Source organism: Bufo bufo, chromosome 2 (genome assembly GCF_905171765.1).
Source record: "Bufo bufo chromosome 2, aBufBuf1.1, whole genome shotgun sequence".
Taxonomy (NCBI): Eukaryota; Metazoa; Chordata; class Amphibia; order Anura; family Bufonidae; genus Bufo; species Bufo bufo.
Window position 1 is genome coordinate 837,013,236 of NC_053390.1, and position 72,089 is coordinate 837,085,324.

Sequence of the window (72,089 nt, forward strand, 5' to 3'; positions counted from 1 at the left end):
ACAGAGGGAAGATCTAGAGACTGCAAGAATTTATCAGTGGCCTCGGATAAATCTCCTGGTGTAGTCCCATTAGGGGGCGGCAAATTATATAAGGCCTCGTAGAAGGCACAAAATGCTTTAGCAACATCTGGAGTGGACTTATGTGTTTTGCCCTTGGAGTCTTTAATAGAGGAAACAAAGGAGTCAGAAAACTGCTTCTTGGCAATTGCCGACATCAGTCTGTTTCCTCTATCCCCATGTGCATAGGCCTTAAATCGGGAACGAAGTATCAACTTTGCTGAGGTGACATTCAATAGATTTTTTAGTTTTGTTCTGGCTTCAGTTAGTTCTGCTAGGGTGCTTATAGCCCGAGATTCCTTATGGGAGGATTCTAAACGGGTTATGTTCGCCAATAAGGCGTCCAGGGCTAGTGTCCTTTGTTTTTTCAAAAAAGCTCCCAAAGCTATAAGCTCCCCCCTGAGGACCACCTTATGGGATTCCCATAATATAGAAGGAGAAGGAGGCGACTCTGGGGTATCATTAAGCGTGAAAAATTCAGATATTGAGGCCTTAATTTTGTCTGCATGTCTGGGGTCTAGAATCAGGGTATCATTGAGACGCCACAAGCGCTCCCTTCTCTGTGGTCCAAACAGGGAAAAATTAACAATGACAGGGGCATGGTCGGATAACGTTATATTACCTATCCGGGCTCCAGAGACATTACGCACGTGAGAACTCGACAGGAAAATGTAATCTAATCTGTGGAAAGACAGTTTAGCATGTGAATAAAAAGTATAATCTCGGCCATTGGGGTTTAGGACCCGCCAGACATCTAGTACTTTAAGTTTCCTCAGGGAAATTTTTAATCTTCTCAGGAGCCTGTAAGATACTGAGGGTCTGCCCGCCGAGGTGTCCACCGCTGGCTCCAGGGCAACATTGAAGTCGCCCCCCAAAACTAGTAAGCCCTCAGAGAAGGAGGACAGCGCATTAAGGGTCTGAACGAGCCATGGTACTTGGCCTTTATTGGGAGCGTATAAGTTAGCAAAGGTCACTGGAGATTCGCCCAGTAAACCTTTTACAAAGATGTACCTGCCCTCAGGGTCCGCTGAGATAGCTGAGTGCTTAAAGGGGAGGCATTTATGCTCAGCTATACTAACCCCTCTACTGGTGGAATCATGAGTACTGTGAAACCGCTGGACAAATTTCTTGGGGGGAAGTTTAGGAACTTTGCCTGTTCTAAAATGGGTCTCTTGCAAAAAGGCTACAGAGACCTTATCTTTCAGAAGGAGAGATAGAGTTTGAGACCTTTTACATGGCTCGTTCAGCCCGTGTGCGTTTAGTGAGGCGACTATTATAGAAGACATTTCTGCATACATTCAGGTGAGTAAATGCATAATACATCCATGGAAGTATGGAAGAGCACACAGATGATATGAGCAGGAGAAGGGAAAAAAGGTAGGGGAAGTACAAAAGAACAAAAAATGAGTAAGAGAACATTAAACATGTCAAGTTGACAAATGAGTGACTCAGACAAGTTACCCGTCTGAGGAGGGTTAGGCACTCTACCTATCACCAGCCCAGACAGGATTGGACTGGCGAGGGGGCAAGTAAAGCACCTGTGGTCTGAACAAAAGAGACCAAAAACGAAAGATGTGTCCAGCATCTTAATCTATCCGGACATCGCCCTGCAGTGAGGAACAGAATGCAATGTCCTAGAGGTAGCGTCCTGTAGCAGCCATGACACGGCACAAGGCCCTTTAAACATAACATTGAGCCCAGTAGGCCACAAAAATAAAACACTAGAAATGTAGAAAACATTGAAAATGTAGGAAGATCATGTCCGCCTTCAATAACCTGTATAACACATAGGTGAGCATCAGTCATCTCCTATTCTGTGGAGGTAGAAATATCAGCAAGGTATGCTTACAAACACCTCTAATCAGGTGGGATCCCTTTCCATCCTGCTGCGTCCCGAACGGTCCGACTTGCCCGCAGATGCTGTTTGCCAAGCGTTGACACGAGGTGGTATGGGGAGGGCGCCATCTTGGTCAGCCGGTAACCATGAGGGGATTTCCATCGGAGGAACGTCCAGGGACCGCCAGACAGATTCCAGGTCAGCAGGTGAACGCACGGTCAGTAGCTTACCATTCCTGGAAATCGCCAACCCAAAGGGGTATAACCAGCGGAATGGGGTCGAGGTTTTTCTCAGGATATCCAGGAGAGGCCTGAGAAGGCGCCGCTTAGCCAGGGTGGATGGCGCGATGTCCTGGAACATCTGGATCGGGGTATTTTCGTATTCCAGTACCTCTAATTCTCTTTGGCTTTTGAGGATGGCTGCGGTATCAACGTAACTTAACAAGCCACAGATTACATCACGTGGCGGTTCTTGCGGTTTAGGCCTGGGGCGCAGCGCCCTGTGTATGCGCTCCACCACGATTCCCGCCGCTCTGTCAGGGTCCAGCAGCTTAGAGAACAGTTCACGTGCCACTGTCGGTAAGGCCTCCGCTGCAAACGACTCAGGTAGGCCGCGGATGCGGATATTGCGCCGGCGGCTACGGTTTTCTTGGTCTTCCAATTTTAGGAAGGCATCATTTAGCAAGGCCTTGTGAGACGCCAGCACCTCCGACGCTTTACTTTCATATGTCATGATGGCCTCCTGAGTGGCTTCTAACGCCACCACTCTCTGCCCCAGATGCTTCATGTCGTCCTTGATATCAGACAGGTCTTGTTTCAGGGGCGAGAGGGCAGATTCAAGGACCCGGCGCAGGGTTCGCTCTGAGAGAGGTGGGTCTCTGGGTCTCTTGTCCGAGACATCGGAGCCGCTGCCTGCGTCTGATAATTCCCCGGCGTCAGAGTCCTGTGCAGCAGACGTCGCCATATTGGGGCCTTTCTGCGCCGTGAACCTCGACGTTTTCCGGAGAAACTTCTCCATCTCTGGCTGTTTGGAGCGCAGTGGGGTGGACTCTGAGCTTCCTCTGTTCTTTTCTCTGCCAGGTTTCCCCATAATCAGGCAAATTATGAGCTTTTATAGGGCAAATGAGCCGGAATGCTGGAGGAGCTCAAGCTCGTGCGGCCATTCAGCAGCGTGGCTCGGCTCCGCCCCCTATAGTAGTTATATTCTTATACATAGGAGCAGTATTATAGTAGTTATATTCTTGTACATAGGAGCAGTATTATAGTAGTTATATTCTTGTACATAGGAGCAGTATTATAGTAGTTATATTCTTGTACATAGGAGCAGTAATATAGTAGTTATATTCTTGTATATAGGAGCAGTATTATAGTAGTTATATTCTTGTACATAGGAGCAGTATTATAGTAGTTATATTCTTGTACATACGAGCAGTATTATAGTAGTTATATTCTTGTACATACGAGCAGTATTATAGTAGTTATATTCTTGTACATAGGAGCAGTATTATAGTAGTTATATTCTTATACATAGGAGCAGTATTATAGTAGTTATATTCTTGTACATAGGAGCAGTATTATAGTAGTTATATTCTTGTATATAGGAGCAGTATTATAGTAGTTTATTTTTGTGCATAAGTGACGGTATAATAGTTTTCTTGTCGCAATTTTTTTTGCTGTATGTAAAGGTCTTGTGTTTAGTTAATGCTTTGTACAAATTGTTAAATTATTTTTGTGGTTTTATTTACAGTTTTGTGTACCTCCTACTTCATGATCCGCCTTCCTCTTTCACTGATATTTCTGCTGTGAGCAAGTTGCATTTTCACTTTCCAATGATAACAAAATTTGGAAGGTTCTTGTGCAACAATAATAGCGACAATCATTTACTGTACTTCCTGATTGTTGTACTATTGAGCACTGTCCCAGTCAATGACCTTTATTGGGTTTGTGCCACCATGTAGGGAATAAATAGTTCTTCTGAAAGGGCACAAATCACCAGCACTGTTTACAGGATACAACTGTACAGTGCATAAATAATATTACCTTACAGAGCATAAATAATATTACCTTACAGAGCATAAATACTACCATACAGTGTGAAAATAATAAAGCCATATAGTGTGTAAATAATACTATTACCGTACACTGTATAAATAATGCCATCATACAGTCCTGATCAAAAGTTTAAGACCACTTGAAAAATGGCAAAAAATCCTATGTAGCATGGCTGGATCTTAACAAGGTTCCAAGTAGAGCTTCAACATGCAACAAGAAGAAATGAGAGTGAGACAGAACATTTTTTGAGCATTCAAATTAATTGAAAATAGCGATTAAACTGAAACAGGTTGTTTTTCAGCTGATCCAAACTTTAGGACCACATGCCTTTAAAAGGCCAAATCCGTGCAAAGATGTGGATTCATTGTCATTTTCTGTCAGGTAGTCACACCTTGTGATGGCAAAGGCAAAAAACTCTCCCTTTTTGAACGTGGTCGGGTTGTTGAACTGCATAAGCAGGGTCTCTCACAGCGCGCCATCGCTGCTGAGGTGGGACGCAGGAAGACAGTCAATTAGATTCTCTTCAATGATCCTGAGGGTTATGGGACAAAAAAGTCAAGTGGAAGACCCAAAAAAATCTCATCAGCACTGAGCCGGAGGATCCAATTGGCTGTCCGTCAAGACACTGGACGATCCTCGACCCAAATTAAGGCCCTTACTGGTGCTGACTGCAGCCCCATAACCATCAGACGGCATCTGAGACTGAAGGGCTTCAAAAACAAAAAACGTCTTCAAAGACCTCGTCTCCTTGAACGCCACAGAACTGCTCGTTTGGACTTTGCAAGAGAGCACCAAACATGGGACATTCAAAGGTGGAAGAAAGTTTTATTCTCTGATGAGAAAAAAAGTAACCTTGATGGTCCTGATGGTTTCCAACGTTACTGGCATGACAAGCAGATCCCACCTGAGATGTTTTCTATGCGCCACAGTGGAGGGGGCACCATAATGGTCTGGGGGGCTTCTTCCTTCAGTGGAACAATGGAGCTTCAGGAAGAGCAGGGGCGTCAAACGGCCGCTGGCTATGTCCAGATGTTACAGAGAGCATTCCTCATGACTGAGGGCCCTCGTCTGTGTGGTAACAGGACAACGCTACAGTACACAATGCCCGCAGGACAAGGGACTTCTTCCAGGAGAATAACATCACTCTTTTGGCCCATCCTGCGTGTTCCCCTGATCTAAATCCAATTGAGAACCTTTGGGGATGGATGGCAAGGGAAGTTTACAAAAATGGACAACAGTTCCAGACAGTAGATGGCCTTCGTGCGGCCGTCTTCACCACTTGGAGAAATGTTCCCACTCACCTCATGGAAACGCTTGCATCAAGCATGCCGAAACAATAACGGCGGAGCTACTCATTACTGAGCTCATGTTTGGAAGTTGGATTTCTGTTTTGGGGGGGTTTAGTTTTTTTTGGAGGTGTGGTCCTAAACTTTGGATCAGCTGAAAAACATCCTGTTTCAGTTTATTTGTTGTTTTCATTAAATTGAATGCTCAAAAAATGTTCTGTCTCCCTCCCATTTCTTCTTGTTGCATGTTGAAGCTCTACTTGGAACCTTGTTAAGATCCAGCCATGCTACATAGGATTGTTTGACATTTTTCAAGTGGTCTTAAACTTTTGATCAGGACTGTACTTTATATATATAATGCACGCATACATTGTATAAATACCACCAGTGTATAAATAATACTACTATGCACTGTATAATTAATACCACTATATCATGTATACATAATGCAACCAGAGTCATACAGTGTATATATAATACCACCATACAGTTTATAAATACTGCGACACGGTGTATAAATATTACCACTATACAGTATACGGTATAAATAATGCAGTCATACATTGTATAAATAAATACCACCATATTGTGTACAAATAATACCACTTTACGGTTTATAAATACTACTACTATGCACTGTATAAATAATACAACAGTAATTTGTTTAAATACCACCATACAGCGTATAAATAATACTACTATACAGTGCATAAATATTACTACTATATAATGCAGCCAGAGCCATACATTGTTAAAATAATACCACCATACAGTTAATATATCATACTACAGTATATAAATAACATCACTACAGTTGTGTTCAAAATTATTCAACCCCCAATGCTGTAAAGGGTTTTAGGGAATTTAGTGTACATTTGTAATTGTGTTCAGAATGAAATCTTACAAGGACTTTTTAAAGAACCAAATGCAACTAAAATGACATCAATTGTTTTTGTAATAAAGTATTAAATGTTTTTTTTGTGATTTCTTCATTGACACAATTATTCAACCCCTTAAAGACTACCACTCTTAAGAACAGAGGTTCATTCAAGTGCTTTCGATCAGGTATTGAAAACACCTGTAGATGTCAAGGAGCAGCAATCAAGCCTAATAAGCACCAATTAGGCCGATGTAAAAGGACTGTGATACTCAGCTCCTTCTAGACATTTACTGGTGTGTTTACAAACATGGTGAAGTCAAGAGAATGGTCCAGGAAGACAAGAGAAGAGGTGATTTCTCTTCACAGGAAGGGCAATGGCTATAAGAAGATTGCAAAGATGTTAAACATACCAAGAGACACCATAGGAAGCATCATTCGCAAATTCAAGGCAAAGGGCACTGTTGAAACGCTACCTGGTCGTGGCAGAAAGAAGATGCTGACTTTGACTGCTGTGCGCTACCTGAAGCGCAATGTGGAGAAAAGTCCCCATGTGACTGCTGAGGAACTGAAAGAAGATCTGTCAGATGTGGGCACTGAAGGTTCAGCTCAGACAATAAGGCGCACACTGCGTAATGAAGGCCTCCATGCCAGAACTCCCAGGCGCACCACCTTGGTGTCTCCAAAGAATAAGATGTCACGGCTGTATGTGAGCAACAATAGTATACACAGTAAAAGAGCTACTGACCGGACCCAAACTAGGGAGGATAAAGGGTGACCCCTGTCAGACCCTCAAAGCTCTCCCTATTCTGCTAAAGCACATGCCCGGATCCAAATGGCGGAACCAGGCATGCCCACGTGCCTAAGACTGATGACCACTGTAACCCCTACAATAGTGGAAGGGGCACGGCCACCGGTGCCCTACTCAGTATATGGAGGAAACCGTGGCCACCTCAGATCCAGTCAGAAAATAATCAGGTACACAACAATGTCTGTACACTTAGCTGAAGGTGTTGCAGCCGCAGAGAAGACGGATCCAAGGACAGCTGGCAATATCCGGAGTGCTTGCTGCAGCAGAACACAGGTCCAGTGAACTGATAGCTACAAGTGAAGATACTAAAGCAAGAGCTACAACTGAAATGAGAACTATAATCCACGCCCTACAATAGGAGGAGGGGTGATATAAAGAGAGGGAAATCAAACGCATGAGGAACAGCTGGGAGGAAGGAAACCAAAAGTAAACAGAGCAGTGAGAACTCCTCCCAGCTCTAGTAGTGACATCATCACAGGGGTGGAGAAACAGAGCTGTGAGAACGTCCCAAAGCTCTGGTAGTGACAGTACCCCCCCCCCCTCTACGGGTGGACTCCGGACACCCAGGACCCACCTTCTCAGGATGAGCCCTATGAAATGCCCTGATGAGGCGAGTGGCTTTAATGTCCGACACCGGAACCCACATCCTCTCCTCAGGACCATAACCCTTCCAATGAACGAGGTAATGAAGAGAACCGCGGACAATGCGAGAGTCCACAATTCTGGAAACCTCAAACTCCAGATTGCCATCAACCAAAATCGGAGGAGGAGGCAAAGAGGAGGGTACCGTGGGCTGGACATATGGTTTTAAGAGAGATCTGTGAAATACATTATGTATCTTCCAAACCCGTGGAAGATCAAGACGGAAGGCAACAGGATTGATGACTGACAAGATTTTATAAGGCCCAATAAACTTGGGACCCAATTTCCAGGAGGGAACCTTCAGTTTAATATTTCTTGTAGACAACCACACCAGATCACCCACATTCAGGTCCGGACCAGGCACACGTCTCTTATCAGCCACACGCCTATACCTCTCACTCATCTTTTTAAGATTACTCTGAATCTTTTGCCAAATGGTAGACAAAGACGAGGAAAATCTCTCCTCCTCAGGTAAACCAGAAAGAGCCCCTCCCGAGAATGTCCCAAACTGCGGATGGAACCCATATGCACCAAAGAATGGTGACTTATCAGAAGATTCCTGACGACGGTTGTTCAGAGCAAACTCAGCAAGAGGGAGAAATGAACACCAATCCTCCTGGTTCTCTGCCACAAAACAGCGCAAATATGTCTCCAGATTCTGATTGAGGCGCTCAGTCTGACCATTCGACTGCGGGTGAAAAGCAGAAGAGAAGGACAGCCGAACCCCCAGGCGAGAACAGAAAGCCTTCCAGAACCTGGACACAAACTGCGTGCCTCTATCGGAAACAATATCAGAGGGAATGCCGTGCAATTTAACAATATGGTCGACAAAAGCTTGCGCCAACGTTTTAGCATTGGGTAAACCAGGGAAAGGTACGAAATGAGCCATCTTGCTAAAACGGTCCACCACCACCAGGATCACCGACTTCCCCGAGGAACGAGGAAGATCCGTGATAAAGTCCATGGACAGGTGTGTCCAAGGACGGGAAGGTATGGGTAACGGGAGAAGGGAACCTGAAGGCCGTGAACGAGGGACCTTAGCGCGAGCGCACGTCTCACAAGCAGCCACAAAACCCTCCACCGACTTACGAAGAGCCGGCCACCAAAATCTCCGAGCAATGAGATCTACCGTGGCTCTACTCCCGGGGTGACCAGCAAGAACCGTATCATGATGCTCCTTAAAGAGTTTGTGACGTAGCTCAGGAGACACGAACAACTTCCCAGAAGGACAACGGGCAGGTGCCTCAGTCTGGGCAGCCTGGACCTCGGCCTCCAAATCGGAATATAGAGCAGAAACAACTACCCCCTCCGCCAAAATGGGACCCGGGTCCTCGGAGTTTCCTCCTCCCGGAAAACAGCGAGAGAGAGCATCAGCCTTCACATTTTTTATCCCAGGTCGGAATGTAACAACAAAATTGAATCTGGAGAAGAACAGAGACCATCTGGCCTGTCTCGGATTCATACGCCTGGCCGACTCCAAGTATGCCAGATTCTTATGGTCGGTAAAAACGGTGATAGGGTGCCTGGCCCCCTCCAACCAATGGCGCCATTCCTCGAAAGCCAACTTGATGGCCAACAACTCCCTATCTCCCACATCATAGTTTCTCTCTGCCGGGGAGAGTTTTTTAGAGAAAAGGGCACAGGGTCGCCATTTGGCAGGAGAAGGGCCCTGGGACAAAACCGCACCCACACCCACCTCGGAAGCATCCACCTCAACAATAAAAGGTAAGGAAACATCGGGATGCACCAAGACGGGCGCAGGCGCAAAACTCTCTTTAATCTTAGAAAAAGCTGCAAGCGCCTCCTCCGACCAAGAGGAAAAATCCGCCCCCTTTTTTGTCATGTCAGTGAGGGGTTTGACAACAGAGGAATAATTCAAAATGAACTTTCTGTAATAGTTCACAAAACCCAGAAAGCGCATCAATGCCTTCTGATTCTCAGGAAGCTCCCACTCAAGTACAGCACGGACCTTCTCCGGATCCATGCGAAAACCAGAAGCAGAGAGGAGAAAACCCAGAAATTGAATCTCCGATACCATAAAAAGACATTTCTCCAGCTTGGCGTACAATTTATTTTCCCGCAGAATCTGCAGAACCTGAAAAAGATGATCCTGATGGGTCTGAACATCAGGGGAAAAAATCAAAATATCATCAAGATACACCAATACAAATTTCCCCATTAAATGGTAGAAAATACTATTAACAAAATGCTGAAAGACGGCCGGAGCATTCATCAGGCCGAAAGGCATAACGAGATTCTCGAAATGCCCGTTAGGGGTATTAAAGGCCGTTTTCCATTCATCCCCCTCTCTGACCCTGACCAGGTTGTACGCGCCTCTCAAATCCAATTTGGAAAAAACCTTGGCCCCAACAATTTGGTTGAAGAGGTCCGGGATCAGAGGAAGGAGATAGGGATCGCGAATCGTGATACGGTTCAGCTCCCTAAAATCTAGGCAGGGTCTCAGAGAGCCATCTTTTTTTTTAACAAAAAAAACAAACTCGCGGCCACAGGTGACTTTGAGGGACGAATATGCCCCTTCTCGAGACTCTCGGAGATATAAGTTCGCATTGCGATTCTTTCTGGTTGTGAGAGATTGTAGAGGCGTGCTTTTGGCAGCTTGGCGCCGGGAATGAGGTTAATGGGACAGTCAAACTCCCGGTGAGGAGGTAGCTCCTGAACACCGCTCTCGGAAAACACGTCCGAGAAATCAGAGAGAAATGATGGCACAGTTTTAGTAGACACCTCTGCAAAAGTCGCTGTGAGACAATTCTCTCTACAAAAGTCACTCCACTCATTTATTTGCCTTCCTTGCCAATCAATAGTGGGGTTATGTCTAGTGAGCCAGGGTAACCCCAAAACTAGAGGAGAAGGCAATCCGTTAAGGAAAAAACAATATATATCCTCCACATGAGTGTCACCTACAGCTAGCCGGATATTGTGAACAATGCCCTTCAGAGATCTCTGTGAGAGTGGAGCAGAGTCAATAGCAAAAACAGGTACAGTGGCGGAAATAATTATTTGACCCCTCACTGATTTTGTAAGTTTGTCCAATGACAAAGAAATGAAAAGTCTCAGAACAGTATCATTTCAATGGTAGGTTTATTGTAACAGTGGCAGATAGCACATCAAAAGGAAAATCGAAAAAATAACTTTAAATAAAAGATAGCAACTGATTTGCATTTCATTGAGTGAAATAAGTATTTGAACCCTCTAACAAAAAAAGACTTAATACTTGGTGGAAAAACCCTTGTTTGCAGAGGTCAAACGTTTCTTGTAATTGATGACCAAGTTTGCGCACATTTTAGGAGGAATGTTGGTCCACTCCTCTTTGCAGATCATCTCTAAATCCCTAAGGTTTCGAGGCTGTCTCTGTGCAACTCTGAGCTTGAGCTCCCTCCATAGGTTTTCGATTGGATTAAGGTCCGGAGACTGACTAGGCCACTCCATGACCTTAATGTGCTTCTTCTTGAGCCACTCCTTTGTTGCCTTTGCTGTATGTTTTGGGTCATTGTCGTGCTGGAACACCCATCCACGACCCATTTTCAGTTTCCTGGCAGAGGGAAGTAGGTTGTCGCTCAGGATTTCACGATACATGGCTCCGTCCATTTTCCCGTTTATGCGAATAAGTTGTCCTGTGCCCTTAGCAGAAAAACACCCCCAAAGCAAAATGTTTCCACCCCCATGCTTGACGGTGGGGACGGTGTTTTGGGGGTCATAGGCAGCATTTTTCTTCCTCCAAACACAGCGAGTTGAGTTAATGCCAAAGAGCTCTATTTTGGTCTCATCAGACCACAGCACCTTCTCCCAGTCACTCTCTGAATCATTCAGGTGTTCATTGGCAAACTTCAGACGGGCCTGCACATGTGCCTTCCTGAGCAGGGGGACCTTGCGAGCCCTGCAGGATTTTAATCCATTGCGGTGTAATGTGTTTCCAATGGTTTTCTTGGTGACTGTGGTCCCTGCTAATTTGAGGTCATTAACTAACTCCTCCCGTGTAGTTCTAGGATGCTTTTTCACCTTTCTCAGAACCATTGACACCCCACGAGGTGAGATCTTGCGTGGAGCCCCAGAGCGAGGTCGATTGATGGTCATTTTGTGCTCCTTCCATTTTCGAACAATCGCACCAACAGTTGTCACCTTCTCTCCCAGCTTCTTGCTAATGGTTTTGTAGCCCATTCCAGCCTTGTGCAGGTCTACAATTTTGTCTCTGACATCCTTGGACAGCTCTTTGGTCTTTCCCATGTTGGAGAGTTTGGAGTCTGCTTGATTGATTGATTCTGTGGACAGGTGTCTTTTATACAGGTGACTAGTTAAGACAGGTGTCCTTAATGAGGGTGACTAATTGAGTAGAAGTGTCTAACCACTCTGTGGGAGCCAGAACTCTTAATGGTTGGTAGGGGTTCAAATACTTATTTCACTCAATGAAATGCAAATCAGTTGCTATCTTTTATTTAAAGTTATTTTTTCGATTTTCCTTTTGATGTGCTATCTGCCACTGTTACAATAAACCTACCATTGAAATGATACTGTTCTGAGACTTTTCATTTCTTTGTCATTGGACAAACTTACAAAATCAGTGAGGGGTCAAATAATTATTTCCGCCACTGTATATCCTTTTCTAATGTGCAAACCTGAAAACCATGCATGGCTACAAATTGAGTGTCAATAAGATTGACGGCCGCTCCACTATCGACAAAAATCTCACAAGAAATGACTTTGCTCTCTAGCGCCACCCTGGCAGACAGGAGAAAATGGGAACTGCAGGTCAGAGGAAAAGCATCAATTCCTACATCAACTTTGCCCAAAGTAGCAGATGAAGCAGAGTTTGATGATTTACCTTTTGAGGTTTTTCTCTTATTATCGCTCTTAGTACAGTTCAAGAATCTCCTAGAGGGACAAACATTTGCCAAATGACCTATGCCCCCACAACAAAAACACACCATACTCTGAGGACTAAATCCTCTTTTATCAGGGGCAAGTCGACCTAGCTGCATGGGCTCCTCCTCAGAGGGGAGCGAGACAGGATGAGGCCCCTGCACACTGAATGAGTCCGCACCACTGCCCCTAGACTGACAATGGCTGGACAGAGAGGTCTTGTTTCTTTCTCTTAGACGCCTGTCAAGGCGTACCGCCAAGGACATGGCAGACTCTAAGGACGTTGGTCTCTCATGGAAAGCAAACGCATCTTTCAATCTCTCTGAGAGACCATGACAGAACTGACTCCGGAGTGCAGCATCATTCCAACCCGAATAAGCTGCCCATCTCCGAAATTCAGAACAATAAAGCTCCGCAGACAGTTTGTTCTGGCATAAAACACGTAAGTTAGATTCGGCCAGAGCAACACGATCCGGGTCATCATAAATCTGCCCCAGGGCCACAAAAAATCTTTCCACGGATCGAAGGGAGGGATCCCCCGATGGCAGCGAAAAAGCCCAAGTCTGAGCATTACCCCTGAGCAGGGAGATGACAATCCTCACCCTCTGCTCCTCCTTACCAGAGGAGTGGGGACACAAGCAAAAATGGAGTTTGCATGCCTCTCTGAAGCGAACAAAATTCTCACTGCCCCCGGAGAACGTTTCCGGAAGTGAGACCTTTGGCTCGCAACAGACTCCATGAGCCGGAGCAGAGCCCAATGCTTGAAGCTGAGTCATAGATTGACGGAGATCCGCTACTTCCAAAGGAAGACCCTGCATGCGGTCAACCAGGCCAGAAAGCGGATCCATGTCAAAAAAGGACGGTTTTGGTGGATTATAATGTCACGGCTGTATGTGAGCAACAATAGTATACACAGTAAAAGAGCTACTGACCGGACCCAAACTAGGGAGGATAAAGGGTGACCCCTGTCAGACCCTCAAAGCTCTCCCTATTCTGCTAAAGCACATGCCCGGATCCAAATGGCGGAACGAGGCATGCCCACGTGCCTAAGACTGATGACCACTGTAAACCCTACAATAGTGGAAGGGGCACGGCCACCGGTGCCCTACTCAGTATATGGAGGGAACCGTGGCCACCTCAGATCCAGTCAGAAAATAATCAGGTACACAACAATGTCTGTACACTTAGCTGAAGGTGTTGCAGCCGCAGAGAAGACGGATCCAAGGACAGCTGGCAATATCCGGAGTGCTTGCTGCAGCAGAACACAGGTCCAGTGAACTGATAGCTACAAGTGAAGAAACTAAAGCAAGAGCTACAACTGAAATGAGAACTATAATCCACGCCCTACAATAGGAGGAGGGGTGATATAAAGAGAGGGAAATCAAACGCATGAGGAACAGCTGGGAGGAAGGAAACCAAAAGTAAACAGAGCAGTGAGAACTCCTCCCAGCTCTAGTAGTGACATCATCACAGGGGTGGAGAAACAGAGCTGTGAGAACGTCCCAAAGCTCTGGTAGTGACATAAGAAGAGTCGACTGCAGTATGCCAAAAGTCATGTGGACAAACCACAAAAGTGTTCTGTGGACTGATGAAACAAAATTAGAACTGTTTGGGCCCATGGATCAACGCTATGTTTGGAGGAGGAAGAACAAGGCCTATGAAGAAAAGAACACCTTGCCTACTGTGAAGCATGGCGGGGGGTCAATCATGCTTTGGGGCTGTTTTGCTTCTACAGGTACAGGGAAGCTTCAGCGTGTGTAAGGTACCATGAATTCTCTTCAGTACCAGGAGATATTGGATGAAAATGTGATGCAGTCCATCACAAACCTGAGGCTTGGGAGATGTTGGACCTTTCAACAGGACAATGATCCCAAGCATACCTCCAAGTCCACTAGAGCATGGCTGCAGAGTAAAGGCTGGAACATTTTGAAGTGGCCATCGCAGTCACCAGACTTAAATTTCGATTGAGAACCTCTGGTGGGACTTAAAGAAAGCAGTTGCAGCGCGCAAGCCTAAGAATGTGACTGAACTGGAGGCTTCTGCCCATGAAGAATGGCCGAAGATACCCGTAGATCGCTGCAAGACACTTGTGTCAAGCTATGCTTCACGTGTAAAAGCTGTTATAACTGGAAAAGGATGTTGTACTAAGTACTAAGATTGGATGTCACTTGGGGGTTGAATAAAACTGATAATGATGTGAGCACAGAAAAGACATTTGTGGTGATTTCATTATAAATGTTCTGTTATATTTGTCTGACTTACAAGGGCCTCTTTGATGTAATTGTAAACAAGACGACTGAAATGGTCAAAATCAATGTCAAACTGGGGCCAAAACACTCAATTTCAGTGGGGGTTGAATAATTTTGAACGCAACTGTATATAGTGTATAAATAATCCCATTATAACGATTTGTTATTTTCTTTTATGTCATTTTACAGTAAATGATAGAACAAGTATAAGTGTTGAGTGATTCGTCATAGTTCCTGTTACGTGTATTGTCCTGACATTCACATGTATGTGGTTTATACATCATGCCAGCAACAAACATGTACCCAGCTGCTGTACTATATATTATTTCTATTTGCCTAATGTTGTCAGATGCATGAAAAACCTACAATCGGAAGATAAAATGAGCCCATAAGTGCTCAACTGAGAAGTCAATCAAGAACAAACAACTATGGCGCTCCCATAGGAATTCAAAATCAATGTAACAACTTCTTTTAAATATACAATATCACAAAAAATTCTTAAAACAACATCCAATGAGAGAAAAGAGCAGGGAAGATGAAAAAGACATTGTAGAAAAATAGCTGGGGAACTGAGCGTGCTCTGATGGGAGCCACCGCGCATGCGCTGGACCAAGGCCCGGCAGTAAGCAGGAGTATAGGTCTGAATTAAACAAAAATACTAATATGTATAATAGAAAGTGCAATATACATATGAAAAAGACACATGCCGTATATCATATCAGTAAAATGACCAGTGCAAAACTCTGATATGCAAAATGCCTTCCACAAAAAATAATAATAATGAGTGCATATACATATACATCATATACAAATCAAAAAAGCAAAAAACAAAACTCGCATGATCAACACAATAATAAAAACCCAACCCATTAAACATTACATGTGAACAAGACCCAATTAGTGAATGAAAAATAATAATTAAAAAGAATGAATCAATCAATAATAATATGACTGGTGAAAATGTAATAAATAATCATAAAATATTAAAGAAATTAATAAAAGCTGCTGCATCTCATTCTAAAAAAGAGGCATAGATATTTTATAAAAGCAGAACAGCAACCAGGTAATCCACTATACAAAACAATGAACGTGACCAGGATATAACTGGTACTATCCAGTTTAAAGGTTGGATATTGATATTCAATATTTTTCACTCCATAAGACGCACCTAGGATGTAGAGTAGGAAAATATGAAAATCTCAGATCAATGCCCAAGATCCTTCATACCTCAGATCAGACCCCCAATTCTCATCAAACCTCAACTCAGATCCCCCCAAATCAGACCCACATTCCTCCTCAGACCTCAGATCAGATCCCTATTCCTCATCAGACCTCAGATCAGACCCCTAAGCTCCATCAGACCTAGTCATAGTGCACGCTTATGTGTGCTACCTCCTGATGCTGTAGGCAGTGTGACGCCCAGAGGACCAGGGAGAGGTGACTACAGTCACTACTCCCCGCTCCTTCTGCATGCTAATGTTTCCATAATAGAAGAGCATATTCGTATTTGCACCATATTCTCTGCTCTCTTCTCTCCTTGGATGCTGTTTCATGAGTTTTTGATATTGTATATTTTGTTATATAATTTTGGCAGCACCATAATTGTTCTTTTTTTTTATTGAATTCTCGGTTCTCAGATGCAAACTAAAGTTTGTAACGATCAGGATAACGAGGTGGGGGAGGTCTGAAGGTTTCTTTCTCTTCTTCATGTAGGGGATGTGGTCAGGACATCTCTTCCCCTGGTGCTAAGTAGTACAGCAGCAGATGTCCGCGCTCCACCATCACTATGTACTCACCCTATCGTCTGTCTGTCCTGGGTGTCCTTACTGTCATAGGTAAGTGCACATAACGTGATACTTACTGTACAATAGAGATATAGAGAGATGAGGTAGAAGGTGGCCGGTAAGTGGGAGCAAAACACAGAAGTAGGTAGAAGGAGAGAAGAGGGGTAGTAGTTCTAGTTAGTGACAGTAACTAATACTCCCTAGGACTATTACTCCCACTATGTGTTCTTCACCTCACAGAGATACAGAAGTATAGTTTTATGAATTATATATACAGTGTGAATGAATCTATAGAATAAATGCATTGGTGCTAGGTCTCTGAGCCAAATAGGGGTAGTAGTACTGTACAGGAATAGTAGTAGTCAGTGCCACGTGTGAGTATATATATATTCATCTTTTGTCATTTGTATTATGATGTATTGTGTTCTTTAAGATGATATAACATAAATACACAGTGGGGTAAAGTGGTGGACAGTGGAGTGCAATGGTAGATAATGGGGTACAATGGTGGACAGTGGAGTAGAATGGTGGACAGTGGGGACACTGGAGTAAATGGTGGACAGTGGAGTAGAATGGTGGACAGTGGGGACAGTGGAGTAAATGGTGGACAGTGGAGTAGAATGGTGGACAGTGAAGTAAATGTTGGACAGTGGAGTAGAATGGTGGACAGTGGGGACAGTGGAGTAGAATGGTGGACAGTGGGGACAGTGGAGTAAATGGTGGACAGTGGAGTAGAATGGTGGACAGTGAAGTAAATGTTGGACAGTGGAGTAGAATGGTGGACAGTGGGGACAGTGGAGTAGAATGGTGGACAGTGGGGACAGTGGAGTAAATGGTGGACAGTGGAGTAGAATGGTGGACAGTGGAGTAGAATGGTGGACAGTGGAGTAGAATGGTGGACAGTGGAGTAGAATGGTGGACAGTGGGGACAGTGGAGTAAATGGTGGACAGTGGAGTAGAATGGTGGACAGTGGAGTAAATGGTGGACAGTGGAGTAGAATGGTGGACAGTGGAGTAGAATGGTGGACAGTGGAGTAGAATGGTGGACAGTGGAGTAGAATGGTGGACAGTGGGGACAGTGGAGTAAATGGTGGACAGTGGAGTAGAATGGTGGACAGTGGAGTAGAATGGTGGACAGTGGGGACAGTGGAGTAAATGGTGGACAGTGGAGTAGAATGGTGGACAGTGAAGTAGAATGGTGGATAGTGGAGTAGAATGGTGGACAGTGGGGACAGTGGAGTAAATGGTGGACAGTGGAGTAGAATGGTGGACAGTGGAGTAGAATGGTGGACAGTGAGCTGCATTCTCTGTGCACAAGAAATCCCAGAAATGTTCATGGACAGAACAAATTTGTGGGGAAAAATGTCTAAACCTCCTCTACAACCCTGTACAAATCTCTAGCTCCAGGAGGTGCTGGAGGTGACTGGTTCTAAAAAGGGATCCATAGGTTAATAATTCAAGGGTTCACTTACTTTTCTCCCCGTACTGTGGATGTTTACTGAATGTGCTCCATAGCAGACATGAAGGGTAGCAGTGTCTGCGTGTTATCAGGATGTAGACATGTGCATGTATGTCTAGAAGTGTCACCTAGAGAACTTCAGACCTCATCATATTAGTAATCCCTGGCAAAATCCAGGGAAATCCAAATGCTTTGCTTACCTGCAAGATTAGATGAGATTATATAATACAGAGTATCAGTGGCGTAGCTAGAAATGACTGGGCCCCACAGCAAATTTTTGAATGGGGCCCCCCTCCCCCAGTAATTTTTTCGCAACCCCTTCCTTTCATGCTGCCCCCATTCCTGTGGCCAGTAAAGATCGCTCTCTCAGACCGGGGCCGGCAGCTGTTCCATCTGTTTTATACACGGTCTATACTGTCACTGGATATAATTTCATTGTGTAATACTGTTAAGGGGGCCCTGACCAAATGCTTCAGTCCTCCTCCTCCTGGATGGACTCCTTCTGGGTCAGGGCCCCAAAGCAGCCGCATCCCCTATAGCTGCGCGCCTGCAGAGTATTTAAAGGGAACCCGTCATCAACTTTATGCTGACCTCACTAAGGGCAGCATAAAATAGTGACAGAAATGCTGATGTCAGCGGTGTGTCACTCATGAGCTAAAAGTAAGTGGTTGCTGAGAACCAGCATCATAATTAGAGATGAGCGAATTTTTCTAAAATTCGATTCGCTGGTTCGGCAAATTTTAAAAAAAAAATTTGGTTTGATCCGAATATATTTGCGGCGAATCGCATAAAAAAAAGTCTATTTGCTGGCTGCAGAGAGCCTTTATAGTGGTGTAGAACACTGTGCCTGTATAGTGGTGTAGAACACTGTGCCTGTATAGTGGTGTAGAACACTGTGCCTGTATAGCGGTGTAGAACACTGTGCCTTTATAGTGGTGTAGAACACTGTGCCTGTATAGTGGTGTAGAACACTGTGCCTGTATAGTGGTGTAGAACACTGTGCCTGTATAGTGGTGTAGAACACTGTGCCTGTATAGTGGTGTAGAACACTGTGCCTGTATAGTGGTGTAGAACACTGTGCCTGTATAGCGGTGTAGAACACTGTGCCTGTATAGTGGTGTAGAACACTGTGCCTTTATAGTGGTGTAGAACACTGTGCCTGTATAGTGGTGTAGAACACTGTGCCTGTATAGTGGTGTAGAACACTGTGCCTGTATAGCGGTGTAGAACACTGTGCCTGTATAGTAGTGTAGAACACTGTGCCTGTATTGTGGTGTAGAACACTGTGTCTGTATAGTGGTGTAGAACACTGTGCCTGTATAGTGGTGTAGAACACTGTGCCTGTATAGCTGTGTAGAACACTGTGCCTGTATAGGGGTGTAGAACACTGTGCCTGTATAGCGGTGTAGAACACTGTGCCTGTATAGTGGTGTAGAACACTGTTCCTGTATAGTGGTGTAGAACACTGTGCCTGTATAGTGGTGTAGAACACTGTGCCTGTATAGCGGTGTAGAACACTGTGCCTGTATAGCGGTGTAGAACACTGTGCCTTTATAGTGGTGTAGAACACTGTGCCTGTATAGCGGTGTAGAACACTGTGCCTGTATAGCGGTGTAGAACACTGTGCCTGTATAGAGGTGTAGAACACTGTGCCTGTATAGCGGTGTAGAACACTGTGCCTGTATAGCGGTGTAGAACACTGTGCCTGTATAGCGGTGTAGAACACTGTGCCTGTATAGTGGTGTAGAACACTGTGCCTGTATAGTGGTGTAGAACACTGTGCCTGTATAGTGGTGTAGAGCACTGTGCCTGTATAGTGGTGTAGAACACTGTGCCTGTATAGTGGTGTAGAACACTGTGCCTGTATAGTGGTGTAGAACACTGTGCCTGTATAGTGGTGTAGAACACTGTGCCTGTATAGCGGTGTAGAACAATGTGCCTGTATAGTGGTCTAGAACACTGTGCCTGTATAGCGGTGTAGAACACTGTGCCTGTATAGAGGTGTAGAACACTGTGCCTGTATAGAGGTGTAGAACACTGTGCCTGTATAGCGGTGTAGAACACTGTGCCTGTATAGCGGTGTAGAACACTGTGCCTGTATAGCGGTGTAGAACACTGTGCCTGTATAGCGGTGTAGAACACTGTGCCTGTATAGTGGTGTAGAACACTGTGCCTGTATAGCGGTGTAGAACACTGTGCCTGTATAGCGGTGTAGAACAATGTGCCTGTATAGCGGTGTAGAACACTGTGCCTGTATAGCGGTGTAGAACACTGTGCCTGTATAGTGGTGTAGAACACTGTGCCTGTATAGTGGTGTAGAACACTGTGCCTGTATAGTGGTGTAGAACACTGTGCCTGTATAGCGGTGTAGAACACTGTGCCTGTATAGCGGTGTAGAACAATGTGCCTGTATAGTGGTCTAGAACACTGTGCCTGTATAGCGGTGTAGAACACTGTGCCTGTATAGCGGTGTAGAACACTGTGCCTGTATAGCGGTGTAGAACACTGTGCCTGTATAGCGGTGTAGAACACTGTGCCTGTATAGTGGTGTAGAACACTGTGCCTGTATAGTGGTGTAGAACACTGTGCCTGTATAGAGGTGTAGAACACTGTGCCTGTATAGCGGTGTAGAACACTGTGCCTGTATAGCGGTGTAGAACACTGTGCCTGTATAGCGGTGTAGAACACTGTGCCTGTATAGGGGTGTAGAACACTGTGCCTGTATAGCGGTGTAGAACACTGTGCCTGTATAGTGGTGTAGAACACTGTGCCTGTATAGTGGTGTAGAACACTGTGCCTGTATAGTGGTGTAGAACACTGTGCCTGTATAGTGGTGTAGAACACTGTGCCTGTATAGTGGTGTAGAACACTGTGCCTGTATAGTGGTGTAGAACACTGTGCCTGTATAGAGGTGTAGAACACTGTGCCTGTATAGCGGTGTAGAACACTGTGCCTGTATAGTGGTGTAGAACACTGTGCCTGTATATCGGTGTAGAACACTGTGCCTGTATAGTGGTGTAGAACACTGTGCCTGTATAGTGGTGTAGAACACTGTGCCTGTATAGCGGTGTAGAACACTGTGCCTGTATAGAGGTGTAGAACACTGTGCCTGTATAGCGGTGTAGAACACTGTGTCTGTATAGCGGTGTAGAACACTGTGCCTGTATAGCGGTGTAGAACACTGTGCCTGTATAGTGGTGTAGAACACTGTGCCTGTATAGAGGTGTAGAACACTGTGCCTGTATAGAGGTGTAGAACACTGTGCCTGTATAGCGGTGTAGAACACTGTGCCTGTATAGCGGTGTAGAACACTGTGCCTGTATAGCGGTGTAGAACACTGTGCCTGTATAGGGGTGTAGAACACTGTGCCTGTATAGCGGTGTAGAACACTGTGCCTGTATAGTGGTGTAGAACACTGTGCCTGTATAGTGGTGTAGAACACTGTGCCTGTATAGTGGTGTAGAACACTGTGCCTGTATAGTGGTGTAGAACACTGTGCCTGTATAGTGGTGTAGAACACTGTGCCTGTATAGTGGTGTAGAACACTGTGCCTGTATAGAGGTGTAGAACACTGTGCCTGTATAGCGGTGTAGAACACTGTGCCTGTATAGTGGTGTAGAACACTGTGCCTGTATAGTGGTGTAGAACACTGTGCCTGTATAGTGGTGTAGAACACTGTGCCTGTATAGTGGTGTAGAACACTGTGCCTGTATAGCGGTGTAGAACACTGTGCCTGTATAGAGGTGTAGAACACTGTGCCTGTATAGCGGTATAGAACACTGTGCCTGTATAGCGGTGTAGAGCACTGTGCCTGTATAGCGGTGTAGAACACTGTGCCTTGCAGTAACACACATAGGGAGTCTGCTGTGGTAGTGAAATAATACTGTGAGTCCGTATGACATGCAGATGACAGGCGTCGCTCTTACAATCACTGCACACTTCACTTATTTGGGCCGTCAGGGGGCCAAAACTGACCAAATAACTCCAGTATGAACTGATAGGTCGATGTTAGCGCCAAGAAGAAGCGCACTCCTTTTACACCGTCGTCAGCTGATTCCACATAGATGTCTACAGAACCTGTTCCAAATAAACGCTTATACAAGTAGAGCCCCCGACAGAGTGGAGAGGGGGTCAGCAGTAAGTTTGTGTTGGCACTTGTGTTTGGGTCTCTCCTCGTCTATGTCTCAGGGGTTCTGTCGTTTAGTTGTGGTGGCTGGCTGCATTCCTTGAACTGGCTTTGGTGTATGCTGGTGGGGGATGCATGCTGGGAGCGACTTGGTGGGTGCGATTTCTGAGTGTGGACACAGTGATCAGTGCCATATCTCCTGGCTGTTCGTTGGCTGGCTGCCTGGTTTGTTGGTGGTTCCGGCGGCTGGCAGCAGTCTTGCGGAGACTCGCTTGTACTGACACTAATTCTGCTATTTTTTTTCCCTTCCCCCATCCCTGTTGTTTGTGGGTTCCCCACTAGCTTCTCCTTTTCTGTTGGGGGGGCTTTGAGGGGTGGGAGTGTCACGGTCATATTGTTGTTTGACCGTGACGCGGTTGCCTTGCAGACTGACTGCCGGTGGCAACTTGTTTTCGGTTTGCACGTGCATTTACCCTTTAAGGTGTGTCTCCCTGTAGTTTGGTGAGCGAGGGGTTAATCCTCTAGCTATGGGGATTTAGGTGTGTCCTGGGTGTGGCCACTAGCTTGACTTTATCTATGGCTTCCTGGCTGGGGGCAGTGGTACTCCATCCTTGTTTGGTGATGGAACTCTGCTCCTTTCCTGGGTGATTCTGCCTAGTCCTTGAGGGCCACCTTGTTGGAAATAAATTGTCTTCCTTTTGTATGCTCCTTATACCCTACCTCACTTTTTGTATGTTAGGTGTGGGTTTATGTTCAGGGTGTGTTGTACGTCTTTATTGTTGTTACATGTCTGGGCTGTTGTTGGTGTTTGTCCCTGCATGTATGTAAGACGTTTTCCCTGTGTGTTGTGTCCTCCGGAAGGGGGTTGGTTTCCCGGAGGGGTGAACCACTAGCCTGTATGCAGCGCTGCCTGGGGCTGCCATGCACTTTGCGGCATGGGGGTCCTGGTGGTGTCTGGTGTGCTGGATACCTGTGATAGTTGCTGGTACGGTGTCCAGTTTGGTGTTAGGGCTCCTGTACGTATGCACGGGTTCCAGTTGTGGAGACTTCGGCAGGTAAGTGTTATCTTGTGTTCTTACCTGCCGAGCCTCTTGCTGTGTATGGTCTCTCCCCCACTCCCCACTGTGACAGATTCCTCCCTACCCTGGTCATCCGGCATCTATTCACCCCGCTGAAGGATTATTTTGAAAGTATGTAGAAGCCACATGTGGCCCCCACGCTGCAGATTTATCATGGAAATACTGGATTTTATAATATTACATTATAAAAAGAAAAAAATGAAGCCCTTTCGTCACCCGGCTCCCAAGTGCGATCAGCTACATCATCATCGACTATCTGCATGTCACTGATGTCCTCCTCAACCGTCTCTGGGTCAGGAGCCTGACTGCTCGCAACACCAGCTCCCACGGCACTCTCCTCATCACTACTTACCCGCCTACCGGAGGAAGCAGCGGATGTCTCCTCCACATCTTGGCTGGCTGCTGACTGTCTTCTAGTAGCTCGTCCTCACTGTATAGTGGAGCTGAGCCCACAGCATACAATACTTCCCTGACTGAGGGAACAGAAAAAGACAGAGGCAGGTTGAGGACAGGTGAGGGCAAAGGGTCTGCTCCCGGGCCATGCCAACTAAGGGTTGTGTCTGACGAACCCACTGACTCCTGGCTGGGGGTGTCTGATGTCACTTGCGACGAAGCTGAAGATCGAGTCAACCATTCAAGGACCGCTGGGTTGCTGGTCACGACACGACCGCTAGCTGACGGGAGCTCAGGCCTCTCGCTGTGACCCCTGCTGCACCGACCCCTTACTCTGCTGCGACCTCTGCCTGCCCCAGGAACATTTAGGCCTCTGTCACTCCCCTGTGCAGGGTCTGGCACTTCTCTGTCTGACATACTGTTAGTTCAAATAAATAAATAAATAAAAAGGAAATTAAAACACCCCAAAAAAGTCTGTAATTTTCTCACTTTACCACACAACGGCTAATACTTTTTTGTGCCACTAATACACACAAAAAAGGGCCTTAGAACGTACTGCACCGCTGAACAGCAAATATATTTTTTATTTTGCCACTAATACACGCCATAAAAGGCTTTACCGCAGATAACTGCACCGCTGAACAGCAAATATATTTTTTATTTTGCCACTAATACACGCCATAAAAGGCTTTACCGCAGATAACTGCACCGCTGAGCGGCAAGTATATTTTTTCTTCTAACGCTAATACATGTCACAAAAGGCTTTCAATCATATAGCTGCACCGCAGACCGGCAAATTAAATTTTGGTTTGCCACTAATAAACAGCAAAAATGGCTTTAAAACAGATGACTACACCGATGAGCGGCAAATATATATTTTCTTTTTACGGTAATACACGTCACAAAAGGCTTTAAAAGATATACGATAACTGCACCACTAAATGACAAATATATTTTGGTTTTGCCACTAATACACGGCAAAAATGGCTTTTGAACAGATAACAGCACCGCTGAACAGCAAATATATTTTGGTTTTGCCACTAATACACGGCAAAAATGGCTTTAGAACAGATAATTACACCGCTGAGCGGCAAATATATTTTTTATTTTTATGGTAATACTTGCCACAAAATGCTTTAAAACATATACGGTAACTGCACTGCTGACCGGCAAATATATTTTTGGTTTGCCACTAATACACGGCAAAATAGGCTTTAAAAGAGGTAACCGCACCGCTGAACGGCAAATATATTTTTCTTTTGCCACTAATACACGACAAAAAGGGCTGTAATTTTAGCACTTCACCACACAACGGCTAATAAGCCCCTTTTTTCCAACTAATACAAGCCTAAAAATGCTTTAGAACATATAACTGCACCGCACAAGGGCAAATAAGACGTGGAAATATTTCCTTGTAATAACTCCTGTTAATGGCGGTATCACACAGAACTTGCACCCTAATAACAGGAACGGTTTTCTGGAATTACAGAGCTGTATAATGGCGATTTGGATCCCCAGTCAGTGCAGCAAGGTGTAATAGGATTGTTCCTATTCCCCAGGCTGTAACCTCCCCTACTGAACCCTGTTCTACAGAAATGCTGTGGAATGATTCCTCCCTGTCCTTTCCCTTCACCTTGAATAATCTTTCCCTGAACTTGTAAATAGTTTTTTCAGCACAATTAAGTTGTTTTTATTAGCACTGTCCCTAGCGCCTGCTGACGTCTCTCCCTGCACTAAGTACACTGGTGAATGGCTGAATCTAAGATGGCTGAGGCTATTTATAGGGCTGTGACATCACAGGGCTGGCTGGCTGCTGATTGGCTGCATGCATGGCATTGTGGGTGATCCCACCTTACCAGAGTTCCTTTCTACATGTCCTCACACGTGCAGCAGCCATTTTAGGAAGCGCGAGGAAATTCGGCTTCGGTGCGAATCAAACTTTTCCTGAAATTCTGATCGAATTCCACTTCGATTTGCTCATCTCTAATCATAATCATTGCAGCCCAGGCCTTGAAAAGAGTCAAATCTACTTGAGAAGAGTCCTGGTTGTCCATAATCTCCTGCTCTCCACCCATCTGATGATTGGCAGTTCTCTCCTAGAGAGAAAGGGAGAAAACTAGGTAGAAGACGGTCAGTCATCAGCAGGTGGGCAGGAGAGCAGGACTTCATGAATAACCAGGACTCTTCTCAGGAGGCCAGGACTCTTCTCCAGGCCCAGTCTGCAATGATTGTGATGTTGGTTCTTGGCAACCACTTACTTTTAACTTATAAATGACAGAACACTGAACTCAGTCTCTACTTTACGCTGCTGTTAGTATGGACAGCATAAAGTTGATGACAGGTTCCCTTCAAGCATCACCCCCCACACCACATCCTGGGTACAGAAACAAAAGCAGGTTATAGCAGTGAGGTAGATGTGAGCTCAGTGTCTGAGGGTCTCGTCAGGATGTGGCTTTTCTTATATCATTTTTTTTTGGTACCATTTTTGTGACAATGTGAAAATGTATTTGTATGAGCTGTATAGCTCCTAGCTGTGACCCCACAGTGCGCCCCCGGAGGAACAGTTTGACCTTCTCTTTACTAGCTTATTTACCCAGGTTATTCCCCTCTCCCCATTGATGAGATGATTACTGTTTTCATTATGGGTGATCTCACATCCACCACCAACTTGCTATGGACCCTCAGGATGAGCCATCAACGTGGGATCAAAGTTAGAAAAAGCAATATGTTTAATGAGCATCAAATTCAAGGAAAGTCCCCAAATCTTCTGTCTACAAGCATCTATTTCTAGAAAGATAGTCTAAAGCATCAGTTGAGGTCGGAACCACAGAGAAACATACATGGCAACCTACCACATCCGGGGTCTTTACACTGGCTGGCTCCCAGGTCCTGCTGAGGGTTGAAGGAGCATCCTAATACCTCGGCCTTGGGCACCAATAAGCCTACATGTAAGATGACCTTGTAGAGGCAGGGAGTGAAGTATGTAAAGTAGGCTTCTCCCTATGGCACCACTTAGAAATGGGAGGCACAGTGGATGCACTGGTGAGATACATTGTATCAGCCGGTCGAATACAGCAGAATGAACAAGTGACCCCCATCTGTGACCCCCAGCCGTTGTCTGTAATTTGCGAGGGATCTTCGCAGTAAGTGTACAATTATTCTGTAGATGACAATCCTCATGTCTTTCCCCAGGTTATGTTGGAGCTCTCACCATCTCCTCTGCTCAAACACATGTAACTGGATATATAAATGACTCCATCATACTGGCCGTGTCCTACCAAATCAGCAATACTACAGACTGGCTCCAGATTAGATGGGATATGGTCCATCCAAAACATGTGCATTTGCTCATCTGCACTGTACAATTTGGGACCCAACCCAAGCACAGCATGTTCCCAGAAAATGGATACGAAAGCCGGATGACTATTATTCCGGAGAATGGATCACTGAATATTACACACTTGAAGGTGGAGGACAGCGGAACATACAAGGTGTCCATGCTGAATAATGAACTGGAAAAGGAGATGCTGATCGACTTCACAGTCCTACCTGTCAGAACTGAGGGTAAGTCTATTAAATACCGTATTTTCTGCCCTATAAGACGCAACCGCCCATAAGACGCACCTAGGTTTTCGAGGAGGAAAATAAGAAAAAAAAGGTGTGCTTTTGGTGGATTTTGAACTAATGGTGGTCTGTGGATGACACTATTGTGGGGGATCTGTTGAGGACACTGTTATGGGGGATCTATGGGTGACACTGTTATGGGGGATCTGTGGGTGAAGCTCTCATGGGGATCTCTGGATGGCTCTTATTGGGGTCTCTGGATGACACTGTTATGGGGATCTGTGGATGACACTGTTATGGGGGGATCTGTGGATGACACATATATGTGTCATCCACAGATCCCCTCCATAACAGTGTCCCTGTAGTGTGAATGACCCCCAATACAAGGGGTGGGGGTCGCATCTGCTTTTATAATGACAGCGGGGCCCGTGCAGTGACTGTATTCTACTACACGGGCCCCGCTCACTGTATATACCGTAATCTTATCTATAATTGTGGCATTGTTTATAGTAATCAGCGCCTGTATTACTTACAACAAGCGCTTGTAGCAGAGAGGAGGGAGGAGGCAGGCCGGGAGGACGGGCGCTGGCAGCGTGAGTCACTACGCCATGTGCCCATGCCGCCTGATTCATTCATAAATTGGGCGGCGCAGGCACGTGACATAGTGACTCACGCTGCCAGTGCCCGTCCTCCCGGCCTGCCTCCTCTCTGCTACCGAGCGCTTGTTGTAAGTAATACAGGCGCTGATTACTATTAACAATGCCACAATTATAGATACGATTACGGTATATACAGTGAGCGGGGCCCGTGTAGTAGAATACAGTCACTGCACGGGCCATGCTGTCATTATAAAAGCAGATGCCGGCCCCCAGCCCCTCCTTCCTCTCAGCTAATACACCCGCCGCGCGGCATCACGGCGGGTGTATCATTGACAGTTCGGCAAAATGCAGCATTCGCCCCATAAGATGCACTGCTATTTTCCCCCCACTTTTGGGGGGGGGGGGAGTACGTCTTATAGGTCGAAAAATACGGTATCCCCCAAACTAGGACATGACCACTTGGTTTCTGGATTACAATTTAACCACATAGTGATGTACTGTATATGTGGACATATAAATATCTGATCTTTGGATAATCAGTATATATACACTGCTCAAAAAAATAAAGGGAACACAAAAATAACACATCCTAGATCTGAATTAATTAAATATTCTTCTGAAATACTTTGTTCTTTACATAGTTGAATGTGCTGACAACAAAATCACACAAAAAAAAAAATGGAAATCAAATTTTTTAACCCATGGAGGTCTGGATTTGGAGTCACACTTAAAATTAAAGTGGAAAAACACACTACAGGCTGATCCAACTTTGATGTAATGTCCTTAAAACAAGTCAAAATGAGGCTCAGTAGTGTGTGTGGCCTCCACGTGCCTGTATGACCTCCCTACAACGCCTGTGCATGCTCCTGATGAGGTGGCGGACGGTCTCCTGAGGGATCTCCTCCCAGACCTGGACTAAAGCATCTGCCAACTCCTGGACAGTCTGTGGTGCAACGTGACGTTGGTGGATAGAGCGAGACATGATGTCCCAGATGTGCTCAATTAGATTCAGGTCTGGGGAACGGGCGGGCCAGTCCATAGCATCAATGCCTTCGTCTTGCAGGAACTGCTGACACACTCCAGCCACATGAGGTCTAGCATTGTCTTGCATTAGGAGGAACCCAGGGCCAACCGCACCAGCATATGGTCTCACAAGGGGTCTGAGGATCTCATCTCGGTACCTAATGGCAGTCAGGCTACCTCTGGCGAGCACATGGAGGGCTGTGCGGCCCTCCAAAGAAATGCCACCTCACACCATTACTGACCCAATGCCAAACCGGTCATGCTGGAGGATGTTGCAGGCAGCAGAACGTTCTCCACGGCGTCTCCAGACTCTGTCACGTCTGTCACATGTGCTCAGTGTGAACCTGCTTTCATCTGTGAAGAGCACAGGGCGCCAGTGGCGAATTTGCCAATCTTGGTGTTTTCTGGCAAATGGCAAACGTCCTGCACGGTGTTGGGCTGTAAGCACAACCCCCACCTGTGGACGTTGGGCCCTCATATCACCCTCATGGAGTCTGTTTCTGACCGTTTGAGCAGACACATGCACATTTGTGGCCTGCTGGAGGTCATTTTGCAGGGCTCTGGCCGTGCTCCTCCTGTTCCTCCTTGCACAAAGGCGGAGGTAGCGGTCCTGCTGCTGGGTTGTTGCCCTCCTACGGCCTCCTCCACGTCTCCTGATGTACTGGCCTGTCTCCTGGTAGCGCCTCCATGCTCTGGACACTACGCTGACAGACACAGCAAACCTTCTTGCCACAGCTCGCATTGATGTGCCATCCTGGATAAGCTGCACTACCTGAGCCACTTGTGTGGGTTGTAGACTCCGTCTCATGCTACCACTAGAGTGAAAGCACCGCCAGCATTCAAAAGTGACCAAAACATCAGCCAGGAAGCATAGGAACTGAGAAGTGGTCAGGTCACCACCTGCAGAACCACTCATTTATTGGGGGTGTCTTGCTAATTGCCTATAATTTCCACCTGTTGTCTATCCCATTTGCACAACAGCATGTGAAATTGATTGTCACTCAGTGTTGCTTCCTAAGTGGACAGTTTGATGTCACAGAAGTGTGATTGACTTGGAGTTACATTGTGTTGTTTAAGTGTTCCCTTTATTTTTTTTGAGCAGTGTATTTCCTTGCATTGATCAGCTAATGTGCACCATCTTAAGGAGAATCTGCCACAGGAGGACATTACCTTCACCTTTAATTTGAAGCATCCTCTAGGACAGGGTGCTGTTTCACCATTTGGAAACAGTTCGTTGGTGTAGGGAGTCTTATAGGCCATGCAATGCTCCCTAGAAAAAGGTAGGTAAATTAGTTCTCAAGAAGGAGAAAAATGTCTCTGCAGTGCCCTTTTGGGGGTAAGTCAACATCTGGCCCTTTAGTAGACCTTGCCACAACTTAGAATAAAAGTCAAACCAGAACCTTCTCAATGAGGTGTAGACATCCACCCGCAGACATCTGTTTCGGGGTTCTTGCCCCTCATCAGTGCTGTTGGCTGTGTGAGATGCTGTTGCTGTAGGTGTATCTTACTGCTTCTCCTCATGGAGACCATCAGTAGGCATAGGGTGTGTTGGGGAAAAAGCTTGTAAAGTCACATAACAAGTTTTTAAACAACTTTATTGAACCAATGCTCCTCACAAAATACTGGGGAAAAGATAAAGAGATAAAAATATTAAGTAAAATGAATAATCTGAGAGCCTCATCTTTACATGGGTCAACTGGGAGCAGATTTCTTGAAGGCCATGCCTACATGGCTATATGGCCCCACGCTCAACAGTTTGCTTCCCGTCATATAGTATCCCATCCCCAAAGGTAATGAAGATTATAACTGATTGTCATGCCCCCCCCCCCCCAGATATGTAGATGTAGTATTCATTAACTTGTGTACAGTAGAAGATTAATCTCTCGGTGGCAGCCACTATAATCCACGGCACATATGTCCTTCGATGTAAGATATAGATATAATAAGCAGTGTAATCTACCAGCGGATTAGTGACCTATATCAGCCTTACGATCTGTGGCACTGGGGGAGAACATCGCTCATACAATCTGTAGGATAACACAGACTAATTCCATCAAATGCAGGCTCCAGATGTTATATTTCACACGGCACTGATAACCCGGAGTGATATAGGAGGCACGCCAAAGAAAATGGAGCAGATCAGCCGGTGAAATGTTCAGGATGTGTTCAGATGGAGCAGAGCTGTGTCTGCACCTTTTGTATAGCCGTTAGATAGATACTTATCATGATAAAGAATAAGACTGAGCAACAGTTATGGAGGAAAGTAAGTACCCCCCCCCCCCCCCCATGGTTCTGTCTACTATATGTGGGCATCAACATCTTTATCAAAATAAAAAGGTGGTGGCAGACAACACAAAAACTTCACACATTTCCTTCTGTGCTTGTCTCTAGCACCTGGTATTACCTCCTGGGCAGCCACAACATGAAGGGTGTATTATACAGTTCTCCAAGTCTCTGAGAATTGTCATTTGATGGTTGAGATGTTTCTTGCATTTAGGTCTAGTTCGAAGATTTAATAGTATGTTTAGGGTCAAACCAAAAACCTTCAACCACCTTGAGAACTAATTTACATTTCTTAGTGAGCATTATATGGCCAAAAAGACTCCTTTACGCCAATGAACCATCAACACATGTAAAAAAATCTTGGATAATCAAATATTGCAGCGATGTAGCTCGAAAAGGCCCAAAATTAATATACAGAAGGCACTATACAAACTGTACAAAATGTACACTAAATATTAGAGAAGAGGTATCCAGACTTAATTGTGTCATACATGAAAGTTACATAAACCTTAGGTCAGATGGTGGTGGGGACCTGAAACCACCTTTAGAAGAATGGATGGGGATAAGCGCCACTACAATACACCACTCCATCTACTAGACAGTGCTGCTCCATACATTTTATATACTGCTGCTCTGGGCTCAGCTCTATTGATGATGACAAGCAATTACGTGGATAGCTTGTCATACGATCACAGAGGACACTATAGACCCCATTAAGCATGCACAATAGCAGTTAATGCAGCCTTGAGATGGGCGCTCACCTTCCCTGCTGGGGGGCAGCACCAGTTATGGCCTGTCGCAGCAACTGCTGCAGCAGGTGAAGAAAAAATAACCTACTGGAGGTGAAGATTTCTCACTTCTGCATGAATGCGAATTAAGTGGCAGAGTAGAGCCAAACCTTGTATGCATCCCACTGCTGAGCTACACAAGAAAACAATGCCCAGTAGTGCTGGTAGCCATGTGCTTCTCTCTACTGGGTGCACACAAAAGAAGAAAAGGAGCAGATCAGGCCCAAGTCAGGCCGTGAGGTATGTGGAGTAACAGTCACTGCAGCTGAAGATTTTGCAGACCAAAAGGTGGCCTTGAAGATGCGTCAAACAAAAGGTGAAGGAGATGTCCCAATGGCAGATGTTCCTAGGGGGAATGCACATTGGGTGATCAATGTCAGAATTCTCGCAGACTGTGCACCATGACCAAGCATTTCACAATATATTGTGGTAGATACTGGCACTTGGTGAGAAAGGGGCCCTTAGGGATGGAGCTCTGTAGTCTGAGGGCTGCTAGAGCTGTCACAGGTAGACGTAGTTCCATAGAACATGTCCAGATCTCCTGCTGACTACTTCTTGTGAGACGCCTTCAGGCTCCAGAGGCTCAGTAGGGATCCTCTCAGAGTGAAGAAACCAGGAGAAGAAGAAAAAGTTCCAGAACCAGAAAATTCCCTGTTTTACTTCAAATTCCCAAAACCTGTTTACCCAATACATCTCTGCCATCTGTGAATCTCTTCCACCCAGCCACTTCTGCAGTGTCAACCCTTGGCATTTTACTTCCGTCAGAGACTTTTCTGTGCTTTACAGTTTGATGAACTTGCTGGGCTTTTGTCGCCTCTGCACCACTCACAGGTTTATTAACAGAAGAGAGACACAGCGGGGAACTTTTCTACTTAAATTCATGTCATTTTGAGTAAATTACTTAAAATTTCAGAGAAAAAAATATCTACAGGAGAGGAATTTTGTATGAAGTAATTAGAGGTCGGGATACTTCACTGTAACCACAGAAAAAGCAGACTTTACTTTCTAAAGAAGACGACTGAGTAAAGTCAATGGGAGGCCCCGGGAGGAAAATACAAATCAGCACTGGGCCCTCATACATAACCCTTTAGCTGCCAGACATCACTCTGGCTGTAAAATTGGGGGAAGGGGCAAAAAGAGTGAAGTAATACTGTAATATTACAGGAGCCCATTATCATAAACATTTCCATAGGGTGAGACCTTATATGATAAAACTGTGCAGGTCATCAGTCAGGAAACTAGAGCCGAAAACAGAATTGATATCTTAGGAATCATCATAACCATAATAGAAAATGTACACATTTCAGAGTCCCTAGAATAAGACACTTAGGAAGACATTACTACGATAGTACTGTAACGGACCGTTTCAGCAGACAAGGGGTTAAAATCCGTTTAGGTGATGTGCCCCTTTCTGAGAGACAGGCACAGCTACTGCGGAACACCAACTCCCGAACTGGATACAAAGTAGCACTCCAAACTGGAACCTCACGAATAGCTGCTAGCAGACGAACAGGAAAAGCATACAATCCTGGCAATCAGTCTCTAACAGCATACAGTGAATCCCCCCAATAACGAGACAAGGCTCCGTGTTGAGGGTCAAACAGTGGTCTGCCTGTACTTGAAGTACAGCCTCTTTTATTCACAAAAAACAAACATAGTACTGCCCACAGGGGTTTGAAATACAACCAATCAGTAATTAACAAGACATGCAATGTAACTACAGCAACTAATCGTTCACGCCCCCAGAGGACCAGAATGAAGACTGTAACATAGGACAACATATCCCCACAATGCATTGTGGTTTCCTCCTCTCTGTCCAGACAACCTGAAGAGCAATCCAATTATCTCTGAGGACAAAAGGAGATCGCCAATACACATGTGAGGACAACAGAACAGACATCACCATTTTAAACACACAATGGGACAATAGAAACACACCCAGCATATTCCCTCCCCTTATCCTGAGAGGAGACTCAATTATACATACAGTTAAACATACTTTCTACCCAACTTTCATAACTCTAAAACCATACATCACATTCACATAAAAATTACATATTCGCAATCAACCCATTCAGGGGAACAACATTTAAAAAATGGCATGAATCAGACCAGGGGTTCAAAAGTTAGTAAAATATCTTTTGGGCCCTGGCTGGCACATGGCTATCTGGCTCAAACCAGTTTTACAGAGCCCTCTTTCCTGGAGACAATGGGAAATAATCAAATTATATCCAGGGATAGAGGCAGACTCCATTGAGCACATGGTTGCAAAAAGACATAAAATACAATAAAATACACAAGGTTACATTTACTACATAAAATAAAGACATGCAACATATCCCCAGATAGCTTAGGTCTGAGCGCATATTATTGAATGGCGCTCAGACCACACACATACAGTTCAATTGCCATGGAGCTTAAGTTTTGCATGGGCTGATGATAGGGCCCATAATCCTGGGGCAAGAGGCCAGCAGCCAGTCCTCTCCAAAGCCCAGTGGCGAGGTTGGTTTCGCCACAAGTACTACAAGCAATATCATCCATAAAAGCTAAACCTGTGTCTATAGAAATGTCACGTGCTGAAGGCACAGTGGATAGTGAAAAAATATACTATAATACCACCCTATACATAAAAGAATATAACTACTATAATACTGCTCCTATGTACAAGAATATAAATACTATAATACTGCCTCCTATGTACAAGTATATAACTACTATAATACTGCTCCTATGTACAAGAATATAACTACTATAATACTGCCTCCTATGTACAAGAATATAACTACTATAATACTGCTCCTATGTACAAGAATATAACTACTATAATACTGCTCCTATGTACAAGAATATATCTACTATAATACTGCTCCTATGTACAAGAATATAACTACTATAATACTGCTCCTATGTACAAGAATATAACTACTATAATACTGCCTCCTGTGTACAAGAATATAACTACTATAATACTGCCTCCTATGTCCAAGAATATAACTACTATAATACTGCTCCTATGTACAAGGATATAACTACTATAATACTGCCTCCTATGTACAAGAATATAACTACTATAATACTGCTCCTATGTACAAGAATATAACTGCTATAATACTGCTCCTATGTACAGGAATATAACTACTATAATACTGCCTCTTATGTACAAGAATATAACTATTATAATACTGCTCCTATGTACAAGAATATAACTACTATAATACTGCTCCTATGTACAAGAATATAACTACTATAATACTGCTCCTATGTACAAGAATATAACTACTATAATACTGCTCCTATGTACAGGAATATAACTACTATAATACTGCCCCTATGTGCAAGAATATAACTACTATAATACTGCTCCTATGTACAAGAATATAACTACTATAATACTGCTCCTATGTACAAGAATATAACTACTATAATACTGCTCCTATGTACAAGAATATAACTACTATAATACTGCCTCCTATGTACAAGAATATAACTACTATAATACTGCTCCTATGTACAAGAATAACACTATTATAATACTGCCTCCTATGTACAAGAATATAACTACTATAATACTACCTCCTATGTACAAGAATATAACTACTATAATACTGCTCCTATGTACAAGAATATAACTACTATAATACTGCCTCCTATGTACAAGAATATAACTACTATAATACTGCCTCCTATGTACAAGAATATAACTACTATAATACTGCTCCTATGTACAAGAATATAACTACTATAATACTGCTTCCTATGTACAAGAATATAACTACTATAATACTGCTCCTATGTACAAGAATATAACTACTATAATACTGCTCCTATGTACAAGAATAACACTACTATAATACTGCTCCTATGTACAAGAATATAACTACTATAATACTGCTCCTATGTACAAGGATATAACTACTATAATACTGCTCCTATGTACAAGAATATAACCACTATAATACTGCCTCCTATGTACAAGAATATAACTACTATAATACTGCTCCTATGTACAGGAATATAACTACTATAATACTGCCTCCTATGTACAAGAATATAACTACTATAATACTGCCTCCTATGTACAAGAATATAACTACTATAATACTGTCTCCTATGTACAAGAATATAACTACTATAATACTGCCTCCTATGTACAAGAATATAACTACTATGAAACTGCTCCTATGTACAAGAATATATCTACTATAATACTGCTCCTATGTACAAGAATATAACTACTATAATACTGCTCCTATGTACAAGAATATAACTACTATAATACTGCTCCTATGTACAAGAATATAACTACTATAATACTGCCTCCTATGTACAAGAATATAACTACTATAATACTGCCTCCTATGTACAAGAATATAACTACTATAATACTGTCTCCTATGTACAAGAATATAACTACTATAATACTGCCTCCTATGTACAAGAATATAACTACTATGAAACTGCTCCTATGTACAAGAATATATCTACTATAATACTGCTCCTATGTACAAGAATATAACTACTATAATACTGCCTCCTATGTACAAGAATATAACTACTATAATATTGTCTCCTATGTACAAGAATATAACTACTATAATACTGCCTCCTATGTACAAGAATATAACTACTATATTACTGCCTCCTATGTACAAGGATATAACTACTATAATACTTCTCCTATGTACAAGAATATAACTACTATAATACTGCCTCCTATGTACAAGAATATAACTACTATAATACTGCCACCTATGTACAAGAATATAACTACTATAATACTGCTCCTATGTACAAGAATATAACTACTATAATACTGCTCCTGTGTACAAGAATATAACTACTATAATACTGCTCCTATGTACAAGAATATAACTACTATAATACTGCTCCTATGTACAAGAATATAACTACTATAATACTGCTTCCTATGTACAAGAATATAACTACTATAATACTGCTCCTATGTACAAGAATATAACTACTATAATACTGCTCCTATGTACAAGAATAACACTACTATAATACTGCTCCTATGTACAAGAATATAACTACTATAATACTGCTCCTATGTACAAGGATATAACTACTATAATACTGCTCCTATGTACAAGAATATAACCACTATAATACTGCTCCTATGTACAAGAATATAACTACTATAATACTGCTCCTATGTACAAGAATATAACTACTATAATACTGCCTCCTATGTACAAGAATATAACTACTATAATACTGCCTCCTATGTACAAGAATATAACTACTATAATACTGTCTCCTATGTACAAGGATATAACTACTATAATACTGTCTCCTATGTACAAGAATATAACTACTATAATACTGCTCCTATATACAAGAATATAACTACTATAATACTGCCTCCTATGTACAAGAATATAACTACTATAATACTGCTCCTATGTACAAGAATATGACTACTATAATACTGCTCCTATGTACAAGAATATAACTACTATAATACTGCTCCTAGGTACAAGAATATAACTACTATAATACTGCTCTATGTACAAGAATATAACTACTATAATACTGCTCCTATGTACAAGAATATAACTACTATAATACTGCTCCTATGTACAAGAATATAACTACTATAATACTGCTCCTATGTACAAGAATATGACTGCTCTTACTTTATAACAAGAGCTCTGTTATACCATTGCTTTGTCCGTGATTTCAGCTTTGCGGTTTTCTCTTTCCTCCAGATCCAGCACCTGGTGCAGACACTGCCGGTTATTGCATTTGCTCAGGTAACATCAGCTCTGTGGATGTTGCCACCTCTGCCTGGATTCTTCTCGGCAGGCGTCTCTCCTCCATCTTCATTGCTGTTCTTGTTTTGCTTGGGATGCACTTCAAGACCTGGAATCGCTTTCGGAGCAGGACACTGAAGATGGTGCCACCAAACCGGCAGCTGTGGTAAGAGTTCAAATGTACGGAGAGGATCTCAGAGAAAATATAAGACCTGCCATGGATGAATGTGTCCTTCCTGAGAAGAGCAGTAGAAGATGATGAGAAGTCCTTGTGAGGAAGATGTCAAGGACAGGAGACCTTCTATGAGCCATCACCTATGCTTTCCACATTCCTGCTTAGCTAATCTACCTTTTAAGGCAAAGACTTAATTACTTTATACGTAGACATCCTAAACATTCTGGTGTCTACAAATCTCTGTGACAAAAACTAAAAAAGAAAAAATATGTCTGTACGAAAAATATAAAAAACAACCAAAATACAAGACATGTTCGAAAGAAAAATTAGTAATACATAAACCAAAGACGAAAAAAGTATACATACAAACGCCCTGGTTATACCAGCTTTGTCCATATCACTGTATACAAGAATATGTATAGCTTATACCAGCTGTACATACATAATTATATACAGGAGATACCCAGGTTATACCAGCTGTACATATATAATTATATATAGGAGATGCCCAGGTTATACCAGCTGTACATATATAATTATATACAGGAGATGCCCAGGTTATACCAGCTGTACATATATAATTATATATAGGAGATGCCCAGGTTATACCAGCTGTACATATATAATTATATATAGGAGATGCCCAGGTTATACCAGCTGTACATATATAATTATATACAGAAGATGCCCAGGTTATACCAGCTGTACATATATAATTATATACAGGAGATGCCCAGGTTATACCAGCTGTACATTTATAATTATATACAGGAGATGTATAACTTATACCAGCTGTACATGTATAATTATATACAGGAGATGCCCAGTTTATACCAGCTGTACATTTATAATTATATACAGGAGATGCACAGGTGATACCATTAATACTATATAACAAACATGCTGTATATTTACTCTGTATCGTGAACACATCATTCTACCAGTGTCCATACAGTAATACCATATGATAAAATAATACTCCTATACAGTATGCAAATGATACTACTATATACTGCCCACATAACCCTGCCATATATTTTTTACAATACTACTGAACATGTATTCAGTGCACATATAAGACTGCCATTCAGTGTGTAAATAATGCCGTCATATAGTGCTTGTCTACGGCAATCTCTCCAGACTTCAGAGATATCCTGCTCTAACAGGAATCAGAACAGGGTCGGTATACCTCAATGTCTTCACCTCCGGCACCACTTCCTCCCCTGCACTAATAATGAGAACGTAGAAGCTGTGATATACCGTATGTCAGCACTCTGATTACTGGACATTACTCCTCCCAAACTACTAGACCAATCTAACATCTGACAACTGGACATAACTTATACCTCACAACTGGACCTGACTACTGTTCCCAATACCTAAATAATGGACACATGAATAATACCTAAATATTGGAACTATATGCTGCTTCTAACCACTGGACTTGGTTACTATATGGCTACTGTAACTGATTACTTCTGCCCTTTGAAAACTGATTACTACCCGAATACTGGACCTAAACAAACATCTGACTACTGGAATCCTGCAGCAGTGCTGCTAAGTGCCTGTATGAGGTGCAATAGATAGAGCTTGATTTTGAATTTAAAATAGTATCAGAGATCTGTGTGCGCTGTGTGGTGGTGACATCAGAGATCTGTGTGCACTGTGTGGTGGTGACATCAGAGATCTGTGTGCACTGTGTGGTGGTGACATCAGAGATCTGTGTGCACTGTGTGGCAGTGATATCAGAGATCTGTGTGCGCTGTGTGGTGGTGACATCAGAGATCTGTGTGCGCTGTGTGGTGGTGACATCAGAGATCTGTGTGCACTGTGTGGTGGTGACATCAGAGATCTGTGTGGTGGTGACATTAGAGATCTGTGTGCACGGTGTGGTGGTGACATCAGAGATCTGTGTGCACGGTGTGGTGGTGACATCAGAGATCTGTGTGCACTGTGTGGTGGTGACATCAGAGATCTGTGTGCGCTGTGTGGTGGTGACATCAGAGATCTGTGTGCACTGTGTGGTGGTGACATCAGAGATCTGTGTGCACTGTGTGGCAGTGATATCAGAGATCTGTGTGCGCTGTGTGGTGGTGACATCAGAGATCTGTGTGCACTGTGTGGTGGTGACATCAGAGATCTGTGTGCACTGTGTGGTGGTGACATCAGAGATCTGTGTGCACTGTGTGGTGGTGACATCAGAGATCTGTGTGCACTGTGTGGCAGTGATATCAGAGATCTGTGTGCGCTGTGTGGTGGTGACATCAGAGATCTGTGTGCGCTGTGTGGTGGTGACATCAGAGATCTGTGTGCACTGTGTGGTGGTGACATCAGAGATCTGTGTGGTGGTGACATCAGAGATCTGTGTGCACTGTGTGGTGGTGACATCAGAGATCTGTGTGCACTGTGTGGTGGTGACATCAGAGATCTGTGTGCACTGTGTGGTGGTGACATCAGAGATCTGTGTGCACTGTGTGGTGGTGACATCAGAGATCTGTGTGGTGGTGACATCAGAGATCTGTGTGCACTGTGTGGTGGTGACATCAGAGATCTGTGTGGTGGTGACATCAGAGATCTGTGTGCACTGTGTGGTGGTGACATCAGAGATGTGTGGTGGTGACATCAGAGATCTGTGTGCGCTGTGTGGTGGTGACATCAGAGATCTGTAAGCGCTGTGTGGTGGTGACATCAGAGATCTGTGTGCACTGTGTGGTGGTGACATCAGAGATCTGTGCGCTGTGTGGTGGTGACATCAGAGATCTGTGTGCGCTGTGTGGTGGTGACATTAGAGATCTGTGTGCACGGTGTGGTGGTGACATCATAGATCTGTGTGTACTGTGTGATGGTGACATCAGAGATCTGTGTGCGTGTGTGGTGGTGACATCAGAGATCTGTGTGCGCTGTGTGGTGGTGACATCAGAGATCTGTGTGCACTGTGTGGTGGTGACATTAGAGATCTCTGTGCGCTGTGTGGTGGTGACATCAGAGATCTGTGTGCGCTGTGTGGTGGTGACATCAGAGATCTGTGTGCGCTGTGTGGTGGTGACATCAGAGATCTGCTTGCGCTGTGTGGTGGTGACATCAGAGATCTGTGTGCACTGTGTGGTGGTGACATCAGAGATCTGTGCGCTGTGTGGTGGTGACATCAGAGATCTGTGTGCGCTGTGTGGTGGTGACATCAGAGATCTGCTTGCGCTGTGTGGTGGTGACATCAGAGATCTGTGTGCACTGTGTGGTGGTGACATCAGAGATCTGTGCGCTGTGTGGTGGTGACATCAGAGATCTGTAAGCGCTGTGTGGTGGTGACATCAGAGATCTGTGTGCACTGTGTGGTGGTGACATCAGAGATCTGTGCGCTGTGTGGTGGTGACATCAAAGATCTGTGTGTGCTGTGTGGTGGTGACATTAGAGATCTGTATGCGCTGTGTGGTGGTGACATCAGAGATCTGCATGCGCTGTGTGGTGGTGACATCAAAGATCTGTGTGCGCTGTGTGGTGGTGACATCAGAGATCTGCATGCGCTGTGTAGTGGTGACATCAGAGATCTGTGTGCACTGTGTGGTGGTGACATCAGAGATCTGTGCGCTGTGTGGTGGTGACATCAGAGATCTGTAAGCGCTGTGTGGTGGTGACATCAGAGATCTGTGTGCACTGTGTGGTGGTGACATCAGAGATCTGTGCGCTGTGTGGTGGTGACATCAGAGATCTGTGTGCGCTGTGTGGTGGTGACATTAGAGATCTGTGTGCACGGTGTGGTGGTGACATCAGAGATCTGTGTGTACTGTGTGATGGTGACATCAGAGATCTGTGTGCGTGTGTGGTGGTGACATCAGAGATCTGTGTGCGCTGTGTGGTGGTGACATTAGAGATCTCTGTGCGCTGTGTGGTGGTGACATTAGAGATCTTTGTGCGCTGTGTGGTGGTGACATCAGAGATCTGTGTGCACGGTGTGGTGGTGACATCAGAGATCTGTGTGCACTGTGTGGTGGTGACATCAGAGATCTGCTTGCGTTGTGTGGTGGTGACATCAGAGATCTGTGTGCGCTGTGTGGTGGTGACATCAGAGATCTGTGTGCACTGTGTGGTGGTGACATCAGAGATCTGCTTGCGTTGTGTGGTGGTGACATCAGAGATCTGTGTGCACTGTGTGGTGGTGACATCAGAGATCTGTGTGCGCTGTGTGGCAGTGATATCAGAGATCTGTGTGCGCTGTGTGGTGGTGACATCAGAGATCTGTGTGCGCTGTGTGGTGGTGACATCAGAGATCTGTGTGCACTGTGTGGTGGTGACATCAGAGATCTGTGTGGTGGTGACATCAGAGATCTGTGTGCACTGTGTGGTGGTGACATCAGAGATCTGTGTGCACTGTGTGGTGGTGACATCAGAGATCTGTGTGCACTGTGTGGTGGTGACATCAGAGATCTGTGTGGTGGTGACATCAGAGATCTGTGTGCACTGTGTGGTGGTGACATCAGAGATCTGCATGCGCTGTGTAGTGGTGACATCAGAGATCTGTGTGTGCTGTGTGATGGTGACATCATAGATCTGTGTTTGCTGTGTGGTGGTGACATCAGAGATCTGTGTGTGGTGGTGACATCAGAGATCTGTGTGCTGTGTGGTGGTGACATCAGAGATCTGTGTGCGCTGTGTGGTGGTGACATCAGAGATCTGTGTGCGCTGTGTGGTGGTGACATCAGAGATCTGTGTGCACTGTGTGGTGGTGACATCCGAGATCTGTGTGCTGTGTGGTGGTGACATCAGAGATCTGCTTGCGCTGTGTGGTGGTGACATTAGAGATCTGTGTGCGCTGTGTGGTGGTGACATCAGAGATCTGCTTGCGCTGTGTGGTGGTGACATCAAATATCAGTGTGCGCTGTGTGGTGGTGACATCAGAGATCTCTGTGCACTGTGTGGTGGTGATATCAGAGATCTGTGTGCACTGTTTGTTGGTGACATCAGAGATAGGTGTGCACGGTGTGGTAGTGACATCAGAGATCTGTGTGTGCTGTGTGATGGTGACATCAGAGATCTGTGTGCGCTGTGTGGTGGTGACATCAGAGATCTGTGTGCGCTGTGTGATGGTGACAAAAGAGATCTGTGTGCTGTGTGATGGTGACAAAAGAGATCTGTGTGCTGTGTGATGGTGACTAGAGTTGAGCGGACACATGGAAGTTCGGGTTGAAGTCAATGGGGACCCGAACTTTTGAGCACTAAAATGGCTCTAAAAATGTCATTGAAGGGCTAGAGGGCTGCAAATGGCATCAAAATGTGGTTAAGAGCATGGCAAGTGCTTTGCAAACAAATGTGGATAGGGAAATGACTTAAAATAACATAAACTGCGTAAAAAAATAAAATAATAATCTTGATCTAGGAGGACGAGGTCCATATGGAGTAGGAGGTTGAGGAGGCAGTGGATGTGGCGGTGTAGGTGGAAGCTGCGGTGGAGGGAAATATAACCTGTGATAACCCCCTCCAGCCGTTCTAAACACATGTTCCGAAAATACACTGGCTGCAGGGCAGGCCAGCACCTCCAAGGCGTAAAGGGCAAGCTCAGGCCATGTGCCAGACCCAGAAGTTGAAGGGGGCAGACCCGTTATTCAGTACGTGTAGGCGTGTGCACACATACTGCTCCACCATGTTGCTGAAATGCTGCCTCCTGCTAAGACGTTCCATATCAGCTGGTGGTGCTGGTTGTTGTGGCGTGCTGACAAAGCTTTTCCACATGTCGGCCATGCTAACCCTGCCTTCTGAGGTGCTGGCGGTGCCCCAGCTGCGTTGGCCACCTCTTCCTCGTCCTCTGCCTTCACCTTGTGCTTCCACTGTGCCCCCCTGTCAGGTGGGAATGCCACAAGCCGCGAGTCTACCAGCGTGCGCTTGTACTCGCGCATCTTCCGATCATGCTCCAGTGAGAATGTTAGAATGTGGGCAACTCGGCGGTCGTTGCGGAGACACTGCAGCATCTAATCACTCATGTGTGCCACGCTGCCCAGAGGCAATGAAAAAATCTGTCCTCTGTGGCAGGTGTATTGTCTGTGTCCTCTGTATCCCCCCAGCCAAGCACCAGTGATGGCCATGAGCTGGTCTGGGTGCCACCCTGCTGTGAACATGGTTCCTCCTCCTCCATCTCCTCCTCCTCATCCTCCATCTCGTCATCCTCCAGAACTGTGCCCTGGCTGGACAATTGTGTACCTGACGTTTGTGTGTGCAGGAACCCACCCTCGGAGCCACTTGTTAATGACTGGCCGGAAACCCTACGAAATGATCCCTCTTCCTCCTCCTCCTCCTGTGCCACATCCTCTTCCATCATCGCCAGCAGCGTTTTTTCAAGGAGGCATAGAAGTGGTATTGTAACGCTGATAACGGCGTCATCACCACTGGCCATGTTGGTGGAGTACTCGAAACAGCGCAACAGGGCACACAGGTCTCGCATGGAGGCCCAGTCATTGGTGGTGAAGTGGGGCTGATCCGCAGTGCGACTGACCCGTGCGTGCTGCAGCTCAAACTCCACTATGGCCTGCTGCTGCTCGCACAGTCTGGCCAGCATGTGCAAGGGGGAGTTCCACCTGGTGGGCACGTGTCACGAGGGTATCAAGAGCCACGTCTGACTCCGTTATACCCGGGGTCAGGAAGTCGCAGCGGGTGGCTGCGCGCTCTATATTTAAAGATCACGTTGTTTCTTAGTTATTGTTTTCTGTGTTTGCCTTGCTATCCTTTTTGTCTCTCTCAGGGATCCGTAGCTTCTCCTCCTCAGCTGTTTCTTGTCTGCCACTCCCAACCTCCTTATATTCTCCCCTCACACTTCTCTAGTTGCCAGTTATAGAGCTTCCTGCCTGGACATCTATACTGACCCACTGGAGTGGTTAATCCTGGTTGTTGTTCCTGAGTGCTTCCCTCCGGATCCCTGTTTGGCTTCTTGTTGTCTCCTGTTGTCGCCCACCTGGGATTATATGTTGAGTCTGTGTTGTCTGTCCTTCCCTTGGCGTTTTCCCTTAGAGTTAGTGGTGCGGACTAGTGTTCCCATCGCCCCTGTTCACTATCTAGGGCTCAGCTCAGGGAAAGCCAGGGCTTTAGGCACGTGATCGGCGTACGGGTGAGGAACCCGTCTAGGGACGTCAGGGCAGCCAGGTGCCAGCCGCCAGGTGAGTCAGGGGTCACCATCTTCCCTCTCACTTGGGCAGGGCCTTCCTCGTTCCCTCCCTCTGTGTCACGTATGTGATAGCCACGCCGACCGTGATATTATAACTGGCCCTTACTTTTTGAGAAAAAAATAAATAAAAAAAATTTATATAATTTTTTATTTGTTGTTTTTTTTTTCTCTCTCTACTTAGAATCCAATATGGATCCTATTGATGCCTTGGCAGAACAGCTTCAAAGCCTGTCTTTGGAGGTGGCAGGATTGAAGGCGTCTGTTCTCCAACAACAGCAGCAAATGCAGCAGACCGCACCCCCAGCGGTTGCTATGGGTAACCAGGTTGTTACAGAACCCAAGGTTGTTCTTCCCGACAGATTTTCTGGGGGAAGGGACAAATTTGCGACGTTCCGTGAGGCCTGCAAATTATATTTTAAGTTGCGCCTTTACTCCTCAGGTCATGAAGAACAGCGGGTTGGGATTGTCATTTCCCTGCTTCAGGGGGACCCACAATCCTGGGCGTTCTCGTTACCCCCTGGTTCCCAGGCTCTCCGGTCAGTGGAGGGATTTTTTGGGGCTTTGGGTCTCATATATGATGACCCTGACCGAGTCGCCCTGGCTGAGTCGAAGTTACGGAGACTCCTACAGGGAGATCGGTCAGCAGAGGAATATTGCTCAGAGTTCCGTAGGTGGGCTACGGATACTCAGTGGAACGACCCGGCTCTCAGGAGTCAGTTCTGCTCTGGGTTATCTGAAAGGGTTAAGGATGCACTGGCGCTGTATGAGACCCCCCTTTCCCTTGATGCTGTTATGTCCCTCTCTATCAGAATAGATAGACGTCTTAGGGAGAGATCGAAAATTCCGGAGCAATTGGTTACCTCTCCCAAGCAACAGTCAGCCTGTACTGACTTAGATGAGCCTATGCAGCTAGGCGGAACTTCTCGTCAGGTCCGTCCTCCCGAGGTTCGCCGTAGGGGGGGGGGGCTTGTTTTTTCTGTGGGGGGAGGGGTCATTTCATTAATGTCTGTCCCTCCTTTCTCAAAAACAAAAGACCGTCGGAAAACTACTAACCCCGGGCTGTGCGGAGGATGTCAGCCGGGGGGTATACGTTTCCTCCATACGAACATCTCAATTTGTGTTACCAGCGGTCATTGTTTTTGGTGTTAAGACGGAGTCTATTTCTGTTTTTCTAGACAGTGGAGCAGGGGTAAATTTGATAGATGCCCATTTTGCCCGCACTATGGGTTTGTCTCTCCGTACGCTGCAGAGACCTATTCCCGTATTCGCTATAGATTCGGCTCCTCTGTCTCAGAGAAACCTCACCCACATTGTTCGTAATTTACACCTTCGGGTAGGGGACCACCATAATGAGTGTCTTTCATGTTACGTTCTGGAGGGCCTTCCCTCTCCGGTGGTATTGGGTCTTCCCTGGTTGGTAGCGCACAATGCAGTGGTGGATTGGCAGGCCAGGGAGATATTGGAGTGGAGTGAGCATTGCAGAGAGAATTGCTTAAATAACAATTGCTTAATCGCCTCCATAGCTTCCCTACCTACATTTATTTCGGACTTTGAGGACGTTTTTTCTGAAAAGGGTTGTCAGAAGTTACCACCTCATCGTCCTTATGATTGCCCGGTTAACCTGATTCCCGGTGCAAAATTACCCAAGTCCAGGTTGTATAATCTTTCGGGTCCCGAGAGACAAGCCATGAAAGATTATATCTCCGAGAGTCTGGCTAAGGGACACATCAGACCCTCTTCTTCACCCGTGGCTGCAGGGTTTTTCTTTGTTAAAAAGAAAGATGGGGGCCTGCGTCCTTGCTTAGATTTCCGTGAGTTAAACCAGATAACCATCCGTGACCCATACCCTCTTCCTCTCATTCCTGACCTTTTTAATCAGATTGCGGGTGCTAGGTGGTTCTCCAAACTTGATCTTAGGGGGGGCCTACAATCTGATTCGTATCAGGGAAGGGGATGAGTGGAAGACAGCTTTTAACACCCCTGAGGGGCATTATGAAAATCTAGTTATGCCTTTCGGTCTGACCAATGCCCCCGCTGTCTTCCAACATTTCGTTAATGATATTTTTAGTCATCTCATCGGCAGGTTTGTAGTCATTTACCTAGATGATATCCTAATTTATTCGGCTGATCTGAAAACACATGAGGTGCATGTCAGGCAAGTACTGCAGGTCCTACGGACGAATAAATTATATGCGAAAATTGAAAAATGTGTCTTCGCCGTTCAGGAAATACAGTTCCTGGGATATCTATTATCTGCTTCAGGTTTCCGCATGGATCCTGGGAAGGTCCAGGCAATTTTAGATTGGGATCTTCCTGAGAACCTTAAAGCCCTACAACGGTTTTTGGGTTTCGCTAATTTCTATAGAAAGTTCATTAAAAATTATTCAGTGATCGTTAAACCCCTTACCGACATGACTAGGAAGGGGACGGATTTTTCCAAATGGTCTGACGCCGCTAAAGATGCTTTTTCCTCTCTAAAGTAGAGGTTTACCTCGGCACCTGTTCTAATTCAACCTGATGTCTCCCAGCCTTTTATTGTCGAGGTAGATGCGTCAGAGGTGGGAGTGGGAGCTGTATTGTCTCAGGGTCCGTCTCCTGGCAAATGGCGTCCTTGCGCTTTCTTTTCCAAAAAATTATCTTCTGCGGAGAAGAATTATGATATTGGAAATAGGGAACTGTTGGCGATTAAACTGGCGCTTGAAGAGTGGCGTCACTTCTTAGAGGGAGCAATCCACCCCGTCACGGTGATTACGGATCACAAGAACCTTCTGTACCTAGAATCGGCTAAGCGTCTCACCCCTAGACAAGCTAGGTGGTCGCTATTCTTTACCAGATTTAACTTTGTAATCACCTATCGTCCTGGGGCAAAAAATACCAAGGCAGACGCATTATCTCGTAGTTTCCCTGGAGGGGGTAATGTTTGTGATCCGGTACCTATTTTACAAAGAGGAGTGGTTGTTTCTGCGGTACACTCTGTTCTAGAGGGAAAGGTGTTAGAGGCTCAGGGGGACGCCCCGGCCTCTTGCCCCTCAGAGAAATTGTTTGTACCGTTAAACCTGCGTCTTGAATTATTAAAAGAACATCATAATTCGGCACTTGCTGGACACCCGGGTAGTAAAGCAACCTTGGAGCTTTTATCTCGTCATTTTTGGTGGCCAAGGTTGCGTCAGGATGTAATGGATTTCGTGTCTACTTGTTCTACTTGTGCACGCGCGAAAGTCTCTCATACACGTCCAGCAGGGTCTTTATTGCCACTTTTCATCCCCAATAGGCCATGGACACATCTGTCAATGGATTTCATCACTGACTTACCGTTGTCGGCGGGTAAAACAGTTATTTTGGTAGTAGTAGACAGGTTTAGCAAAATGGTACACTTTATTGCGCTACCCGCACTTCCTAATGCTAAAACTCTCGCTCAGGTGTTTATCAGTGAAATCGTGAAGCTTCACGGGGTCCCTTCCGATGTGGTTTCGGATCGGGGAACCCAGTTTAATTCTAAGTTTTGGAAAGCTTTTTGTTCCCGTTTGGGGGTTCACTTGTCCTTTTCCTCAGCTTTCCATCCTCAGTCGAATGGACAGACTGAGCGTACCAACCAAAACCTAGAAACATATTTAAGGTGTTTTGTGTCTGAAAACCAAGAGTTGTGGTCATCATATTTACCGTTAGCTGAGTTTGCCATAAATAATCATTATCAGGAGTCCACTGGCAAGTCACCATTCCTTGGTGCATACGATTTTCATCCCCAATTTTGTACTTTTAAAGAGGGGGGGTCTTCTGGGGTTCCCGAAGAGGAAAGGTTTTCTTCATCTCTTCCATCGGTATGGCAGAAGGTGCAAGTTAACTTAAAAAAGATGGGTGGTAAATATAAATGCATGGCCGATAAGAAACGGTCGCCAGGTCCGGACCTAGGAGTGAATGACTATGTGTGGTTGTCTACTAGGAATATTAAGTTGAAGGTTCCCTCTTGGAAACTGGGTCCTAGGTTCATTGGTCCCTATAAAATAGTAGCCGTCATTAACCCTGTGGCTTTTCGCCTGGAGCTACCTCAGACTTTTAAGATCCATAACGTCTTCCATAAATCGTTACTCAAGAAGTATGTTCCACCTCTAGAACCATCGCCGCTGCCACCTCCTCCTGTCATTGTGGCTGGTAATCTGGAGTTTCAAATAGCCATAATTGTTGATTCTCGTCGGGTCCGCCGCTCTCTTCAGTATCTTGTGCATTGGAGGGGTTACGGTCCCGAGGAAAGAATGTGGGTTCCAGCGTCAGAGGTAAACGCCAACAGGTTAATTCAGACTTTCCATACCTCTCATCCGGAGAGACCTGGTCCTGAGTGTCCGGAGGCCCCTCGTGAAAGGGAGGGTACTGTCACGAGGGTATCAAGAGCCACGTCTGACTCCGTTATACCCGGGGTCAGGAAGTCGCAGCGGGTGGCTGCGCGCTCTATATCTAAAGATCACGTTGTTTTTTAGTGATTGTTTTCTGTGTTTGCCTTGCTATCCTTTTTGTCTCTCTCAGGGATCCGTAGCTTCTCCTCCTCAGCTGTTTCTTGTCTGCCACTCCCTACCTCCTTATATTCTCCCCTCACTCTTCTCTAGTTGCCAGTTATAGAGCTTCCTGCCTGGACATCTATACTGACCTACTGGAGTTGTGAATCCTGGTTGTCGTTCCAGAGTGCTACCCTCCGGATCCCTGTTGGGCTTATTGTTGTCTCCTGTTGTCGCCCACATATGTTGAGTCTGTGTTGTCTGTCCTCCCCTTGGTGTTTTCCCTTAGAGTTAGTGGTGCGGACTAGTGTTCCCATCGCCCTGTTCACTACCTAGGGCTCAGCTCAGGGAAAGCCAGGGCTTTAGGCACGTGATCGGCGTACGGGTGAGGAACCCGTCTAGGGACGTCAGGGCAGCCAGGTGCCAGCCGCCAGGTGAGTCAGGGGTCACCATCTTCCCTCTCACTTGGGCAGGGCCTTCCTCGTTCCCTCCCTCTGTGTCACGTATGTGATAGCCACGCCGACCGTGATAGCACGTCGCATATGAGGCGGTGAGTGGGAAGGCCGAAGTTACGCTGCAGCGCTGACAGGCGAGCAGCGGCAGGGTGTGAACGCTGAAAGCGCGCACAGACGGCCCGCACTTTATGCAGCAGCTCTGACATGTCGGGGTAATTTTTAAGGAATCTCTGCACCACCAAATTCAGCACATGCGCCAGGCAAAGGATGTGCGTCAAACCGGCTAGTTCCAGAGCTGCTATGAGATTTCGCCCATTATCGCACACCACCAGGCCGGGCTTGAGGCTGACTGGCACAAACCACTCATCGGTCTGTTGTTCAAGGCCCATCCACAGCTCCTGTGCGGTGTGGGGTTTGTCCCCCAAACAGATACGTTATAAAACTGCCTGCTGTCGTTTACCCCGGGCTGTGCTGAAGTTGGTGGTGAAGGTGTGTGGCTGATCGGATGAGGAGCCGGTAGAGAATGTGGAAGCAGATTAGGAGGAGAAAGCAACAGTAAGGCAAACTGAAGCGCCCTGCAATCCTTGGTGGTGTAAGGACATGCGACAAACTGCTATCCGCCTCAGGCCCAGCCGCCACTGCATTTACCCAGTGTGCTGTTATGGAGATATAACGGCCCTGACCGTGCTTACTGGTCCACGTATCCGTAGTCAGGTGCACCTTGCCACAGATGGCGTTGCGCAGTGAACACCTGATTTTGTCCCCAACTTGGTTGTGAAGGGAAGGGAAGGGATGGGATGGCTCTCCTGGAAAAGTAGTGGCGGCTGGGCACGACGTACTGTGGGACAGCCACCGCCATAATGCTTTCAAAACTCTCTGTCTCCACCAGAAGGAGTGACAGCATTTCAAAGGCCAGTAATTTTGAAATGCTGGCATTCAGGGCCAGGGATCGCGGGTGGGTAGGGGGGTACTTCCTCTTCTGCTTCAGGACAGGGTACGAGTAAAGCTGGGGGTATTTCACTAAGCCGATCTCCCACTGTCCTGTGGTGTATTACAAGGCTCGGCACTATCCCCAGTCTTGTTCAACATCTATCTGAGACCATTGGCCGACATCATCAGGAGCAACAATCTTCAGTTTCATGTTTAGGCGGATGATACACAACTGTACTTTAGACAGCCATCCAGGTCAGGGACTTGGGAGTTGTCTTGGACTCCAGATTAACCCTGGCTCCTCAGATAAATCAGGTGGTTAGTACCTGCCACTACCAGCTGAAACTTCTGAGGAGGATCTTAAAATACATCGAACCCCCGCTCAGGAAAGCCTTGGTCGGAGCAGCGATCAGCAGTCGGTTGGACTATTGTAATGCCTTGTACATGGGACTTCCTAAGATGAACTTGCATAGACTTCAACTTGTGCAGAATGCCGCAGCAAGGCTACTAACAAGTGCTGCCCGCCGAGAGCATATCACTCCCTCTCTTAATGCCTTGCACTGGCTCCCCGTCCAACAACGGGTGATGTTCAAGATTGGATGCTTCATGCATAGGGTATTCCATGGTGTGGGGCCCCTGTACCTGTGACGTAAATTCACCAGGTACACCCCATTGAGGACATGGAGGTCTAGTAACTCTGCAAATTTTAACATCCCGCAAGTTAACAAGATCAGACGTGGAGGTAGATCCTTTTCGGCTCAAGGGGCCAGATTTTGGAACCACCTACCTCTGGCCCTGAAAATGATTCCCAGTCTTCTCTTATTCAGACATGCACTGAAAACCTTACTCTTCAAACAGGCGTTTGAACTTCCTATATAACACTTATTTTTGGTTCATGTATTTTTGGGGGTTTTCCTAAATTTTACTCTATAAACTCACGGTTGGTAATGTCCCTTCTATTTTAAAGATACTTTTTCCTCACGTTTATTAAATTTGTTCTCTTCACATTCTATATATCTCGTCTAAACCTTTGAACCTTGAGATCCCCCTATCTTTCCTCCCTTTTTCTTGATTCTCAATTTGATAAGTGCTAGGAAATTGGTCTCTGGAATAGGTGCCTTCTCTAGGCCTTTGCGGCCCATGGCAAAGTGTCATGCCTTCTTCTTGAATCAGCCAGCTAAGCGCATCGAGGCCCTAAGGGTAAGACTGCGTGTATATAAGGCTATATATCATCATCATCAGTGTTTGGGAGATGGAGAGCTGAACGCTTCCGTGGGACATTGTGGAGATGCTTGGTGACCCAGGTGGTGGTGTTGCTGGCAGATCCTCTGTTTGCAGGGTGCCAGATGCCACTGTCACTCCAGAGGTGGATGAAGAGACCGAGACTGCAGCAGAAGAGGAAGCAGGATGAGCCAGAGACCTTTCTTGGTTTTTGAGGTGTCTACTCCACTGCAGCTCGTGCTTTGCACTTAAATGCCTGGTCATGCAGGTTGTGCTCAGGTTGAGAACGTTTATGCCTCGCTTCAGGCTCTGATTGCACAGCATGCAAACCACTCGTGTCTTGTCGTCAGCACATTGTCTGAAGAACTGCCACGCCAGGGAACTCCTTGGAGCTGGCTTTGGTGTGCTCGGTCCCTTGCTGCGGTGGGCAGTAGCAGGCGTACTTTCTGCACCCTGCTCTCTCTTCTGCTGTGCTGGTGACTCTGAGCGACCACCGCCTCTTCCTCCGAACTACATAGGTCACTAGCATGACCTTGATTCCATGTGGGGTTGAGGACCTCATCGTCCTCCACATCATCTTCCACCCAGTCTTCACCCCTGCCCTCCTTGTCGAGCTGCACACTGCAGAAATCCACAGCAGTCGGCATTTGTGTTTCGTCATCATCCGAGATGTGCTGCGATGGTCCTCCCATGTCCTCATCCTGAAACATAAGTGGTTGGGCATCGGTGCACTCAATCTCTTCCACTTCTGGGGCAGGGCTAGGTGGATGGCCCTGGGAAACCCTGCTAACAGAGTCATCAAAAAGCAGAAGAGACTGCTGCATGACTTGGGGCTCAGACTGCTTGGCTGATTTGCAAGGGGGTGAGGTGAAAGACTGATGGACATCGGCTGCAGGTGCCAACTGTGGTCTTTCAGCAGGAGACTGGGTGGGAGACAATGTGAAGGAACTGGATCCACTGTCAGCAACCCAATCTACTATCGCCTGTACTTGTTCTGGCCTCACCATTGGTAGAGCCGCATTAGGCCCGACCAAATACCGCTGCAGGTTCTGTCGCCTACTCGCACCTGAGGAAGGGGTTTCACTTGTGCGAGTAGCTGGCACAGATCGACCACGTCCTCTCCCTGCAACAGGAGCTCCACCAGCAGCACCACGACCTGGGCCACGTCCCTTATTTGACGCTCTTCTCAAATTTAGAATCTTGCCCAATATTGTGTTTTTTTAATAACAGAATAGAACCACAGTATCTAACACGTGTATTTCACACTGACAGATGCAGCAAAAGCCGCAAATTTTGTATTTTGCCCAAAATGGGTGTTTTTTTAATAACAGAATAGAACAGCAGGGTCCAAAAAATCCTAAAGTTCGGTACGAACCCAAACTTTACAGTTCGGGTTCACTGAACCCTAATGGTGACATGAGAGATCTGTGTGCGCTGTGTGGTGGTGACATTAGAGATCTGTGTGCGCTGTATCTCACACTGACAGATGCAGACAAGGCTGCGAATTTAAGTTTTTTGCCCAAAATAGGTGTTTTTATAATAACAGAATAGAACAGCAGTATCTAACGCTTGTATTTCACACTGGCAGATGCAACAAGGGCTGTAAAATTTATTCTTTTGCCAAAAAAGGGTGTTTTTTTGCAGTATTTCAAGCTTAAATTGCACACTGACTAATGCGGCATAAGCACCAGATGGAGGGTATTGCCAAAAATGAGTGATTTTTTAAACCCAGAATATAATTGCAGTATTTCAAGCTTCTATTTGACAAATCCACAGATGCTGTGCTGGTGCACTGAGCTTGCATAAAATGGCCGCTGCCGCCCACCTAACTAACAGACGGATAAAAGTTATTTTTCTCTGTCACTGGGCTCAGGGCAGGGTAAAAAGATTGTGCCCTGCAGCCACACAACTAAATCTATGTAGATCGCTGAGTTAGATTCCAGTTCTGAACAAAGATTCTGTCCTATTCTCTCACCAGCAGCAGCAGCATCCTCTCCCTACACTAAGCACAGCAGAGAGACTCCAGCTTATATAGAGGCTGGGTCACATGCTGCTCTGGCCAATCACAGCCATGCCACGAGATAACACAAGTTAAACGCTTGTTGATTGGCTGCTCTGCAGCCTTTCTAAAAGCGACATTAACTCGACGAACACCGAACCCGCTATGTGGTGGTGACATCAGAGATCTGTGTGCGCTGTGTGGTGGTGACATCAGAGATCTGTGTGCGCTGTGTGGTGGTGACATCAGAGATCTGTGTGCACGGTGTGGTGGTGACATCAGAGATCTGTGTGCGCTGTGTGGTGGTGACATCAGAGATTTGTGTGTGCACTGTGTGGTGGTGACATCAGAGATCTGTGTGCGACCTACTGCACCACAACCAAGGCAGACCTACTGCACCATGACCAAGGCAGACCTACTGTACCACGACCAAGGCAGACCTACTGCACCACAACCAAGGCAGACCTACTGCACCATGACCAAGGCAGACCTACTGCACCATGACCAAGGCAGACCTACTGCACCATGACCAAGGCAGACCTACTGCACCATGACCAAGGCAGACCTACTGCACCACGACCAAGTCAGACCTACTACACCAAGACCAAAGCAGACCTGCTGCACCAAGACCAAGGCAGACCTACTGCACCAAGACCAAGGCAGACCTACTGCACCAAGACCAAAGCAGACCTGCTGCACCAAGACCAAGGCAGACCTACTGCACCAAGACCAAAGCAGACCTGCTGCACCAAGACCAAGGCAGACCTACTGCACCAAGACCAAGGCAGACCTACTGCACCAAGACCAAGGCAGACCTACTGCACCAAGACCAAGGCAGACCTACTGCACCAAGACCAAGGCAGACCTACTGCACCATGACCAAGGCAGACCTACTACACCAAGACCAGGGGAGACCTACTACACCAAGACCAAGGCAGACCTACTGCACCAAGACCAAGGCAGACCTACTGCACCAAGACCAAGGCAGACCTACTGCACCAAGACCAAGGCAGACCTACTGCACCATGACCAAGGCACATCTACTACACCAAGACCAGGGGAGACCCATTAGTGACTAAGCAACGTATATATATATATTCGTTGTTTGGTCACAGGCTTTCTGCCAGAACGCTGTTTAAAAATGGCCCTCTGATCGTATTCGCCAGCATCATTGAAAACATAGATGCTGGCTGATTAACCCTTCATATGCCGCAGTCAATTCTGAGTGCGGCATGTATAGGGTTTGCGGAGCTAACCGCCAGGCTGGGTCTCAAAGGCACTCTGTCAGTGTATTACACTGACAGTTCAATGCGGCACAAGACAACATGCACTGTACTGCATTGAAGAGGGGGTCAGACTACCAAAAGTTAATGCCCCACGGTAGGACAGAAATAAAAAGTTAAAAAAAAAAAGTAAAAAAATGTGTTTTCTAAAAAAAAATATGTAAAAGTTTGACGTAAAAAATAAAAATAGACATATTAGCTATCACTGCATCTGTAACGACCGGCTGAATACAATTATCACAGGATCCACCCGGTCAGGTGAAGACCGCAAAAAATAAATAAATAAAAGTCGTTCCAGAACAGTCATTTTTTCAAATGAAAAATAAGAAAAATATGTCTCTCAGAAAATGGAAACAAAAACAAAACATTTTTCTTTTCAAAAATTCTTTTATTGTGTAAAACTGTGCAAAAATAAAAAAAAGAATAGACATATTAAGTATCGATGCAACCATAACACCGGCTTCATAAAAATATCACATGATCCACCCCGTCAGCTGAAGATCGTAAAAATAATAAATGAAAACTGTGCCAGTACAGCCGTTTTTGGGTCACCCCAATTAAAAAATATTTAAAAAAGTTGTATGTAACCCAAAATGGCACCAGTGAGAAGATCACCTCATCCTGTAACAAATGAGCCCTCACACAAGACCATCACCAGGAAAATATAAAAAATTATGGCTCCAAGAAAATGACAAAGCAAAAATTTGACGAGATAAAACGTAAAAAACCCCGATATGACATTTGTGTCCCTATAGTCCTCGTGACCGGCAGAATAAAGGTAAGGGGTCATCTTCCCCGCACGGAGTACACGGAATAACAAACTCAGGAAGCAATGGCGGAATTGCTGGCTTCTCTTTATCCTGCTTCCCAAAAAGTTAAATAAAAAATGATCAAAACGTTGTATGTGTCCCAAAATAGAACCACTGATAATGGCAGCTCGTCCCACAAAATATAGGCCCTCACCAGGCGTGAGATGGTCACAACGTGCCGGGCAAAGAAACCATTGTCTGTGGAAAACATTGTTTTCATTGAATTTTTTTCAATTTTTATTTTGCAGGGTCCCCTGGTCTAACACCGGCTCTCTCCACCCCTTGATATATACCTTGAAGGGTGGATCTTCCAAAGTGGGGTCACTTGTTGGAGGTTTTCACCGTATGGCCACCTCAGGAGTAAATGTGATGTAGTGCCCGAGAACCATTCCAGAAAAATCTGCCCTCCAAAGCTCCCTCCCTTATGAGCCCTGCCGGGTGCCAATGCAGCCATTTACTTCCACTTTGAAGGCATTTGTTTACCCGGTAGAACCCGTCTAGCAATATGAGGGGCTTGGAATGGCACACGCTGGGCACAGCCTACTGGGCACTGACATGCTGTACCTGTGGACAAAATAGCCATTTTCATTTTGCATGGTCTTCTGTGCATACCTGGAGGGTTGTAGCTTCCAAAATGGGGGTCACTGCTGGGGGGGAGGGGGGTCCATTTACTATTTCACCCCAGAGCCGCTACAGTTGTCAGCACAAGATGCGTAAGTCAAAACATTGGCCCCCAAAGCGCATGGCGGTGTTTTACCCTGGAGCCCTGGTGTATGTCCATGAACAGATTAGGGCCACATGTAGGGTGTCTATAAGATTAGGGCCACATGTAGGGTGTCTATAAGATTAGGGCCACATGTAGGGTGTCTATAAGATTAGGGCCACATGTAGGGTGTCTATAAGATTAGGGCCACATGTAGGGTGTCTATAAGATTAGGGCCACATTTAGGGGGTTTATAAGATTAGGGCCACATGTAGGGTGTCTATAATATTAGGGCCACATGTAGGGGGTTTCTAAAACCAGGAAGCCCAATATAATAGTTAGAGGCGTGCATTTCATACTGGGCACAACACATTGGGCACGGACATGGCACATATGTGGAAAAATTGGAATTTTCACTCAACATTCCTAGAGGGAATGGGGTCACTGATAGGACACGGCGCCCAAAAACTATTCCAACAAAATCTGCCCTAACCAACCCGTATGTCGCTCCTTCCCTCCTGCGCCCGGCGGTGTGCCCACACAGCGGTGTGCCACCACATACCGGGTGTTTTTGTAAACTGCAGAATCAGGGTCACAAAATGTTTTGCTGTTGATCCTTGTTGTATTAATTCCTGTGGAACACCTAAAGGGTTAATAAAGGTTGAAAATATTTTTTGAATAATTTGAGGGATGTTTGTTTTGCCTGTAGGAGGGCGCGGGGGGCCCTGGAATAGTTATAAGCACAAGCGGGGGGCACCTCGCCTTTTGGGCCCTTTCTGTGTCCAGGGCCAGAACTAGGGCCACAACGGGGGCATCTCTTAAAATGGGAGAAGTAGAGAGATAAAATATGGGGTGAATTTCTTCATTTTTATTTTAAAAATAAAATGCAATTACCACAACCCCTATCGGGCCCCCTCTAGTGCCCGGGCCCCTCACACAGGTTGTACTTCTCTCCCCGACACCCGCACGGCCACCGATAAATCTCCCGTCACACGGTTCAAAACATTTGGCAACGGGGAGGGTGGGGGCGAGCCTTCATGGCGTCACCGCGGTGCTAGGAGGGTCGTCCTCGTTGTGGCCTGCCATTGGCTGCACAGACCCCCCCCCGATGCCGGGTGTTTTGCTCGGCGTGACAAGGAGATGCAGTGGCGGCTGTGCCGATGTGGGGGCCGGGGTGCGGGGCCTTATAGGGGCCGAACCCCACAAAAAAAAGGATTTCTGTGAAAATGGGGGAAAAGGATTTGCAGGCAGGGAGCTGCTATGTAGGGGCAGGATGTTGTAATGCCTGCAGTTTCCACCATGGGGAGCTATAGAGCCGAGAAGACAGCGGGATGGTGGTCTCTAGGACAATGGCATGGACCCGGAGCAGTCTCAGGATGATAGAGCCTGCTGGAGAGGACAGAGGAGACACACTGTGCACACAGCGCCACCTGGAGGCAGAACGAGGAAGTGCAAGGAGAGTGACGTCACCAAAGTGGCCGCAACACGTCTTATGAAAGAGAGCCAAACCTGCGTATCTAAAGTGTCTGTCCGCAGTATCGCACATGGCGGGATTGGATACACATTACATGCGCAGCGCACGCGATCAGCTGTACGATCCTGTCCCCGGTGAGCGCCTCATCTCCAGTGCTTTGTCTCCATCTGGTGGTCACAGTTGGTAATGACACAGCGTTCATGATCTAGCGTCCTCGGCCGGCAGAGCGCGCAGGCGCGGAATCTCCTGTCAGCACTGACGGACTCCGATAAAATGGCGTCGACCTAGAAGACACCTGTGATAGAGGAGTCCGTGAAGTATGTGACGGGTCATGTCCTTACGAATCCCCCCAGCGGCTCTCAGCCTCAAACAGGTGACCGGAGGGGGCAAGGTGTACTATGGAGAACAGTGCGATATAGAGGAGACAGGGGGGCAGAGGTAGCAGGCCCAGGAGCCCGAGGGGCCCAAAGACACTGGTATTATAGAAAGTGCAGGCAGGTGCGATATAGAGGAGGAGAGGACGGTGCGATATAGAGGAGGAGAGGACGGTGCGATATAGAGGAGAGGACGGTGCGATATAGAGGAGAGGACGGTGCGATATAGAGGAGGAGAGGACGGTGCGATATAGAGGAGGAGAGGACGGTGCGATATAGAGGAGAGGACGGTGCGATATAGAGGAGGAGAGGACGGTGCGATATAGAGGAGGAGAGGACGGTGCGATATAGAGGAGAGGACGGTGCGATATAGAGGAGGAGGGGACGGTGCGATATAGAGGAGGAGGGGACGGTGCGATATAGAGGAGGAGGGGACGGTGCGATATAGAGGAGGAGAGGACGGTGCGATATAGAGGAGGAGAGGACGTTGCGATATAGAGGAGGAGAGGACGGTGCGATATAGAGGAGGAGAGGACGGTGTGATATAGAGGAGGAGAGGATGGTGTGATATAGAGGAGGAGAGGACGGTGCGATATAGAGGAGGAGAGGACGGTGTGATATAGAGGAGGAGAGGACGGTGCGATATAGAGGAGGAGAGGACGGTGCGATATAGAGGAGGAGAGGACGGTGCGATATAGAGGAGGAGAGGACGGTGCGATATAGACGAGGAGAGGACGGTGCGATATAGAGGAGGAGAGGACAGTTCGATATAGAGGAGGAGAGGACGGTGCGATATAGAGGAGGAGGGGACGGTGCGATATAGAGGAGGAGGGGACGGTGCGATATAGAGGAGGGGGGGACGGTGCGATATAGAGGAGGAGAGGACGGTGCGATATAGAGGAGGAGAGGACGGTGCGATATAGAGGAGGGGAGGACGGTGCGATATAGAGGAGGAGCGGACGGTGCGATATAGAGGAGGAGAGGACGGTGCGATATAGAGGAGGAGAGGACGGTGCGATATAGAGGAGGAGAGGACGGTGCGATATAGAGGAGGAGAGGACGGTGCGATATAGAGGAGGAGAGGACGGTGCGATATAGAGGAGGAGAGGACGGTGCGATATAGAGGAGGAGAGGACGGTGCGATATAGAGGAGGGGAGGACGGTGCGATATAGAGGAGGAGCGGACGGTGCGATATAGAGGAGGAGAGGACGGTGCGATATAGAGGAGGAGAGGACGGTGCGATATAGAGGAGGAGAGGACGGTGCGATATAGAGGAGGAGAGGACGGTGCGATATAGAGGAGGAGAGGACGGTGCGATATAGAGGAGGAGAGGACGGTGCGATATAGAGGAGGAGAGGACGGTGCGATATAGAGGAGGAGAGGACGGTGTGATATAGAGGAGAGGACGGTGCGATATAGAGGAGGAGAGGACAGTTCGATATAGAGGAGGAGAGGACGGTGCGATATAGAGGAGGAGGGGACGGTGCGATATAGAGGAGGAGGGGACGGTGCGATATAGAGGAGGAGAGGACGGTGCGATATAGAGGAGGAGAGGACGGTGCGATATAGAGGAGGAGAGGACGGTGCGATATAGAGGAGAGGATGGTGCGATATAGAGGAGGAGAGGACGGTGCGATATAGAGGAGAGAGGACGGTGCGATATAGAGGAGGAGGGGACGGTGCGATATAGAGGAGGAGGGGAGGACGGTGCGATATAGAGGAGGAGAGGACGGTGCGATATAGAGGAGGAGAGGACGGTGCGATATAGAGGAGGAGGGGAGGACGGTGCGATATAGAGGAGGAGGGGAGGACGGTGCGATATAGAGGAGGAGAGGACGGTGCGATATAGAGGAGGAGGGGAGGACGGTGCGATATAGAGGAGGAGGGGAGGACGGTGCGATATAGAGGAGGAGAGGACGGTGCGATATAGAGGAGGAGAGGACGGTGCGATATAGAGGAGGAGAGGACGGTGCGATATAGAGGAGGAGAGGACGGTGCGATATAGAGGAGAGGACGGTGCGATATAGAGGAGGAGGGGACGGTGCGATATAGAGGAGGAGGAGGGGACGGTGCGATATAGAGGAGGAGAGGACGGTGCGATATAGAGGAGGAGAGGACGGTGCGATATAGAGGAGGAGAGGACGGTGCGATATAGAGGAGGAGAGGACGGTGCGATATAGAGGAGGAGAGGACGGTGCGATATAGAGGAGGAGGGGACGGTGCGATATAGAGGAGGACGGTGCGATATAGAGGAGGACGGTACGATATAGAGGAGGACGGTGCGATATAGAGGAGGACGGTGCGATATAGAGGAGGACGGTGCGATATAGAGGAGGACGGTGCGATATAGAGGAGGACGGTGCGATATAGAGGAGGAGAGGACGGTGCGATATAGAGGAGGGGAGGACGGTGTGATATAGAGGAGGAGAGGACGGTGCGATATAGAGGAGGAGAGGACGGTGCGATATAGAGGAGGAGGGGACGGTGCGATATAGAGGAGGGGACTGTGCGATATAGAGGAGGAGGGGACGGTGCGATATAGAGGAGGAGAGGACGGTGCGATATAGAGGAGGAGAGGACGGTGCGATATAGAGGAGGAGAGGACGGTGCGATATAGAGGAGGGGACTGTGCGATATAGAGGAGGAGGGGACGGTGCGATATAGAGGAGAGGACGGTGCGATATAGAGGAGGAGAGGACGGTGCGATATAGAGGAGGAGAGGTCGGTGCGATATAGAGGAGGAGAGGACGGTGCGATATAGAGGAGGAGAGGACGGTGCGATATAGAGGAGGAGGGGACGGTGCGATATAGAGGAGGAGGGGACGGTGCGATATAGAGGAGGAGGGGACGGTGCGATATAGAGGAGGAGAGGACGGTGCGATATAGAGGAGGAGAGGACGGTGCGATATAGAGGAGGAGAGGACGGTGCGATATAGAGGAGGGGACGGTGCGATATAGAGGAGAGGACGGTGCGATATAGAGGAGGAGAGGACGGTGCGATATAGACGAGGAGCGGACGGTGCGATATAGAGGAGGAGAGGACGGTGCGGTATAGAGGAGGAGAGGACGGTGCGATATAGAGGAGGAGGGGACGGTGCGATATAGAGGAGGAGAGGACGGTGCGGTATAGAGGAGGAGAGGACGGTGCGATATAGAGGAGGAGAGGACGGTGCGATATAGAGGAGAGGACGGTGCGATATAGAGGAGGAGGGGACGGTGCGATATAGAGGAGGAGAGGACGGTGCGATATAGAGGAGGAGAGGACGGTGCGATATAGAGGAGGAGAGGACGGTGCGATATAGAGGAGGGGACTGTGCGATATAGAGGAGGAGGGGACGGTGCGATTATAGAGGAGAGGACGGTGCGATATAGAGGAGGAGAGGACGGTGCGATATAGAGGAGGAGAGGACGGTGCGATATAGAGGAGGAGAGGACGGTGCGATATAGAGGAGGAGAGGATGGTGTGATATAGAGGAGGAGAGGACGGTGCGATATAGAGGAGGAGAGGACGGTGCGATATAGAGGAGGAGAGGACGGTGCGATATAGAGGAGGAGAGGACGGTGCGATATAGAGGAGGAGAGGACGGTGCGGTATAGAGGAGGAGAGGACGGTGCGATATAGAGGAGGAGGGGACGGTGCGATATAGAGGAGGAGAGGACGGTGCGGTATAGAGGAGGAGAGGACGGTGCGGTATAGAGGAGAGGACGGTGCGATATAGAGGAGGACGGTGCGATATAGAGGAGGAAGGGACGGTGCGATATAGAGGAGGAGGGGACGGTGCGATATAGAGGAGGAGGGGACGGTGCGATATAGAGGAGGAGAGGACGGTGCGATATAGAGGAGGAGGGGACGGTGCGATATAGAGGAGGAGAGGACGGTGCGATATAGAGGAGAGGACGGTGCGATATAGAGGAGGAGAGGACGGTGCGATATAGAGGAGGAGGGGACGGTGCGATATAGAGGAGGAGAGGACGGTGCGATATAGAGGAGAAGAGGACGGTGCGATATAGAGGAGGGGACTGTGCGATATAGAGGAGGAGAGGACGGTGCGATATAGAGGAGGAGAGGACGGTGCGATATAGAGGAGGAGAGGACGGTGCGATATAGAGGAGGAGAGGACGGTGCGATATAGAAGAGGAGAGGACGGTGCGATATAGAGGAGGAGAGGACGATGCGATATAGAGGAGGAGAGGACGGTGCGATATAGAGGAGGAGAGGACGGTGCGATATAGAGGAGGAGAGGACGGTGCGATATAGAGGAGGAGCGGACGGTGCGATATAGAGGAGGAGAGGACGGTGCGATATAGAGGAGAGGACGGTGCGATATAGAGGAGGACGGTGTGATATAGAGGAGGAGAGGACGGTGTGATATAGAGGAGGAGAGGACGGTGCGATATAGAGGAGGACGGTGCGATATAGAGGAGGACGGTGCGATATAGATGAGGAGAGGACGGTGCGATATAGAGGAGGAGAGGACGGTGCGATATAGAGGAGGAGAGGACGGTGCGATATAGAGGAGGACGGTGCGATATAGAGGAGGGGACGGTGCGATATAGAGGAGGAGCGGACGGTGCGATATAGAGGAGGAGGGGACGGTGCGATATAGAGGAGAGGACGGTGCGATATAGAGGAGGAGAGGACGGTGCGATATAGAGGAGGAGAGGACGGTGCGATATAGAGGAGGAGCGGACGGTGCGATATAGAGGAGGAGAGGACGGTGCGATATAGAGGAGGAGAGGACGGTGCGATATAGAGGAGGAGAGGACGGTGCGATATAGAGGAGGAGGGGACGGTGCGATATAGAGGAGAGGACGGTGCGATATAGAGGAGAGGACGGTGCGATATAGAGGAGGAGAGGACGGTGCGATATAGAGGAGGAGGGGACGGTGCGATATAGAGGAGGAGAGGATGGTGCGATATAGAGGAGGAGAGGACGGTGCGATATAGAGGAGGAGAGGACGGTGCGATATAGAAGAGGAGAGGACGGTGCGATATAGAGGAGGAGAGGACGGTGCGATATAGAGGAGGAGAGGATGGTGCGATATAGAGGAGGAGAGGACGGTGCGATATAGAGGAGGAGGGGACGGTGCGATATAGACGAGGAGCGGACGGTGCGATATAGAGGAGGAGAGGACGGTGCGATATAGAGGAGAGGACGGTGCGATATAGAGGAGAGGACGGTGCGATATAGAGGAGGAGAGGACGGTGCGATATAGAGGAGGAGAGGACGGTGCGATATAGAGGAGGAGGGGACGGTGCGATATAGAGGAGGAGAGGACGGTGCGATATAGAGGAGGAGAGGACGGTGCGATATAGAGGAGGAGAGGACGGTGCGATATAGAGGAGGAGAGGACGGTGCGATATAGAGGAGGACGGTGCGATATAGAGGAGGATGGTGCGATATAGAGGAGGATGGTGCGATATAGAGGAGGAGGGGACGGTGCGATATAGAGGAGGAGAGGACGGTGCGATATAGAGGAGGAGAGGACGGTGCGATATAGAGGAGGAGAGGACGGTGCGATATAGAGGAGGACGGTGCGATATAGAGGAGGACGGTGCGATATAGAGGAGGACGGTGCGATATAGAGGAGGACGGTGCGATATAGAGGAGGAGAGGACGGTGCGATATAGAGGAGGAGAGGACGGTGCGATATAGAGGAGGGGGGGACGGTGCGATATAGAGGAGGACGGTGCGATATAGAGGAGGACGGTGCGATATAGAGGAGGACGGTGCGATATAGAGGAGGAGGGGACGGTGCGATATAGAGGAGGAGAGGACGGTGCGATATAGAGGAGGAGAGGACGGTGCGATATAGAGGAGGACGGTGCGATATAGAGGAGGACGGTGCGATATAGAGGAGGACGGTGCGATATAGAGGAGGAGAGGACGGTGCGATATAGAGGAGGGGAGGACGGTGTGATATAGAGGAGGAGAGGACGGTGCGATATAGAGGAGGAGAGGACGGTGCGATATAGAGGAGGAGAGGACGGTGCGATATAGAGGAGGAGAGGACGGTGCGATATAGAGGAGGAGAGGACGGTGCGATATAGAGGAGGAGAGGACGGTGCGATATAGAGGAGAGGACGGTGCGATATAGAGGAGGGGGGGACGGTGCGATATAGAGGAGGAGAGGACGGTGCGATATAGAGGAGGAGAGGACGGTGCGATATAGAGGAGGACGGTATGATATAGAGGAGGACGGTGCGTTATAGAGGAGGACGGTGCGATATAGAGGAGGAGAGGACGGTGCGATATAGAGGAGGACGGTATGATATAGAGGAGGACGGTGCGTTATAGAGGAGGACGGTGCGATATAGAGGAGGAGAGGACGGTGCGATATAGAGGAGGACGGTATGATATAGAGGAGGACGGTGCGTTATAGAGGAGGACGGTGCGATATAGAGGAGGAGAGGACGGTGCGATATAGAGGAGGAGAGGACGGTGCGATATAGAGGAGGACGGTGCGATATAGAGGAGGACGGTGCGTTATAGAGGAGGACGGTGTGATATAGAGGAGGACGGTGTGATATAGAGGAGGACGGTGCGATATAGAGGAGGGGACTGTGCGATATAGAGGAGGAGAGGACGGTGCGATATAGAGGAGGAGAGGACGGTGCGATATAGAGGAGGAGGGGACGGTGCGATATAGAGGAGAGGACGGTGCGATATAGAGGAGGAGAGGACGGTGCGATATAGAGGAGGAGAGGACGGTGCGATATAGAGGAGGAGAGGACGGTGCGATATAGAGGAGGAGAGGACGGTGCGATATAGAGGAGGAAAGGACGGTGCGATATAGAGGAGGAGAGGACGGTGCGATATAGAGGAGGAGAGGACGGTGCGATATAGAGGAGGAGAGGACGGTGCGATATAGAGGAGGACGGTGCGATATAGAGGAGGACGGTGCGATATAGAGGAGGACGGTGCGATATAGAGGAGGACGGTACGATATAGAGGAGGACGGTGCGATATAGAGGAGGAGAGGACGGTGCGATATAGAGGAGGGGAGGACGGTGTGATATAGAGGAGGAGAGGACGGTGCGATATAGAGGAGGAGAGGACGGTGCGATATAGAGGAGGAGAGGACGGTGCGATATAGAGGAGGAGAGGACGGTGCGATATAGAGGAGGACGGTGCGATATAGAGGAGGACGGTGCGATATAGAGGAGGAGAGGACGGTGCGATATAGAGGAGGGGAGGACGGTGTGATATAGAGGAGGAGAGGACGGTGCGATATAGAGGAGGAGAGGACGGTGCGATATAGAGGAGGAAGGGACGGTGCGATATAGAGGAGGACGGTGCGATATAGAGGAGGACGGTGCGATATAGAGGAGGACGTTGTGATATAGAGGTTGCAGTGCTCCCTGCTTTGTGGTTCAGGCGGAGCAGCAGTCTTTGGGGCTGGACACTGTTGGGTGGGCAGCGCTCTCGGCAGTGTTGGGGACATCCCGTTCTGCAGTCGTCTGTACATACCAGTGTGTGTGTGTGTTTTTGTCGCATTGATATATTACTGTTGATTATATGTGATTCATTCATCCTTAACCCTTTTTGGTCTCCAGTTCCTGGTCAGGCAGCAGGTGCTGGGTCTCTACAGAAGGATCCTCCGCGCTGTGCGTCACATCCCCGACCCTGCAGACCGCAGCTACATGAGGGACTGGGCCAGGGGGGAGTTCAAGAGGAACAAGACGGCCAGTGATGAGGTGGGAAGGGCGAATATGTCCGGCCTGGGGGCTCCCGACTGGTGTAACGAGGTGTCATGATTGATCTCTTTTGTCCTCCTTAGATCACCATACGGATGATGATAACGCAGGGTGAACGGCAGGTGCAGACGATGGAGCAATCTCTACAGCTGGCCAAGTCTTAGATCATCGGTGCGATACTGCGAGAGCCACCATCATATGGGAGACATCACCGAGCAGATAACAGACTCTTCCCTGCGATGACCCCGCATGTGTGGACCTTGCCTTGACCTGTATGTACTCGTGCCTCACCAGTGCCGACATGTCACCTACCTGTCCACACATGAACATGTCCTCCAGATCCTTCTCCTGTGCTTCTTTCCTCCAGACGTAAAGCTTCTGCTGCCGAGAGATGTTTTATTTTGTTTGTTTCCTTGCATTGTCATCATCCTTGTAGCAGGGATAAGTTTATACATTATTTTGTACGTCTCCTCGTGTTTGATTTACTTCTCGTTAGTAACATCTTATTCTCTAGTCACACCTAGAGCTGCAGTCACTATTAGTGCTATAATCAGTCATGATTGACAGATCCCCCTCTGCTGGACTCCAGTGGTATTGCACTATGTGTTCCATGATCTCCACCCACTCATCTCTTCTAAACAATAGGCGAGATTAAACTCGGTGGACATTTCTTCGGCAAAAGCCAAATGGGGCGTGTGTGGGTGGGGGAGTCTTTGAGGAAACTCCTTTAAATAACATCCACAGCAGTATTTTGGAAACAGCTGTATTAACCTTGGGCCTCTATAGTGCCCTCCATAGGATGGAGGAAGCATTGTTTAGATGTACTACCTGTCTGTCATCACAGGAGTAACCTCAGTATTGTATGGAGGTGGTGCTTCATGACGTCATCATGTACCAGGGGCTGAGATAACTTGATCCACTGGCTCGAGGGTAAGGCCAAGCCAATGAGCGTGTGGGGCAGGAACCATCAAGTTGGTCTTGATCAAGCCACACCACCTTTATCTGCGCTCCCCTGTCCTAGTCATTCCCCGAGATGCTCTTAACAGATACATGGACCGTCGACTGGACATGTTTATTGTATTCTATGGGAGAGTGTTGTGGGTACGCTCTTTGACCTGCACAGTGGCCATTGTACAGGGAGGGGGAGTAGATGAGCTGTGACATCACCTATTGCAAATGGTGGATTCAGTGTTATCTGTATAGAGGTGTCTGTTATTGTAATCCTGCCTGTGAATATAATGTGGTGATTGCTAAGAAGTGATCTCTACAGGATGGGAAGCTTGTTATTAGTTTTAGTGGTCATTGTGCAGAGAGGGGGAGGAGGTGAGCTGTGCGATTTACTTCTGTTAGATGGATGTAGAGATATGCCTTACATCAGCCACATGGACTGTAGACTGGATATGCTCATTGTCTTCTGTGAGAGTTCGTGGGCATGCTCTGTGACCGGCCCAATGGCTATTGTACAGGGAGGGGTATAAATGAGCTGTGGCATCACTTATTAGGAATGTTAGATCCTATTTTATCTTTACAGAGGTATTGTGTGCCATTGTAATCCTGTCTGTGAGATTATACTGAGAGGACTGCTGAGAAGTGTTCTCTTCTAAAAAAAAAACTGCTTACTATTAGTTGTAAAGGTCATTGTGTAGAGAGGGGGAGGAGGTGAGCTGTGCGATCTACTGCTGTTAGATGGATGTAGAGTAATGCATTCTGGTTAAAGGGGTTCTCCGGGAATGACTTAAAATGGCTGCAAGCAACCTGTCCTAGAATGTGAACAGGACTGGTTGCCCCCACTGCCGAGGATGGTGAGCGGGAGGGGTCGGCCTACACACTGCGCCCTGGCACTGCACCCTCGCACCCCTAGGCAGCTCTGCAAGTGGAGACCCAGAGAACCTCTTGAAGTGCATTGATTGGATTTGATGTATATTTGAACAGATACTCTTGAAAGGTCATGATTAGCCATGGCCGGTGGGGCTTCAACACCCCGCACCCCTGACCATCACCTGGTAGATGGGGGTAGATTTGGCACCAGAACAACACAGCTGCTTCCATTGTGTGGTGGCTGCAGCCGGTTTTGGCAGTGCCGTTCCCATTCCCTGGACACTCCCTGGAACTATGTTTCACCTATGTGAAGGACTTGATATGGGCGCCTGAAATAGGACTCCCCGACCAGTCATAATGTGACCGATCTCATGCCGCTTGTCAGTATCTACAGCAACATCATACATGGTGTGAGATGATGGCTAAGAGCTGATTCACACGGCCGCAATCGGCCCGGGAAACATAGTCTGTGCGCTGGACACGTCTCCCGGACCCACTGCGGCTTCCCCGACCCAGACTGACTGTATCGAAGTAAGGTCTGTTTCACACTGACGTTTTTATATCCGGCATTGCCAGAAGCAACCACATCGCCATCCACCCCCATTCACTAAAATGGTGACCGGCGGAGAACCGGTTGCAACTCGGCAAATAGGCCAAGAATCTGCAGGATGAAAACAACTGCGAGCAGCGGTTTTCGGCCGGCTGATTATCAGCATGTTTGCTAGGTTGCAGACGGATCTCCACCTGTCAGATAGCGTCCAGCAGTGCCGGATCCAGACATCTCGGGCAGGCTGCTCCCCTGCCGGTACAGCCTACTAGGGATGCCTAACGCTAGTATGAAGCTAATCTAATGCCACAGTCAGTCTAGTATCTGATCGAGGGGCTATTGCAGTATACTGCATCATGACGTCATCATCACGTCGTCATGTGATAACTCCAATAGCCCTGTGATCAGATACGAACTATCATAAATTTCTAAGCAAAATAATTTTAGACTAGCGCATCCAAAGCCACAGGTGCACATCCATGAAGCTAACATACATAAATTACTATTCCTTGTAGATTGTAAGCCCTCACCGTCACGCTCCTCTTTCCTTCGGTACCAGTTTGTAACTTGCTATCGATCCAGGAGATGCATCCGAAACATGGCCCGTGTTTTCTGGGGCGATTGCGGTCGTGGGTATGAGCCCTAAGGGCTGACCTGTTCTGCTTTGACACATCTTCTTGGCTACAATCCTCCCAGGGATGGGTTCTGTCAACTTTCCTTGCTAGAAACTAAGGCAAGGTTTGGCCTTTATTGAGGAGATATTCGAGACAGAGTTTTATCTAGGAGTCTTCTTCTCCTTCTCTGGATCCAGGTCCTTTCTTGTGAAAACGAAGATGGATTGTTCTTCTGGCAGTTTATTAAAGTTGTTCTTTGTGATTTTGATATTTATGGCTATCCACAAGGTAGGTCATCAACATGAGATCGGTGGGGTCCAACTCCTGCCACCCCCAACAATAGTCTGTATAAAGAAGCTGTAGCTCTCCGTGAGCGCTTAGGCCGCTTCCTAGACCAGTGACGTCACGTACATCACTCACATGGCCAAGGCGCAACTTATGTGAATGGACATGAGCTGCAATACAAAGCACAGCAGCTATTAATATACAGGCTTCAACTTGATAAGCTATGAGGAGGCTGCAGTGCTCAGAGGAGCTCTGGTGAGCCCCACAGCCTCCTCAAACTGCTGACCGATGGGGGTACCGGGAGTCGGACCTCCAATAATTAGATATTGATGAACTATCCTCAGGATAGGCCATTAATATTAAATCTCAGAGAACCTCTTTAATGATATCTTCAGGGGGGTTCTTTACCAGTTTGTCTTGGTCTACCTCATGCTATCCTGATCTTTTCCTGGGATATGATGGCTCATTGACTGCATTTTGCTTTGTCAGAACGCAGTTACCTTTTCTGGTTTTCATAATTTCTTCAGGTCTTCACATGAGGCCAGACAAGGTCTCCACATTCTTGACCTAGCCACAACTTGTTGGTCTCAAGGCTCCTCAGAGGTGCTTCAGTTTTGTGAATTATCTATTAACTTGGATCTCTTGTGTCGTTTCACGTCTGTAACCCAGAAAAGAGTGAATACCCTAAACCAGGCATGCTCAACCTGCGGCCCTCCAGCTGTTGCAAAACTAAAACTCCTAGCATGCCCGAACAGCCTACAGCAGGGCATTGTGGGAGTTGTAGTTTCACAACAGCTGGAGGGTCGCAGGTTGAGCATGCCTGCCCTAAACCATCTTTTTTAAACCTAATTAACCTAAGAAAACACTCCCTTATTTACATTTTCTATAGAGGTAGAACTGCTGTAAATTCTCATCATGAGCGTCTATGCTGCTTTTGATGCATCCCATGATTTTACTTGCCTTGGCAGCAGCTGCCTGGCATTGGTTACTAAAGGTAAGTTTACTGTTCACCAGATGGTGAAACACCCAGTGTTTTACTATTTAGTTCATTATTGTGCATTTGTTTTCTTTATCTCAAGTATAGACGTGCTCCTTCTTAGTGCCTGTGACATTGGTTTTCACTATGGATAGAAGCACAGACTAAAATTAGTCCTTCATGTTTCGGAAGCACAAAGTCATGGACGCTGAGAAGGAGTACTAACATCAAAACTTCTTAGACGTACTCCTGAGGCACTCTTCAGCAACTGCGCACGCTCTATATATACAGTGGGATGCGAAAGTTTGGGCAACCTTGTTAATCGTCATGATTTTCCTGTATAAATCGTTGGTTGTTACGATAAATCTATCATATAGGAGACACACACAGTGATATCTGAGAAGTGAAATGAAGTTTATTGGATTTACAGAAAGTGCTATAATTGTTTAAACAAAATTAGGCAGGTGCATAAATGTGGGCACTGTTGTCATTTTATTGATTCCAAAACCTTTAGAGCTAATTATTGGAATTCGGATTGGCTTGGTAAGCTCAGTGACCCCTGACCTACATACACAGGTGAATCCAATTATGAGAAAGAGTATCTAAGGGGGTCAATTGTAAGTTTCCCTCCTCTTTTAATTTTCCCAAATCATCACCATGACGGCCACAAGGAGATTGACCCATGACCTCTGTGGGGGCAGGAAACAGAGAAGAGGTTAAATTGCCCCCTCCAACCACCACACCTCAGTGTTCCTGTCCCCACTGTGGCCAGGGTCAGAGAAGAGTCTCCCTGCGGTCGGCAGGGAGATGAAGATGGGAAATCGTCTTTTTCCTTCTCCAGGAGGGTCCGAGGACGGTCTCCTGGTTACCTGAAGCTCATCGGAGCTCCCCCAGTCCGCCAGCGGCCGCGTGCTTATGCTGGACTGGGGGATATCGGGAGGTCTCGCTCCGGCTGGTCTGGAGCCTGCTCCCGGGCCGCAATCTCCTCCTCCTCCTCCCCTGTGGGTCCGGGCTGGTAGCGGCCGGCGTGTGCGCACGCCGACGTCGGTCACGTCACTTCCGGGTTCTGTCATGTGACGCAACCCGGAAGTAAAGCGCAGGAGGACAGAGCAGTTTGAATAAAAGGCGCGACGGCCATAGGAACGCTGATCTGAGGTCTGTAAGTACTGCGATTGCACTTCTACTTCAGAATAGGTCAGGTCCTGAATTACAAACTGTTATGGAGCCTGATGCTCCCTTACGGCATACATATTAGGACATCGTCAGACATCATCCACAACTCCATCCTTCGTCAGGCAAAACTCCCTCCTACCTCAGACTTTAGACAAAACTCTGTCCTCCCTCATCCAAAACTCCGTCCTCCCTCAGACATCAGCCAAAACTCCATCAGACCTCAGACATCAGCCAAAACTCCATCAGACCTCAGACATCAGCCAAAACTCAGTCGTCCCTCATCCAAAACTCCGTCGTCCCTCATCCAAAACTCCGTCGTCCCTCATCCAAAACTCCGTCGTCCCTCAGCCAAAACTCTGTCG

At 47.0% G+C, this 72,089-nt stretch overlaps 2 protein-coding genes across 2 annotated transcripts; both read left to right on the top strand.

The window, feature by feature from the left end:
• Positions 1–16,405: 16,405 nt before the first annotated feature.
• On the top strand, positions 16,406–38,058 carry LOC120991862. Its single transcript, XM_040420612.1, has 3 exons — positions 16,406–16,520; positions 26,719–27,090; positions 37,513–38,058. Exons 1-3 carry the CDS (start codon positions 16,472–16,474, stop codon positions 37,725–37,727), a joined length of 636 nt encoding a protein of 211 aa, XP_040276546.1. The 5' UTR covers positions 16,406–16,471; the 3' UTR covers positions 37,728–38,058.
• A 20,403-nt stretch (positions 38,059–58,461) lies between these two features.
• On the top strand, positions 58,462–66,782 carry LYRM2 (LYR motif containing 2). Its single transcript, XM_040419445.1, has 3 exons — positions 58,462–58,613; positions 66,174–66,314; positions 66,398–66,782. The coding sequence occupies exons 1-3, from the start codon at positions 58,572–58,574 to the stop codon at positions 66,476–66,478; spliced, it is 264 nt and encodes an 87-aa protein (XP_040275379.1). The 5' UTR covers positions 58,462–58,571; the 3' UTR covers positions 66,479–66,782.
• The last annotated feature ends 5,307 nt before the right edge of the window (positions 66,783–72,089 follow it).

Coding starts and splice junctions, on each gene's coding strand:
- LYRM2 (XM_040419445.1), top strand. CDS start 58,572: ATGTCCTTACGAATCCCCCCAGCGGCTCTCAGCCTCAAACAG. Junction 58,614..66,173: donor CGGCTCTCAGCCTCAAACAG/GTGACCGGAGGG, acceptor TTTGGTCTCCAG/TTCCTGGTCAGGCAGCAGGT. Junction 66,315..66,397: donor ACAAGACGGCCAGTGATGAG/GTGGGAAGGGCG, acceptor TGTCCTCCTTAG/ATCACCATACGGATGATGAT.
- LOC120991862 (XM_040420612.1), top strand. CDS start 16,472: ATGTACTCACCCTATCGTCTGTCTGTCCTGGGTGTCCTTACTGTCATA. Junction 16,521..26,718: donor GGGTGTCCTTACTGTCATAG/GTAAGTGCACAT, acceptor GTCTTTCCCCAG/GTTATGTTGGAGCTCTCACC. Junction 27,091..37,512: donor CCTACCTGTCAGAACTGAGG/GTAAGTCTATTA, acceptor TCTTTCCTCCAG/ATCCAGCACCTGGTGCAGAC.